The sequence below is a fragment of the Henckelia pumila genome, chromosome 2, assembly GCF_033568475.1.
Source record: "Henckelia pumila isolate YLH828 chromosome 2, ASM3356847v2, whole genome shotgun sequence".
Lineage (NCBI taxonomy): Eukaryota > Viridiplantae > Streptophyta > Magnoliopsida > Lamiales > Gesneriaceae > Henckelia > Henckelia pumila.
Window position 1 is genome coordinate 174,595,326 of NC_133121.1, and position 72,089 is coordinate 174,667,414.

General features: G+C 33.8%; 5 protein-coding genes across 6 annotated transcripts; 3 read left to right on the forward strand and 2 right to left on the reverse strand.

The window, feature by feature from the left end:
• The first annotated feature begins 7,817 nt into the window (after positions 1 to 7,817).
• On the forward strand, positions 7,818 to 9,270 carry LOC140884830 (uncharacterized). The gene is made up of 5 exons (XM_073291703.1): positions 7,818 to 8,211; positions 8,296 to 8,416; positions 8,580 to 8,661; positions 8,847 to 8,898; positions 9,011 to 9,270. The coding sequence occupies exons 1-5, from the start codon at positions 7,930 to 7,932 to the stop codon at positions 9,071 to 9,073; spliced, it is 600 nt and encodes a 199-aa protein (XP_073147804.1). The 5' UTR covers positions 7,818 to 7,929; the 3' UTR covers positions 9,074 to 9,270.
• Positions 9,271 to 12,318: 3,048 nt separating this feature from the next.
• On the forward strand, positions 12,319 to 12,924 carry LOC140884795 (ethylene-responsive transcription factor ERF020). The gene has a single exon (XM_073291653.1). The coding sequence runs from the start codon at positions 12,362 to 12,364 to the stop codon at positions 12,890 to 12,892; it is 531 nt and encodes a 176-aa protein (XP_073147754.1). The 5' UTR covers positions 12,319 to 12,361; the 3' UTR covers positions 12,893 to 12,924.
• A 2,535-nt stretch (positions 12,925 to 15,459) lies between these two features.
• On the forward strand, positions 15,460 to 26,880 carry LOC140879575 (dynamin-2A-like). 2 transcript variants are annotated; one of them, XM_073283337.1, is made up of 22 exons: positions 15,460 to 15,834; positions 17,366 to 17,416; positions 17,520 to 17,640; positions 17,728 to 17,817; positions 18,120 to 18,181; positions 18,362 to 18,476; positions 18,586 to 18,928; positions 19,510 to 19,657; positions 20,689 to 20,790; positions 20,897 to 21,016; positions 21,433 to 21,516; positions 21,618 to 21,745; positions 22,507 to 22,591; positions 22,792 to 22,936; positions 23,652 to 23,728; positions 24,065 to 24,121; positions 24,584 to 24,731; positions 24,820 to 24,968; positions 25,149 to 25,262; positions 25,336 to 25,403; positions 25,605 to 25,777; positions 26,333 to 26,880. In XM_073283337.1, the coding sequence occupies exons 1-22, from the start codon at positions 15,685 to 15,687 to the stop codon at positions 26,530 to 26,532; spliced, it is 2,730 nt and encodes a 909-aa protein (XP_073139438.1). In that variant the 5' UTR covers positions 15,460 to 15,684; the 3' UTR covers positions 26,533 to 26,880. The 2 variants fall into 2 exon arrangements, with proteins under 2 accessions (XP_073139438.1, XP_073139437.1); XM_073283336.1 differs by having other exon boundaries at positions 15,461 to 15,834; positions 26,303 to 26,880.
• A 14,226-nt stretch (positions 26,881 to 41,106) lies between these two features.
• Positions 41,107 to 44,238, reverse strand: LOC140878978 (uncharacterized). Its single transcript, XM_073282606.1, has 7 exons — positions 44,108 to 44,238; positions 43,603 to 43,913; positions 43,149 to 43,481; positions 42,688 to 42,806; positions 42,485 to 42,564; positions 41,773 to 42,013; positions 41,107 to 41,235 (listed from the first exon to the last, which is right to left on the reverse strand). The coding sequence occupies exons 1-7, from the start codon at positions 44,236 to 44,238 to the stop codon at positions 41,107 to 41,109; spliced, it is 1,344 nt and encodes a 447-aa protein (XP_073138707.1).
• Positions 44,239 to 48,462: 4,224 nt separating this feature from the next.
• Positions 48,463 to 50,834, reverse strand: LOC140884886 (uncharacterized). The gene is made up of 6 exons (XM_073291767.1): positions 50,483 to 50,834; positions 50,182 to 50,367; positions 49,893 to 49,974; positions 49,670 to 49,777; positions 48,907 to 49,062; positions 48,463 to 48,804 (listed from the first exon to the last, which is right to left on the reverse strand). The coding sequence occupies exons 1-6, from the start codon at positions 50,771 to 50,773 to the stop codon at positions 48,572 to 48,574; spliced, it is 1,056 nt and encodes a 351-aa protein (XP_073147868.1). The 5' UTR covers positions 50,774 to 50,834; the 3' UTR covers positions 48,463 to 48,571.
• Positions 50,835 to 72,089: the final 21,255 nt, after the last annotated feature.

The following is a 72,089-nucleotide window of genomic DNA, read 5'->3' on the forward strand; positions in this document are numbered from 1 at the left end:
AATCACCTAGCCGACAGAGCTCTCACGGGGAAAGCATTACGCCAAGGGTACTTCTGGCCAACGATGAAGCAAGACGCTATCGAATTAGTGAAACATTATCACGCATGTCAAGAGCATGCTAACTTCCATCACCAGCCGGCTACAATCTTGCAGCCCCTAGAAAGTCCTTTACCGTTTGCTCAATGGGGAATGGATTTGGTAGGTCCTTTTCCTCCTGGCACTGGACAAAGAAAATTTCTAATAGTTGCTGTGGATTATTTCACCAAATGGGTCGAAGCTGAACCATTGGCCAAAATATCTGAAAGAGACGTAATAAATTTTATGGAAGAATATAGTATGCAGGTTTGGCATTCCCCAAACCTTAGTTTTGGACAATGGAACTCAATTCTCGGGAGCGAAAATAAAAGATTGGTGCAAAGGACTCTCCATCAAGAAGTTCTTCACTTCTGTCGCGAATCCTCAAGCCAATGGGCAAACCGAGGTCACGAACCGAACCATTTTACAGCACCTCAAAACCCGCCTAGGCAATGCCAAAGGAAAATGGGTGGATGAGTTGCCAAGTGTTCTATGGGCATATCGAACCACTCCACGCTCTTCAACTGGAGAATCTCCTTTCAACCTGGCATACGGAGCGGAAGCTGTGGCTCCTGCCGAAATTGGAGAGCAATCATGGCGAGTGAAACAATACATTTCATCTGGGAATGACCAAGCCCTCCGAATTTCATTGGACTTGGTGGATGAACTGAGAGATGAAGCTTTGACACGAGCCGAGAGATATCGAGCTTGTATGACTAAAGCATACAATGACAGAGTCAAACCAAGATCTTTTCAAGTAGGAGACCTGATCTTGAGAAAATCTGACGTCTTGAAGTCTGTGGGTAAATTGGACCCAAAATGGGAAGGCCCATACAAAGTAATTGAGATTGTGAAGATGGGAACATATCGCCTCCAACATTCAGATGGAAGAGTACTTCCCAGACCTTGGAACGTGGCCAACCTGAAGAAGTTTTATGCATAAATTGCAACTATCTCCAACATTAGGCTAAATTTATCTTTATGTTATTAGCATATTTTTCTTATGTTTTCATATTACAATTTTGTGATACATTTTTCAACTAATTTGAATATTTTGTTATATAAACAGATTACTTTGTCGAAAGCATGTCATATCTCCTCTCTTATACTAACGCTTACTTACGACATAAACGTCATAGACCCTAGCAATCATAAAAAATTCCCAACAATAAGAGGCTTGGCCAGCCCCATGGGACATTTGAACTTATGATGCTGTAAGAGGTCAGAACGACTTAATAATATTATAAGTCCCGGGATACCTCACCATGCACCAAGTGGGTTTAGGAATTCCCCATGAGACAAAATCTTGGGAGATTGATCCCCTCCCAAGTACTTCAATATTAAAGCGATAGTATTTTATTCATCAAACAAGTATGCAATAGCAAATTCAAAATGCAAAAGAGATATGATAATCGACAAAATTGATTATATATATGTGTGTATATATATATATATATATATATATAAATGAATTATTGTTTTTTCTTTGCTCCTCCACCAACTACTTACTTACTCAAAAAAAGCAAACAAAATCTAAGACTTCAAAGTTTTTATTACAAATAAAAAATATTGCCCAAAAGTGGCAAGAAATAATAAACTAAACTGCTCCACAGCTCCTAAGAGTACTCTCCATGTAGCTTCGATACGCACCCGTCATCGTTATTCAAGCTAGAAGTTCAAACGCAAAGCTTCGATCATCTCCTCGTCACCCAGACCTCCCAATAAATTTCCTAAGTGTGGGTCTGAATCATCTTCAACTCTTTCAGACGCAGTCCTAGGCTCCGAAATTTTAGGGTAAATCTTCATAATAATTTCCTCCGGAACTAATTGTGTTTTTCGCAGTTCTTTGCGACAATCCACTGCAACTTCATCATGAATAACGATCGCTCGCTGAATCACTTTATCTCTAAAAGCTATGGACTCTCGGTATCCTTCAATTGCTTTTTCTCCGGTACTTCGCAAAAGATTTTTTCCTACTGATGAGTTGAGAAAAGCCTCTCCGGTCTCCGATTCTCGGGAATATATCCCCCTAAGTTCCTCCATCTGTTGGCACAAGACATCATACCTTTTGGTTTTTTCTTCAAGCTCCTTTTGCGACTTGAGAAAATCATCTCGCGTCTTAATGTTTTCCTCGCTAAGTCTTTTGCACTCACCCCTTAATGACGCCAGCTCGTCATCAAATTTTTTCCCGGAATTTCGAGACCTCTCTTCTCAAAATTAAAAAGTCTGAGCAAGCGATAAAATCTGTAAACACACATAAATAAAAAAAATTTATTTATTATGTAAAAATCATAATAAATAACAAAAAAACAAGTAATAATATACCTGAAAGGCGGACGAAGCAAGAGACCGAGTTAACATTTCGGTAGGTTGAGGGAGTAAATGCAACCTATCATGATCTCCAATCAGGTCCGCTCCCGTTCTCCAACCAATCTCCGGATCTTTCAAATCCCAAAAAGATCCAGCATTATTATTTTGGTTCACTCCCTCCAAGAACAAGTGGCGACCTTCACGAGTGTCGGGAGGAACTGTTCGTTCATCATCACGTTTTCTTTTTGGATTTATTATACCATTATCACTCTCCCTAATACGGGTATCACGATCAACATCATTTCTTCTACCACCATTCCTTCGGTCACGAGCGTCAGTATTTCTATATGGAGGACAAGAACGATTGACACGGTTAGATGGCCCGGGAGAATTCCTCCTCCTTGGAATCCCTTGGGAATTATGATTACCTCGATCCATTGGTGACTCTTTTCTCGACATCTTTGATGAAGTCTTCTCGTTTTTCTCTATGCAAGCGCGAACCTCTGCCAAACTTATTTTGTCACCTACAAACAAACACAAAGAGAAAAGAGAGAATGATCAATAAATAAATTTAATAAATTTTAAATTAACACGGGTAGAAGAATCCCAAGAAGACGCAAAATACAGTTATCAAAATTCAACTTGGACAACATTACCACTATAATCCCAAACGAAAAAAATTTCCGATCTCCACGCACTCTTTGGAGACGAAAAACGGGATAAAAATTTACAATCCACACAAGGTTGAAAATAAATATAAGAGTCGGGTATGGAACGACGCACCACGAAGAGCGAGAAAAATAGCTCCGCAGTCGGAATCAATTGAATTTCGCTCATTCTATGGAGAAAACATGAAAATACAAGGATAGCCCCCGGGTTCAATTGACTAAAACTCACACCAAGCCTACAAACAATTTCTATCAAAATGGCATTAGGAGGGAGCGAAAACCCATAATTAAAATACTCTAAGTAAACGGCGAAATATCCCGCGGGAGGGCACTGACAAGAATCTTCTTTTTTCGGAATTTTCATAATATGTTTTGTCAATAAGTCAAGTTTCTCGCATGAGGTTGAAATTTTCGAATTTCCCAATACACACTCCTCAACCCCCTCCGATAAACCTCCGGATCTACTCCTTTTGCAATAGTCAAGTTTACTAACAATTTTTAAAGGGTTCGGACTCTCCGGATCACGTGGCAAGGGGGTGTCTAAATCACTCAAAGGCGAAAGACAGTCATCAAAATCAATATTGTCACTAGACTCCGTGTGCGGAGATAGATCGTTACTCCGATTCGCCATCAACAAGGATAATATCTTACCCCGAGATGGACACCCTGCAAATATATATATATATATATATATATATATATACTTCATACTCCTACAAATTTCACACAAACAATTAATCAAGTCATAATATTTTTAACATTTTACAAACAATATGAAAGTGAGAAACAGAAAGTTATCACGATTTTATATCAAAATTGAGTAATAGATTAAACAAAAACATAAAAAATTATTGTTCACAGTTCACATAAGAATTATATAGCACAATAAAAAATATATGCGTATATACGTATGCGTGTATTCCTGTATCTATCTATCTTTCTCACGGCCCAAAAATTCATCGGCGCCATCTCGCCGCTAACTGGCCGCTGATTCGACGCCAATTCGTCGCCAACTCGCCGATGGCACGCCGCAGATTCGCCGCCGTTCCACCACCGGAAACAATCGCTGGCCGCAACTCTTCCTTCTTCGCAGATCTGGAGCCGCCGTTCGTCGTCGCCATCTCATTATGGATAGATCGACTGGTGCTTCTCCTCCTCCGCAGGCACAGATCGGTCGCTGCTGCATCTCCTCCTCCGCTGGAATAGATCGACCGCTACATCTCCTCCTTAGCTGGACAAGTTTGCCGCCAAATCTCTTTCTCTCCAGAACAGCTGTGTGCCGTCTTTTCCCTCTCACGACCTGCTTCAATCGTTTGTTTCATTACTCGATCTGTCGTCGCTCTTGCTTCCTTTTTCTCACCACCGTTGTGAGGCCTCGATTCTAATCATCTAATTAATCGTAATCCAATTAATCAACTCAATTAAACAATAAGGATTAAGAAATAAAAAAAAAATTAAAAAGGAGTGCTCGCTCGATCGGTAAAATCTTACCGATGGAGCGGCCAAAAATTTCCAAGACTCTGTCGGGAAAATAAAAGGCCTCCGCTCGATCGGTAAAATCTTATCGATCGAGCGGACAAGAAATGCCCAACTCTCTGCCTCGGTAAAGGGGTGCTCGCTCGATCGGTAAAATTCAACCGATCGAGCGAGATGCTCTGTACCAGAAAATAATTCTGGTTTTCTTTCAAAATTTCAAATCCCAATTCAATCAAAACACAAACCAACAATATGCATAAACTTATTCAACATGCATAATCCATACAAAGTAGTTCCAGAGTTAAACATTCATCCAAACTAATAGAACATGCTTCAATTCTAGGTTTACAATACCAAAATATATATTGAGTTTGAATTCAATGCAACTCCTAAAACCAAGGGCCTCACTTCTATTCTCTCATCCACCTATCCATGATGTCTCTGGCTTGATCCTGCCCCACCTGTTGCCAAGTACACATACAAACAAAGACAACAGCCGGATAATCCGGTGAGAATAATATTCCCAATAAAAGAGACTAGCATACAATATCACATAATATATCAAAACATGATATATAATCAAATTCCACATATACCTCAAGTAATTCATTCAATTGCGGAATTAAAATGATATGCATGACTTTAAAACTTCTGGATTATCAGACTCAGATAATCAAAAGGAATTCTTCTTTCTTTCTTTGTTTGGGATCCTGAGGTTAAAATATCCAACAATCACACCGAACTCCCCTTTCGAGGTGGATGAGGCATATTTTAATCCTTTAGACTCTAGGGCATTATAGTGAGTTAATCGACACTTGTAGTAAATCGCCTACCAAGGTCACTCAACTATAATCTCCAGATCATCTAATTCAAAATGAATAATCAATCGGCTCAAAATGAATGCATATGAAATCTCATGCATTCAATCATCAATTCAATCATAAGTTCAAATAAGCATATAAACATGCAATATGTGATTTCTTTTAGGACACTCGAATCAATCCAGATTCAAGTTAATCGTCCTATTTCATTCCAAAGTCGTCTTATACCTTCTTGTCGTTCACAATCTTCAATCTGTAAAACAACAAATCTCAATTCAATATCCATTCAAGTTCTACGATCGAAAGTAAGAAGTCGATACTATACCGGCTCAATCTTCCAAACTGATCGAAGCTGCAATCTCGCAACTCCAAGGACTTCGAATCAATCTAATAGAAGAAGTCACAAGATCAATATCGACATCAAAAACTCAATCAAACTCGATACGATCAAAACATCGAAACGATATCCAAAACTCAAACTGACGGCATAACGGCTGTAAATTGATCAAACCGAAATTGCAGACAACAGAATATAAATTCCAAATTATCAAACCAATCATCTAACATCATTTCCAAGTCAAACCCAACACATCTCAAAAATCTAAGTTTCGAAAATCATAAGAAAAATCATATCAAATCCAATCGTCGATAAATCTCCGAACCGTCTTAGATATACTATCACAGCAACTTCAAGAACATCCTCTCCGAATATCAATAAATTCTAAAGACATCCAAAAATTCAAACCTCGTAGAAATAAGAGAAACTTACTTCCAAACGGAGCACTCGATGCTGTGATCGCAGATATCTACTTCAGATCAAATTCCAACGAACGGATCGAGCTAGAATCGAAATCACAAAAGCTTGGAAGCTTTTTGATCACCTACAATGGTGAAGGAACGTTGTGGAGGGGATGATGGAGTGGTGCAAAAGACTTAGTCAAAGTCCAATATATAACAAAGATCAATTTTGCGTTTTAGTCCCTGAAATTTCCGAAAATTGCAAAAAGGCCCCTGATTAATAAAAACTGTCTCTCGAATTCTGAAATCACTTAATATCTCAAATAACATCAATTAAGATAAAAACGGGGCATTGCAACCGTTGCCGCCGCTTATCGGGTAGTGGGCCGAGGATCCTTGGAGATGGTGGATTGATAGATAGATAGGGACTTATACGTATACGCATAGACGACACACATATTTGTAGAAAAATTATTCTACACGGTTGGAGGGGCAAAGAACACTATACACATAATTTCACTATGCAAAAGCAGCAAAACACAAAACAAAAAGGGGAGAAGAGCGAGAGAAATAAAAATTGACCAAGAAGAGTAAAGGGCACGTGGTGTTTATACCTGCCATGGGACTGTTTGATCCTCGGTGTTAATTTTGGACACACGAATACTGCATTAAAACCTCAAAAACAAAATTGAGTTAGTAAGTTGTGATAAAAATATACAGCAGTGCTGAATTTATAATAGTTGTAGCTGATAGAGTTCTATTGGGTTTCTACAAGTAATATTCTGGCAGGTCGATCCCCGTAATTTTTTCAGTGGCAAACAATATTCGTTCTCGACAACTAAACTTCTGAAAATAATCCGATAAAAATTCTACTCTCGGTCCTCTCAACACACGCGACACGCCCGAGAGTGGGGGGCTTATGATAGGTCACACCTAAAATTTTCACTGGGCCTGAGCCCAATCATGAAGGTCCAGTCCAAATATTTTTAATGCCCAAGCTTATTTAAATATTATATATATTTAATTTAAGCAGACCCTGAATTCTACAAAAGCCCATAAGAGGCTCAAGCCCGTGAAACTCTCCGAATATCTATAAGTTGGTGGGCAGCATAACAAAACTCTCTCTCTATATATATATATATATATATATATATATATATATATAGAGTTTCTTTCAAGTGCCCACCTATTATGCCTACTACCATGCCCACCAATGATGTGACACTATTCTATTGGACCACATCTTTATCACATCCAATAGAATAGTGACACATCATTGGTGTGCATGGTAGTGGGCATAATAGGTGGGCACTTGAAAGAAACTCTATATATATATATATATATGCATTTTTATTTTCTCTTTTGTAACTCATCATGATTTTAGTTTTTAAACAAATTTCACCATAATATTTATTTATTTATGTATCATGTTACATAGATATATATTGTAAATTATTCTTTGCATCGTGTATTCGGTGGCTAGTTTCAATAACTAGTGGCAACATTACTATTTTTATATCAGAATCAAGGCAACCTAGACTTATAATTAAATGCAAGTTTTTCCTGTAAAAAAAAAATGCAAGTTTTTTTTTTAAAAAAAATGTATAGTCAGCGTGGTCCAATATGATTGGTGGGTGTAGGTGTAGCATTAATTTGTAGTGTCACACAAGTGCAATTTGAGTTTTGCATTAGTTTGTGAAAATTCAATGAAATCAGTAAATCACATGTAAAATATTCCAAGGCAATATATGTATCTTGATTTCATGGATCCGAAATTAATCTTGTGCGAGAATTGGTTAGGTGCCAAACTAAAGAATAATACTAGATAGGTAGATGAAACGATGATGATCCGCCACACAATATTTCCCTCCTCATCCTTTATCCCTTCTCTACACCACAAAACACATCATGATTTCAATCTCCAAATTATCCCCCCTTCGGCCACTAGTAATGTTAATGGTAAAGTGATCATGAGTAGCAAACTCAATGATTCGGCTTCCGGTGTGGTCAGCAAGTTTTACGAGGGAATCAACTACCGTGATTTGGCTCTGGTGGAGAACCTCATTGCCCACAATTGCGTGTACGAGGACCTCATCTTCGCCAAACCATTCTTCGGCCGCAAGGTAATTAATTAGTTTAATTTGAATATTATATATTCATTAATGCTTCATGAGTACTATATATAAATTAAATATATATCACTGCAGGCAATCTTGGAGTTTTTCGACAAGTTCATCAATTCAATCAGTTCGGATTTGCAGTTTGTGATCGATGACATGTCGGATGAGGATGCCTTAGCCTCAGCTGTTGGAGTAACTTGGCACTTGGGTACGTTATGTATGTTAATTATCTTATATAATTAATATATATATATATATATATATATATATATATATATGCCCATGTGCAAGAGGATTGGATATATCATATATATATATATATATAACTTTGTTATTTATTTCGATATGATGATCAATTATATCACGTACAGAATGGAAGGGGAAAAGTTTTCCTTTTAGCAAAGGTTGCAGCTTTTATAGGCTGGATGTGATCAATGGCCAAAGGCAAATAGTGTGAGTAGTTTATAATTAAGTTTCTTCTTAATTGGTTATGGGCATGGCATTTTAAAAAATAAAAATAAAAATGAAACAACGACAACTCATATATAATTAATCCATGGAATTAAATTAAAGTCTTTGTGTGGTTTTGCCCGCCCGAAAACATCAATATATATAATTAATATGCTTTTTGTGTACAGTTATGGAAGAGACTGTGTGGAACCAGCAATCAAGCCTGGGGAAACTGCTTTGGTATGTGTTTGTTTACTAGTCCGTGTTGTGAGATCCATATCGAAATTTAATTTTATATATGGTGTCGAAACTTGATATATGTTTACAAGGTCTATTTGATGCATGTGATCAGGTTGCTATCAGAGGAGTGACATGGCTGCTGCAGAAATTCCCAGCTTTGGCTGATAAGTTGTGAGCTAGGGAAGCAGTTAGCATCGACCGACCGCGGTTTCTGATCGGACCAAACTCGTTCGTGAGTACAACAATATATGTGTGGCCTCCTTGTAGGATTTTGTACAAAACAAGTAAAGAAAATAATTGTATTGTTGAACAGATTGATAACGTGGATGGGAAGATTGTTTTCATTGCATCCGGTCACTTTTTCCGCGCATAGAAAACACTAGGAAGTATCCGTTCTCATTTCTTATTTATATATTTATTAATTTACATAATATCAAAACTTTGAATTTGTTTCAAAAAAATTGAAATTGAAATTTTTTGTGATGGTTATGAATTTCAAATCATCTCCCTTACAAATCCATGTAGATGTAATACTAGTGTTCATTATATTATAACAAATCATTCTCCCAGTCAAATCTTCTGTTTCAAATCAAATCTAAAATGAATAAAATAAAATTTGGGTAAATCAATCCTCGTACACGATATAAAAATTGAAAGTATGGATTTTACAGTTATTGTAAACTAACTGTAAATTAAATAATTATAAGTTATTTTAAGTTGTTAAGTGGGATATATATGAATTGGGTGTGGGGGTGGGCATTCTTTCCAGACTCCATCCGAACCAATATATATACCAGGTCGAGTGGCAAATTTCTACCTGACGTGTAATTAAGGTATCCGAATTAATTGTTTATTTTTAATTTTTTTATCTTAGTTTATATTAAAGATATAGTTAATAGTATAAACTTATATATTTAAGACAAAAAACATGATCGATATATGTAATTGAGACGGATTTAGTATATAATACTATAACTGTAACTAAAATTGTTTTATTTTAGATGTGGTTTAGTGGATGATGCTAATATACTAATATTTTTGTATTTCTTTAGTTTAAGTATACTTTGATTAATTAAGAAATATAAATTAATTTAAAAAAATTTTAATTACTTTTTTTAAAAAGATTGGGTTATACCCGAATCCGAACCCAAAAACATCAGGTACCGGGCATCGAGGTAGTCGGATATAAAACCCCATATTCAAATAATTCGATCCTTGTCCACCTCTAACCGTGTGCGTTTGCTATCGGAACCACCAAGTCGTGTACCGACTTAGCATCATAAATATGAAAGAAACATCTTATTTATTTGACCTGGTGTCTCGAACAGACAACCGACTAAATTATATTTGGGGAGATGATGGATGGATGGATGGATGGATCCACAACACAGCACAATCTGAATCCTAACATAACTAATTATTAAATATGGTTATGGGTAAAGAAGAATGAGTCAAAATTTTGACAGTTGGATTCCGTACGAACCGACATGGTTTTATAAATGACGTCACCAATGATGTTATCATATTTTTTGGGGAATTCTTCTTGTATGTCCGATATTTGTTGTTTTTGTATTTAATTTTAATCTGTTATATTTTTTTTAGACGTGTTATTTGATGTGACATTAATATAGTGTTGATATATATTATTGTTTGTAGTGTCATGTTGACCTTCTTGATTAAAAAAATAATTAAAATGGCCAAAACTCAAAAAATACATGACTAAACTTATATTGACAATATAGATTACGAAAATTGCAAATAAGAAAACATACAAAACACAAATGCATGATCCATTTGGACAAGTAGTCAAGTACTGTAAAGACATTTTTAGTGTTTTATAAGTGAAAAAACTTAAAGTATGTATTTTGACAAAAATTTTGTACTTTTTTTAATTTTTTTTTAAAACATTGTTCTCTGAGTATAATTTTTAACAAATGATTAAGATATGTTTATTTGATTTTTTTAAGAATTAAATAATGAGGTCAAACCGGAATTTAAAGATTGTTATAAAATAATTTCTTAATTATTTTAAATTATAAATCTTTTTTAAAAATTAGTTATCAAAAAATTTTTTTGACTGTATAAATATTTTTATAAAATAGTTGTTAAATCACATATTTCTTTTCAAAATAACTTTTAAAAGTTTTCGTAAAAAAATATTTTTATAAATATTTATCTAAACGGATTATTTTTGCAAAGAATTATTATATATACGAGTCTATGACTTAGTTGAGACTTTTCTCTTTTGACCATTTCAAATGCTTAGCTGTCACTCCTAATCTAATTGTAATAACAATTATGATTAGTACATTCTTAACGGTGCAATTCTTACTTTTTTTTTTTAATTCTTCCCCTAGCGTACATAGCCGGGATGACTTTCAAACTTGGTAATATAATATACATGAAAAAAGTGGTTATAATTAACACACGTGAAATATCATTATTTACTTTAAGTCTTGCCTTTATTCAAGTCAATAAAGGTTAATTTAATTAACAGAAAATATTTAAGTGAATATACATCAATAGGGCATATGAAACATGATGTTCACCAGGAGAAAGATATACTTACTTTAAAAAATTTCGACTTTACTATATCATCCGATTATGCATTTTATTAATTTCAAATAAACAATAATACAGTTGTAGGGTAAATTTTCTCGTTTTTTTTAATCTTATAGTTGTTAGAAATGATTTTGAATCCACGTGGTTTAGAATTTATTTTTCCAATATATTTCATATCAAATTTTTTTCCAGATCAAATAATTTAATTCAACCCTGTATTATAGTTGTACGGTTAAATTTTGAGAAGGAATTTAAGACTTTAAGTGCATTTCAAATGACCTCCACATTAATAATATCTGAAATCTACTATAATTTTTGAAACAATATATGTTTTTATGGTGTCGATTTGACATATACTCCAATTTAATTCATTCAAAGAAATGAAAAAGAATATGAAATCCCCCGTCTCAAATCTATTGATCCAAAAGCAATTTTACTACGAAACTTAATTGTAACTATAGTTACAGTACGCATGGGTCGCTAACCACGAGTCAAAAGTAATCAAGTTGGCGGAAAATAGACAAACCCAACCTTTAGCCAATTTAAACCTGCGACGTATTTTGGAGGTTGGAATATTAACCTCAAAATCGAACTAATTAAATTCGTTGATTTGCCCCACCCGGCATTCCCTACCACCCACTAGTAATGCATTTCCCACTAAATATATAAAATATATCTTCTCCCACAAGTGGGATCATCGTGGCACACCCTCTAAAAACTTTGACCATTGAAAATCTTGACTTTATTATAATATTAATATTACTACAAGTTGGGAATGTCAATTATCATATATTACTCTGACTTTCTCCATCTTCAACCTATATATACCATTCCACCTTCATTCTTCTTCCCGCAACAACACTTTAGTTCAAATTTAAAAAAAAAAAACACACGCACAACAATGAGCAGCTCATCATCTGACGACAGCAAGAACGGGAACAACAGCAAGAACGGGAACAACAGCTCGAGCGCCACGTCTCAGAACAAGTACAAAGGAATCCGCCGCCGGAAATGGGGGAAATGGGTCTCGGAGATCAGGGTCCCGGGCACGTCGGAGCGTCTCTGGCTCGGCTCCTACACCACCCCTGAGGCGGCGGCTGTGGCTCACGACGTCGCTTTGTATTGTCTTAGGGGAAACTCGTCTCCCATTGGGAACTTCAACTTCCCTTCCATGTTGCCAGCGAATGTCAAGATGGGCATGTCCCCCGTAGAGGTGCAGAAGGCCGCGTCGGACGCTGGGTTGGCTATCGACGCTAGGTCGTTGAACTCGTCCTCATCCTCGTCCTCGTCCTCTTCCTCGCCCTCGTCGTTGCAGAAGCAGCAGCAGCAACATGATGAGAATGGAAGAGTAGTAGGGCAGAAGCAACCATGGGTGGGAGATCAGCACTTGAACATTTCAGTTGATGATTATCTGCATTGGAGCAATCAATAAATTAATCATATATAGTATTCTCCTTCTTGTTATTACTCTTTATTAGCTAGCTGGGAGCAAGTGATTTTGTGTTCACGTACAAATCCTGTTCCCAAAAGTGAAACCATGATTATGAAGTTGAACACACACACACACACAACTCCTGAATCATTGTTAGCCATAACAATTTATAATGCTATAGTTATATATGTTGTTATTACTCGCAAAAGTAGACGAGCCAACTGAGCTTCTTGCGTTTATTTCGATATATTTGATTTCAATGGAAGGATTTGATTTTGGGAAAGATCAATTAATTTCAAATAACATGCATAATCCAAACTATAGATATTTAAAATCTATCATTATTATTATTGAAAAAAAAATACTTAATATATTGACATAAAGAAGAGTGAAATTGAAAGTTATAATTTCAATCCAATTGACACACATGATTTTCTTTGATGTAACCACACAACATTGTACTTCTTAGTTTCTTGGAAGGATAGATAGAGGTTGAAACAAATGTTTTGTTTCTGGGCCGACATGATGTACCTTTCGAGATTCTAATAATTTGTCAGTTTTTATATCAAACACGGACGCTAATTATGTTACGTTGTTAATTAATAAGTACATATTTAAACTAAGATTGGACCAAAATTGATGAATTTTTGAGATGATAAATTTCAAATTTCAATTAATTGATACGAAGGGAAACAATTAAATGTTTTTCATTCGGATGGTACGATTTGATTTCAGATCCATATCTCAAATTCATTTGACTTAAAATTATAATGAAAATTTTGATTTTTTTTTTTCATTTTGTCAAAGTATTTTCTAGCTTTAATTTAAAATTTAATCCTCAACCTACTCATTTGAAATTCATGCATTTCCAATTCAAATAATTTCATCCTAAAATTTATAACAAATAAAGTGAAATTCAATTCCACTTCATACCAGGGTGGATTTCAAATATCACAAAAACTCTAATGAAACTATCGCACAATTCAATTTTATGAGCCGATGGACTCATTCTATGCATGAACCATTTAGAAAATATTTCAGGGTTTTGGCCTTACACAAGTTACACCGGTTAGGGGTGTTCACGGATCGGTTAACCGCCCGAATCGAGCCAAAATCGAAAATTCGATCTGAACCAAAAATCAAACCAAAAATTCGGTTCGGTTTTTTGTTTTCCGGATTTTTGGTTTTCTGTTCGATTCGGTTTCTTTTCCTGGTTAACCGAACCAAACCGAAAAACGTTTTTTTTTATTTTTTATTTTTAAAATCATTTTTGCATTTTTAAATTGTTTTTTTAATTTTTTATTAATAAAATAATAATAAATATAAAAAAATAACAAAAATAATAAAAAAATAGAATTTCAGTTAAAACCGACAACCAAACCGAAAAACCAAAATATTTTTGGTTTTAACCGAATCGAACCGTTAAATTCAATTTGGTTTTCGGTTTGGATTTCGGACGAACCGAAAATTCGCTTAACCAAATTTTCGGTTCGGTCAAAATAGGCAGCCTTAATTAACCAGTGGACCAGTGGACATTGGGCGTTGTTTTGAGAAAAAAGTAAGATATTTCTATTGAGATCAATCCATGTCACGAATATCACGTGAGATTTTTTTATCTTATATGAATGAATCATTAAAAACTAGTGATCCGAAGCACGCGTTGCGTGCTGTTACAGTGTTTTTTAATAAAATTTGTTTTTTATTTCTGGTTTGGGAGAAAGAACGTTCGTTTGAGAGACATGTGAGAGAGACGTGTGATAAAATTAGAATTATGGAAGTTGTCAAAATATTGTTTTGCCAAAAAAAGGGAAGTTGTGTAGAGAAACTCTCAATGAACCGGAGTAAAATGGGGAAGAAAATTGGTGTCATCTTGACACACCAAAAATAGTTATTAAAGAGTGCCCAAATTTTATATTATAATATATATAGTATAGATTATCATTTTTTAAATAAAAAATATTACTTTTTTCATTCTACATGTACAGTTCACACACATAATCTATAAAAGCGTGTCAAAAAAACTTTATATTCAATTACACCTAAAATTCACAAAATCAAAATCTCTACCTATATATAAAGAATCACTCCCTTAGATACCATCTTTTGTTCTGTCAAAATTGCCTTCACTTTAGTTTAGTTTTGTTTTATAAAATGTTGATATTTCAAATTACAGATTAGTCCTAAATAATTTTTATAACTATAACATTACTCATATTTGAATATAAATCAAATTAATATAAAAATATTATACAAGCACGCAACGCGTGCATCAATACACTGAGTAAAAATAAAATTTCTGTCTCCAAATCAAAGCAATCCAATCCAACGCTCCTAATTAAATGGAACAGATAGAAACTTATTTAATTCATCTTGAGGTAAATCTACCTTAATGTTGCGTTCATCAATACACGAGTAAAAATAAAATTTCTGTCTCCAAATCAAAGCAATCCAATCCAACGCTCCTAATTAAATGGAACAGATAGAAACTTATTTAATTCATCTTGAGGTAAATCTACCTTAATTTAATACATTATTATAGTTAAAACAAAAAAAAGGTCCCTTCCATGTTAAGGAGCTGATAATTGTCGCACTTGACCGAGTAAACTTTCTTCAAACGTTTCTTCCATTTTCGATCTGTTCATCATTATTAATTTTGTTTTGAAAAGAAGAGAGTTCAAAATTTGAAATATAACCTGCCCCTCCCCTCCCCAGAAAGCCCTAAATCCACGATATCCAAACGCATTCGCATCTGAATTCTGCCATTGGATCCCCGTTTCTTGTTGATCCGATCGATGGAGGCGATTGAGGAGTTGTCCAAGCTTTCTGATTCCATGCGCCAGGCCGCGGGCCTGCTTGCCGACGAAGATATTGACGAAAACTCATCTTCTGCTTCCTCTAAACGCACCTCCACTTTTCTCAATGTTGTCACTCTTGGAAACACTGTGAGTTCATTATTCTTACCTTTAATTCATCATTTTTTTTTCCTTTTCAATGTGCTTGGATTGAGTGGTCCTATTAGATCTCACGAGCTAGCTTAGTTTTGGATCTACAATTTCATTCTAAGCAACTGGCATGTGAGTTGACGTTGTTTTTCGTGTGATTCTTGATTGCCATTTTATTCCACGTGCGAATGCAGTTTTAGGTTCACTAATTTTGAATGAGGAATAATGAGGCGGACCATTATTTATTTGTCGATTTGTGGTTAGGTAGGATGGATTTGTTATGGATTATGTGGTTTTGGTTTGCTATATTAAGGTGTGATTGCACATGTTGGTGTTCTTTGTATGCTGTTGGTCCAGTGCTTAGCCTTCACCATGAATTTGTTATTTGTAGTTTGTCACAATGCTATGAGGTTAGAGGCCAGGCCTGGCCTGGCCTCGAAGAATACACCAATGTTCATTTTATTTATATTGTGATTTTGCCTATATGTCACATTGAATATTCTGAATGCAACAAATCTATGAATCAACAGTGTATTATAATGCCGTGAAATGATAAGTATTTCTAAGCATCAGCCTTCTTTTCTATGGATCCACTTTTCCACAGTTCAGACATTCAGGTTTACACGTTTAAACTTGGAATCCTCTGTCTGATACTCTGATTGCAGCTAGAAGTGATTCTTTGCTCTGTTGTTTTGTACTTCTGCCAATTTTTTTCCTACTCTCTTGTGGCAATGCTTGTATATTTTGAACAGTTGTGTGTTTAATTTTTGGTGTCCGATTCTAAAGCTGACAATTATTGGCCAAGTGTCCAGTGAGTTTCTTGTCTTGTCCTTTTACAGCTAGGTGCACTCGATTAAAGTCAAGTAATATAGCAATTGAAAAGGGGAAAGATAATTCTGTTTTTCTCAAGGAAATCACTTCTTACTTCTTAGCTGAGGAGAACAAGTAGTTCCTTGATTTATAAGTATGGTATAAACAATATTCTTGGGGATTAATAAGCATGGTACCACTTGTTTGCTTGAATTTCACTTATTTAACATGGATTATATCTTTGGGGTCCAGTGTTGAAGGGTACTGAATCAATTAACGGAGAGGCATAGGGAGATGGAGAGGAAGAGAGATATACCAAAGACTTCATGTTTCATGTCTTTCTATTGTATGAATACCATGCCACATGTCTTTCTGTTGTATCAGTATTCAGTACCTGTGGGCTTGAGTTTGGAAATAGTTGTGAATTGTGGTTTTGATTTTCTGCCAGGGTTTCATATTCTGAATCGATGAATCATTGATGGATAGACTCATACTTCTCTGAATCATAAAAAATTGCTGGAACTTGCCTGAATAAGTGTATCAGAAATTTAATAATATTCTAGTCATGGAATGCCTGTATTTAAATTCTTTTCTCTGCCATCATATTTGAATATATTGACAGTCGACAACAGATATTGAATCTGTGCTGATGTTAATCCTGAATCATGCATTTTTAGAACCTGCATCTGATAATAGTGTTCGATGTTGAACAATTACACAGGGTGCAGGTAAGTCTGCTGTATTGAATAGTCTAATCGGGCATCCTGCACTGGTAAGTATTTGTAGTTTGTTGATCCTTGATTTTTTTTTATCATGCACCCCTAAACTATTTCTGTGTGAACCATATTTCATAAGGTTAACTGTCAATTTTTCAGCCAACTGGCGAAGGTGGTGCAACACGTGCTCCAATATGTGTTGATTTAATAAAGGATAGCTCTCTAAGCAGCAAATCCATTATGTTACAGATTGACAGCAAACCTCAACAAGTTTCTGCCAGTAGGCCCTCTAACTGAACTTGAGCATATAGCGTAGTTATATAAGCATTAGTTAGCTCTTATAGGTTTCTTCTTTGTTCCATCATAGGTGCTCTTCGGCATACATTACAGGATAGGTTGAGCAAAATTTCAGGCAAGAGTCGTGATGAGATATACTTGAAGCTTCGAACAAGTACAGGTGCATTTGATTTAAAAATTTCTTGTTTAAAAAAATTGTACAGGACTGTAAGAGGCTTTTTTTTATGCTGTTTCCTGCATCTGGCGATCCAGTTGTACAATTGATCTTGTATTTTAGCTGATGCTGGCAGTGAATTGGCTAAACATGCCCATTCTGCCCAACACATTAAGCTTCCTAGACAAGTTACTTATTTTCAACTTCACCATTTCTCAAAGCATCAAATGTTTGATTTTCTAAAAAAAATTTCATTAATTGCTTTATATGTTCATAACCATTTTGTTCTTTGTCACATTGTTTTGCAGCTCCATCGTTAAAACTGATTGATTTGCCTGGGGTGGATAAAGGAAGTCTTGATGATGCATTGGTGAGTGTTTCCAAGGAGATTTTAATGCTTGAAAATTCACATCTAGTTGGACTTCATATTGCATCTTGGTTTTATACCATGTTCTGCTTTTTGCATCTTGCCTGAATCAGAATAAGAATTCGTAACCTGACACTTGGTTGTAATATAATCCAGTGGTCTGATGGATTGTTTTTCTCACAGGGTCGATATGCTGAACACAATGATGCAATATTGGTGGTTGTAATTCCTGCTTCCCAGGCTCCAGAAGTTGCATCAGCAAAAGCCGTTAGAATGGCGAAGGAGCTTGATGGAGAATGTAGGTTAAATTCATTTGTCAAGTGTGAATTTCTATAGGGATCCTGGTGTTGTAGCGTATTTGCAAAAATTCTATTTGTACGCTTGTATAACTTCTTATTGTTTATTAGGTACAAGAACTGTTGGTGTTATTAGTAAGATAGATCAGGTTGCTTCAGAACCAAAAATCCTTGCTGCTGTAAAAGCTCTTTTACTAAATCAGGGGCCACGAAGTACAGCTGACATCCCCTGGGTTGCCTTAATTGGACAATCTGTCTCCATAGCGTCAGCTCAATCGGGAAGCGTTGGAGCTGACAGCTCTTTGGAAACTGCGTGGGAGGCTGAGAATGAGAGTTTGAAATCTATTCTTTCAGGAGCCCCGGAGAGCAAGCTTGGGAGACTAGCCTTGGTAGAAACTCTTGCTCAGCAGATTCGAAGCCGTATGAAAGTCAGACTTCCAAGTCTCCTCTCTGGGTATACTCTTTCTTCAAGTTGCTTTTTTTCCCATTTGTGCTCCTCCATTTGGAAGGGATTGTTTCTTTCAATAACCTCTAACCACGGTATTACTTTTATACTTGTTTTCCTCTTAAACATAATTTATGCTGCATTTATTGGGAAAGATGATTTGATATCCATGAGAAATTGGCATTAGAATACTTCTGTATGTTATGATTTGAGTCTGAGAAACTTGGCATTAGAATACTTCTGTATGCTATGATTTGAGTCTGAGAAACTTGGCAGTTATCCATAATTATTATGTATGCAATAGGAGGATAAGGGAGATGTAGGTCTCATTTGTGATGTTAATGATCCCACAGAAGTATAAAATTCACATCTTACCTCTGTTTGATCTTCCATCATAAGATCACAGCATTCTTGAGAAAACTTAAATTTAGTAGGAATTTTTACCGCCGTAAGTTTTGTCGAATGCATAAAATTATTTTATTAATGATGTCGTATGCGTTTAAGCTGATCCTTACTTTCCCAGTCTACTTGCAGTATCTAGAACCTATATTTGACTTGTCGGTTATATTTTTAATTTGCTACTCCTTCAGGCTTCAGGGTAAGTCCCAAACAGTACAGGATGAGCTTTTCAGACTTGGTGCACAGATGGTTCAGAGTTCTGAGGGTACAAAAGCATTAGCATTGGAGCTTTGCCGTGAATTTGAAGACCAGTTTCTCCAACATATTTCTACTGGAGAGGTGAGATATGGGAATTAGCTCTATCAGTATCATGCAAACAAATGAGAAGGTGATTATTGTAAAAGGTGCCATTTGTAACTACTAGTGTTAGATTTGGCAGCATACTCGATTACTAATTGGTAGTGATATCAGGAATTGTTGGTGTTTCTACTCTTTTCTATTCAATTCTCAGTATCTCAAATTCATGTGATCTTGTACTTTAGCCCAACTTGCATAAATTACCTGGCTAATTTTGTGTTGTTTGGTGCTTTTGTTTTCTGAAATTGTGCATGTCGTAACATTTGATGCACTTGTCTTGTTGAATGGCTGTGATGCAAATTATTGACATTCACAATCATTATAGGGTGCTATTTCTGCTATCTTGAAAAGATAATCTCAACAGATGTTCAGATTATTGATACATCTTAAAATACTAAAGAATCTTGACTGGTTTGTAATAAGTTGGTCTGAATGTGGTTTGGAAATTGCTTTGTCTCACAATTCTAGGAATTCACTGGCTGTCAAATTATCTCTGTCTGCCCATATTTGTTTAATTTAATCTGATCGGTTCCAATGTCATGAAAAAATGATTCCTTTAAGATCGGCACTGCTGGTTAGATTTTTGTTGGATTTACACTATGAATTTCTTTTTTGGGGTTAGAGGGCTTATTGAATGGATGTTGCTTTTTTACACGCGAATTGGGTGATTTAAACTAGGATTTTGCCACATATTGAAGAGATCGTGGTCATTTTTCCCAGATGTTTCCCCCTTGTTATTGCATTATGAGGAAAAAATAGAATTTGGATCTTTTATGCATTTTCTCATTCTCCATGATATAGTGCTTGTGTAATGGTGCTCCTCCATTTATTTATGTCTGATGCCTCTTGCATCTGCATTTTGCTTGTATCATCATTACCCTTAATTTGTAACAATCTTTTTGACATTGTTTTTTATATTATCACGCAACTGTATATTTATACGGGAGATGATGTGAGCAGCAAAAGTATGTTTGTACATTGTTAAGATTATAATAACATCACTTTTCTTCCAGGGTGGTGGGTGGAAAGTTGTTGCTAGCTTTGAAGGAAATTTCCCGAATAGGATCAAACAGCTTCCACTAGATAGACATTTCGACATAAATAATGTGAAGAGGGTATGAGTTGTCTTACTTTGCTGCATGATCTCTAGGTATCTAATTTGGAAACCATGATTTCTATTTTGCATGCGTACTGGGATGATTTTTTTTTAATTGGTTCCAGATTGTGCTTGAAGCAGATGGTTATCAACCTTATCTCATTTCTCCTGAGAAAGGGTTGAGGTCTTTAATCAAGGGTGTTCTGGAGCTTGCAAAAGAACCTTCACGTCTTTGTGTTGATGAGGTGAACTAGTGTTGTCTTTTGTTTCCTTTCTTGTTGTTTAATAAATGTTTCCCTTGGATAGTTTCTGCTACATATATTTGATCCTTTTTCCTAATCAGCTATGTTAACAAGAAATACCCTCCTATTTACATTTTCCTGATTCTTACGATTGCAATGATCTAGTCAAATAATTTAACTTTCATTTTAACATCAATTTGATATGCAAGTGATATCAATGAATCCCGATAACTAAAATTTCAGGTTTGTTGCAAGCAGTGAGTCCTATAATGTTGGTGGTCCCTTACCTTCATTTTCTTTGGTCCATCTTTCTGTTCTAGACCATTTTTCATTCCTTTTCATGCAGTAAGAAATCCTGCTTCTTCCAGTTGTGCATTCTTTTGTTCTAATGCTAGGTTATACACAAAATCTTTGAATAGGTGCACCGGGTTCTTGTTGATATTGTCTCAGCTGCTGCAAATGCGACTTCAGGCCTTGGACGATATCCTCCATTTAAGCGAGAGGTAAACATGACTTGTTATTGTAGATTGCATCACGAAATTCAGATATTTGTTTGATTTTATTTTGTTAGTTCTTGATGGAATATTCACTGTTATTCACATAGGTTGTAACAATTGCCACAACCGCTTTGGAAGGATTCAAGAATGAAGCAAGAAATATGGTTGTTGCTCTTGTTGACATGGAACGGGCATTTGTTCCGCCACAGCATTTTATTCGTTTGGTGCAGAGGCGGTACGTTCAAGGGCTGGTCATGTATCGGAAATTTCCCTTCCCTCCCCCTTTAGTATTTTTAAGACATTGGAACTGTCTTGTGCCGCATGTCAAACACACTGCATCTTTTGTGAGCTCTTTTGACCCCAGTATTTTGTTTGATGTGTCAATTTCAGCCTAATAGCTTCCCACTTTTGTTAGCTGATTTAGGGATATCCTTACTGTTAGGAACTAAATTTCAATCCATTCAAAGTAAAAAGTATAACAATAATCTGAGCGAAACACTCAGCCAAAGGATTAAATCCTTTACAAAATACTCTAGCTCAAGCTAGTAACTCACTAAACTGTAAATCATGAATGAATGTCTCCTAACAAACTCCTCTATTTAATCCCTCTATCCCAATCTGGATTCTTCCAGTTATTTCGAGATATAGGAGGCTTGGGCCTCTTCTGGCCTATTTGATTTAGACCCAGTATAAGGCCTGGACCTCTCTGACTTTGAACCTCCTTCCTGGGCTTTTTCGGTCCAATACATGTGGGACCATAACAATACTGGCTTCTTGAAAATCAGTCTTGTCCTCAAGACTGAAACATGAACTTTCATTGTCTATGTCTCTATGATATCAACTTCGACAACAGTTTTCATCCTTAAACTGGGAACATTTAAAATCCACCCCAGAAGCTAGGTCAAGGGGGGAGGATTATCCAAGTCCATATAATATATATACAACTCCGAAGAACTTGATCCAACCAATGTTTGGCATTTAACATTTTTTTCACAGAATGGATCGACAAAGACGCGAGGAGGAGCTTAAAGGTCGGTCATCCAAAAAAGCATCTGAGGCTGAACAATCCATATTGAACAGGGTACATAGCATATTTTGTTTATTCATTATTTAACACATGAAATTTCACGAATGCCTGAGATTTGTTTTTTTTCATCATATTTTCATTGTAATTTGTAATGCAGTGCCATGTGTTCACAGTTCATAGAAGAAGTTTATTTTTAATTATCTTAGAATTTGTTATTAGCGTGCTCCTCTGAGTGTCTTGAGTGCTTGACTCAGGCTACTAGTCCGCAAACTGTAAGTCAACAAAGTGGAGGGAACTTAAAATCTATGAAAGATAAGCCCAACCAGCAAGACAAAGATAAAGATACACAAGAAGCGTCTGCCTTGAAGACAGCAGGGCCTGAAGGAGAAATAACAGCAGGTTCATTTTAACAGTTACCTCTTTGTTTCTATTGATGTCGTATGTGCTATGCCCAGTATGATTGAAGATTAAAGACCCGTTGTTTCCTTATTTGGAGTTTATTTTGTATTTTGCCAAGCTTCATCTTATTAACCCATGAAAGAAGTTGAATTTTGCCTTACCTTTTCTTCTCATTCTATAGGCGGTTCTGTGATTTTGTTTATCTAGTATATGTTCTGCATGATTATATTTCTGACCCGTTCTTGTTTGTCATTTTATAAAGTTTCAGTCCAATGCTGCAAATTGACCCCGAGTATGTGTTGAATTTGAATATTTTTTAAAAATATATTATGCGAGAACTGGTGGTAAAATCGAGTAAGAATCAGTTTGATGTATTGCGGGTTGGCAGAAGCCTGCCATTTGCATTTTCTGCAAAACACCAGCCTGAGAAACATCTCATAAATCACTGTAGTCACAATTGATCACATGAACGCCTTGAATAAGCTAGTATTTGTTTCAACCCGTGTGAGCCACCTGGAGGAGGTTTAAGTTGCAGATGGTGGGAAATCAAGAACACCATTTCTATTTTGTGTTAATTTTCTTCCTAGTTTTGTTCTGTAAATTTTTTTTATGGTTGACAGTTACATTGTTTGCTGCAAGTGGGTTGAGTGACAATTTAGTTTGGTAGTTCATTTTTTGGCAAAAGATTGTGGTTGACTTCTGGTCACTTCTGCAGGTTTTTTATTGAAGAAGAGTGCCAAAACCAATGGTTGGAGCAAGAGATGGTTTGTTTTGAATGAAAAAACAGGAAAAGTGAGTGGCTCAAAGTTTACTTGTTAAATTGCCACGGTGACTGATACCCCAGACTTTCTATCCGCTGTTTGTGTTTGGCGTGAAGAATATCTGAAAATTTATTTTGATTTTTTTGATTGCCTTCAAATGTTACATTGTAGTGTCATACCTTTTTGTTGTAGAAGAAAGATGGATATAAACTTTAAAAGGGTTGGGGGGGAAGGGACATTGGCATCAACACAATGTGTTGTCTGTTGATAATAGAACAGTGTACTTTGGTTTGTCAAGGATTCTTGTTTATCTCCTTTTTTATTACTGATTATCACATTCAATTGAATTGTCTGCATTTTGTTGCAGCTTGGATACACGAAGAAACAAGAAGAGCGTCACTTCCGAGGCGTCATCACGTTGGAGGTGTGCCCTGCATCTGATGACTTTTCGCTACCCTTATTAATTTTTATTTTTGAGAAAAAAACTACTAACTTTATGAATGTTACTGTTTGATGGGAATCCTCTCAGCTTTCCGTTTTGTTTAATTGTCTCTTGTCACTTGGAGAAAATGGTGGCAATGACATTTGAAGATGGCAATGCTTTTATTTTTGTGTCTTCTTAATACTTTTAGCAATAAGAGAATATTTATGGCGTACTTCAAAAACAGAAATACGTGTCGTATTTTTGTTTTTTTTTTATGTACCGATAGTTCAACAATCAACATATACGATACTTGTTTCAAAGTTAGGACATTTGTTGTATCTTGAATGCAATGAATTTCTTCATATTGTATAATTTTTAGTAGTTAAATTTTTAAACTTGATATGCTTGGATGAATTGGTGTTTGAAATTCTCCTTTGTGTATTCTGTTGCTGAAACTATCAGGAATGTAATTTGGATGATGTCCCAGAGGAAGAGGAAGCTCCTTCAAAGAGTTCAAAAGATAAAAAGGCAAATGGTCCTGATACTGGGAAAACACCCAGTCTTTTATTCAAGATAACAAACAGGGTTCAATATAAGACTGTTTTAAAAGGTATGTTATTTTACCTTTTTTTTTTTCCCATCATGCATATTTTTGTTATATTTCCTACCAAATTAACTAGTAATTCTTTGATGCGTAGCCCATAGTGCTGTTGTTTTAAAGGCTGAGAGTATGGCAGATAAAACCGAGTGGCTGAATAAACTGAGAAATGTTATTGGTTCTAAGGGAGGTCAAGTTAAGGGTGAATCTGCCCCTACAATGCGGCAAAGTCTTTCTGATGGTTCACTTGTAAGTGATTCATGAACTGCCTTGGACTTCTTGCCTTCTTGGTGCATCTATGGTCCCAACCAATTTTAATCAACGATGATTGCTGCGCGGTCGAATTTTTGCCTGCTCGATTCATTAGGATCTATGTATACTTCAATGGAGAGCTCTATAAGCATGTTTTCTTTTGGTTGTCCAATGTAGGATACAGTGGTCAGAAGACCTGCAGATCCGGAGGAAGAACTTCGATGGATGTCTCAAGAAGTGCGTGGTTATGTTGAAGCTGTTCTTAACAGTCTGGCTGCCAACGTCCCTAAGGTCTGATTTTACTGCAACATGTTCTATCTTAGCCCTTGGGCCCTGTTTTCATGTGTGTATCATTTGATGTCAGGCTGTTGTTCTATGCCAAGTAGAGAAGGCAAAAGAAGACATGCTCAATAAATTGTACATTTCTGTCAGGTAAGTTTCACGATTTGCGTAGAATAGAATTATATTAATTGGTTTTTGTTATTGATCAAATGTGAAGTTTTCTTGGAAAATTTATTTTGTCAATCTTGTTTTATTGATCAAATTTAGGTTCATGGATTCAACATACTCATTTAATATTTGTATTTTTCATTCTTATTCTCTTATCGAGTAACAATATATATGGGATTATAGTTCCCAAAGTGCAGCAAGAATAGAAGAACTGCTCCAGGAGGACCAGAATGTTAAGCGCAGAAGAGAACGCTACCAAAAGCAATCATCTCTACTGTCCAAGCTTACTAGGCAATTGAGTATTCATGACAATCAAGCAGCTGCAGCTTCCAACATTTCAAATGGTGGGGGTGCAGGTAATGACTGTCTTTATCGGTTCTCTCTCAGGATGAGCTATTTTATGACTTCTCAATTTTCAACTCACATCTCTTTTGTTCGGCTGATATGATAGTTAACTAAATCCAAAAATGCACTCTCATGGCATTGGAACTGTTTCTGTAGATGAAGTTTGACAGTAAGTGATAAAATTACTTTTTATGGATGAAGCACTATTGTGCGTTGTGGAGAATGCTCTTTGGAAGAGAATTCAACCAGAATGATTGCAATAATGAATGATTCATCATAATAGCGGGTAGAACACAAAAAGTGACTGGAAAAGGGTAACAAACTAACATTAGGCACGCAGAGGCATGCTTGTTTGACACCTATTATCATGTATGCTTAATCTCAATTCCTATTTTATCGTTTCAATGCAGTTGGGATCATGTTGAGAGCTTCACTGTTATTATGATTAATTTTATATCATCATTATCATTAGTGACATTTAGTTCACGAGTACATTTCTCTGTCGAGTAAATTGTGTTTGTGTCTAAAACTTGTAGTGAGTAGTCCAACTGCTTCTGGTACATCAGGCGATGACTGGAGATCTGCATTTGATGCTGCTGCCAATGGTCCATCAGATTCCTACTGGGATTCTAGGTCTAATGGTCACAGTCGCCGGAAAAGTGATCCAGCCCAAAATGGTGATTTAAGCTCTGGGGCCAGTTCCAGCAGTCGACGCACACCTGTTAGAGTGCCACCTGCTCCTCCATCTTCTGGACAACGCTCATAGATTTTAGATAATTTTGCTGATTGATTCTTGCATTGTTCCCGAATGGTTGCGTGTATTGCGGAACATTTTATTGAGTTCTCATCGAGCTCAAATCGTGCTCTATTGTATCTATAAAATCCGGTACATGCACACACCTTTGTAGATAAATATGAGGATTGATGATGTCTTCGTGGTGGCTGAATTTTTTGTTGTGTATTGTCAATTGACATTATGGGACATTCATTATTCCATTGGGAATTTGTCACTGGTTGTATTTTATATCAGAGAAAATATGGATACTCTATCTAGTAAGATGCGAGTCATTTCTCAAGCTCTTGTAACCATTGTAGCAAATTTGTTTTAATTTTATGTGTTTTTATGTGTGGTACATAGAACTGTTAGACGGGTCAACTCATGGCGGGGCGGGATGAGATGAGGAGCACCAATAGTCAGAAGAATCTATGGTGTTTAGCACGAGTTCGTGTTGATAAAAAAATTATAATGAAGTTGTAGATAAAATAAAACCATTGGTAACTTGCGTTCTTTGATTCTCTTCAACTATCGTGGTTGGTTTAGTGGAAGAATTCCTTTTGCCGGGGTTCGTTCCAATTTTATAACCCGGTGATTTATAGCATTATCACGTTGATTTTGATTCTTCAAATACACCGTTTTCAATTTGTTTTGACAGTTGCCAATCCTATATTTTTTGTTTAAAGTTTAAAATGACTTTAGTTAATTATTTATATTTTGAGATTTAATTTGGTTAAAAAACCGAGCAAATAATTTTTTTTAGGTTCATTTACTTGTTTTTTTGTTTTTGGTTTTGTTTTGGATTATTAATTTTTCAAATTTTAGTTTTGGTACACTAACTTTTATTTTTGGTTATTTTGATACAATTGCTAATGTCACATCGAAAAATGCTTTACAACGTCATCACAATGACCACAATAGCATAAACTTAAAAGATAGTGTAAATTGTAATAATACCAAAAGTTAATGAATTTAAACAAAAACATGTACAAGTTAATAAGGAAAAAAAATCATTGTCACTAACAAATCTCTAGTCAAATATTCCAATTTCTCACGCATTTAGTAAAGACTAGGTATTAGTTTCGCTGTTTAATCTACTTTTACCATTTTCTTAAGTTATCTTGATTACATACTTATTAAGTGAAGTGGTTGGTGATCTGAGTAGGGTTATTACAACATATTTGTAATATTTTTTTGAAATTTTTTTTAAAAAGTTTTCTCCAAGTTAGTTTTTAAAGAACACTTGAGATTGTTTTTTGATGTTTTTAGAATTGAACCATGGAAAGCAAAGATAAACAATATTATTTTTGAAATGTTACAATATTTTATAGAATAGTTGTCCAAAAACACATTTAATCTTAAAACAAATTTTAAAATATTTTATAAAAATTATAAAACACTCATTTATTAAAACATTTTATAAGTACATGTCCAAACAGAACCTTAGGCTCGTGTTCTTTTCAAGTACTTCGGCTTTAAAATTAATTTTTCGTCTAGAAGTGAAATTTACATAACCAAAATGAAGATTTTTTTCATTTTTAAATGCAATTAGTTGCACAAGCAAAATAATATATATATATATATATAGTTTCTTTCAAGTGCCCACCTACCATGCCCACCAATGATGTGACACTATTTTATTGGATGTGATAAAGATGTGATATATTGTAGGTCCAATATAATAGTGTCACATCATTGGTGGGCATGGTGGTGGGCACTTGAAAGAAACTATATATATATATATATATATATATATATATATATATATATATATATATATATATATGGGAAAGTTATATACTTATATTACCAAAAATATAATTTTTTCATTTACGTTTGAGTGGAAACAGAGGATTGATAATTTCCATTTCCACCATATTTTCTCGTGTTTCCCCTCAGCTATTGAACGATTTAGAGTCACTCCTCAAATTAAAGAGTTGGTTTATTTTTTTTTAATAACCTGATGAACTTGCCGACAGGAGAAAAGGAAAAGAGAAGAAAAGAAAAGCCTCGTGCAATCGAATTTATATATACAAAAATAAATTTTATCATCTATCTATATATAAAAACAAGAAAGTACGATTTAGAGTCACTCAAATTAAAGAGTTGGTTTATTTATTTTTTAATAACCTGATGAACTTGCCGACAGGAGAAAAGGAAAAGAGAAGAAAAGAAAAGCCTCGTGCAATCGAATTTATATATACAAAAATAAATTTTATCATCTATCTATATCTATATATATATAAAAAAAGAAAAAAAATCATTTTCCCTTCTAAAATTTTTTCTAAAAATAGTAAAAATATTGCATATATAAAAATAAAGATTTTGTTGAATTTAAACTAGACAATTATATTATAAGTGATAAAATATGTTATCCAAAAATTTTAAAATATAATTAAAAAATAATATTATTAATATATATCTATATATATATATAGAAGCAAAAAATTCTGCTAAAAATAGTTTTTCGTCCAAAAGTAATTTATAAAAATAATAAAAACATTATCATTAATCTTTAAATTTGAAAATAAGATATGGTTAAATTTAAAAGTATTGATAGAGATAATATTGAAGATTAAAAAAATAATATTATGAGTGATAAAACATTTGATTTAAAAATTTCAAAAAATATATAAAAATCTGATTTAATTTAAAAAAAATTAAAGTACTATTTATAGTGATCAAACAAAATTTAACTTTTGTTTTTAATAATGTGGTTGTTTTGTATATCTTTTTATATATCTATACATAAGAGCAAAAATCTATTAAAATTCCTATATATATATATATATATATATATATATATATATATAAACAAAAAAGTCATATAAATAGAAATAAATAAATTTTCGCACCCAAAAGATATTTTCAAAAATAGTAAAGATATCATAAAATTAAAAAATAAAAATAATATATTATTTAATTTAAAATTATAGATATAGAAAATATTGAATATTCAAAATATAATATGATATTATAAATAATAAAATATTTGATCTAAAAATTTTAAAATATAGATAAAAATACAATTTAATTTTAAAAAATTAAAATATATTTTATCTTGATAAAACAAAATTTAATTTTTCATTTAGTGTTGGTTGTTTTGCCCAAAAAAAATGAAATATGTACACCAAATTTTACAACACAAAAAATTATACAGGAATTTAATATATAAAAATATCATAATAAATTAGATACAAAATATCGCGATAAAATAGCAAAATTTCAAAAGATTAATATTTTAAATATCATTATACATGATATTTGTTATACATTTAGCAATTTTTATATATAAAAACATAAAATTAATATGCAAATATTTAAAAAAAAATTTGAAAATATAAGTAAAAAATATAATTGAATTAAAACTAAAAATCAAAATAGTCTTTCTACAAAATTTAACTTTTTTCTCTTTTTATAAAAATCCGACATAGTTTTTTTTTTTTTTTAAAAATTTTATTATTAAAAAAAATTAATAAAAGTTTAATAAAAAATTTTCATTATTAAACAAAATTTAATAAAAATTAGTGATATTCAATTTAATCTAGAAATTTTAAATATACATAAAAATACGATTGAAAAAATTTAAAATATTCTTTTTTTATCAAATAAAATTTAATATTACTTTTAATAGGATTATTGGTTTGTCTACATGCATATGTAGATATACACAACAAAAATATTCAAAAAAATATGATGTTATGAGCGATATATTATTTAATATAAAAATTTTAGAATATATATATAAATATTACTGAAGTTAAACTAAATTAAAAATAAATTTTTTTTTGATAAAAAAATTAATTTTTGTTTATATATATAAGATGAAAAGATTTCTAAATAGAAAATATAGTATTTTCAACCGAAAAATTATTTTCAAAAATAGTGAAGACATTATCATAAAATTTAAAAATTCAAATAAGATATGATTTAATTTAAAACTATAGATAGAGATTATATAGGATATTCAAGAAAATATTATTTTGATTTGAGTGATATATTATTTGATTAAATTTTTTTAAAATATAGATAAATATACGATTTAATTTTAAATTGTTTTCATTATAATACTTATAATTTTTTGTTTATTTAATTTTATATAATTTATATATTAATTTTTTGTTAATATAAAAAGCATTTTATACTAATTGTAAAAAGTTTAATGTAACTTATATTATTAAAATATTATGTATCTATATTTTATTATATATTTTTTATATTTTATATTTTATATTTTTATATTTAAACTTTGAAATTTTAAAATTATTAAAATTTAAAAAATTTATATTTTTCTTTTGTATAGAATACAAATATTGCATGCATCAAATTTATAATTATTGGGTAAATAAATCCCTTAGAAAATAACAATTTTTAGTACAAAGATAATATGAAAAATTAAAATATTAAAATAAGACATTTATAAAAAAAAAATAGGGGTGGACAACTTTATATATATATATATATATATAAAACTTTATATATATATATATATATATATATATATATATATATATATATATATATATATATATATATATATATATATATAGTTTTGATCACATAGGCAACCACCATGGGCAACTTTGTGAGCAACAGCTGACGTGGCACCTTGAACATCCAATGAGTGATTGCCACGTAAGCTGTTGCTCACGTAGTTGCTCATGGTGGTTGCTCATATGATCAAAACTCTATATATATATATATATATATAAACATATTAGAAGATGTCAAATAACTTATTTCAATTGCTTAAAACTGTTTTCTAAAAAATTTTCCAAAGAATTACAAAACTTTTAAACTCTGTCAAACACCACTCCAACCACAATGAATTTAAATTGATTCCAATAATCTAAGGATTTGAAATTCATTGTGATGACCTCAATTGTGGTGTAATAAATATCAAGTTGATTTTTTTTTAAAAGTTATCTAAGCAATGAAGATATATTTATATCCGTAGATTTCAAATCATTTAATCCAATTCAACTTTAATTTATTTATATTTTAATTATTTATTCAAACACTCATATTATGTCAATAATTACATAAAAATAACATTCCATGCATCGGCACTGGTGAAATACTAGTATATATAAAAACAAAAAGTATGCTAAAAAAAGAAAAACAAGCATTTTCCCGCCTAAAGTTTCATTCCAAAAATAGTAAATGCATAAAAAAATACAAATAAAGATAATATTGAATTTAAATTCATAGATAAAGATAGATTCAAAAAAACAGATTATATTAAGAGTAAGTAATATAAATTTTTATCTAAATATTTTAAAACACGTGTAAAAATAAGATTAAAAATATGGGTTAAATTTAAACAAAAATTAAAATAATATTCTCATGATAAAAAAAATTTAGTTTTTGGTTAATATGGTGATTGTTTAACATATATACATATACGTGTCACATATTTAAAAAATGATATTATGCATACTAGACTGAGGGTGTTTGGGAGAGCTTTTAAGCTGTTTTAGAGCTTAAAAGCTCTCCGGATCTGTTTGGTAAATTTTTTTAAAAACAGCTTATAAGCTGTCAAAATAAATTGTTTGACAGCTTATAAGCTGTTTTTAAAAAAGTAAGGGGGGAGATACTTTTTTCAAAAAGATCTTATTTTAACATTCTATCTCTCTAAAATATCCTTAAATATTTTAATAAATCGCCATCATATCCTCCACCCATTAAATATTAAATATTATTTTTTTAAAAAAATTCCAAATCACATAAATTTTTCTAAAATAAAAATATTATAACAATTTTATTTTTTAATATATGTTTATTCTAAAACTATTTTCATATATGTATAACTCGAAACATTATTTTCATATAATTATACCCTTTTTGGTAATTTTGACATTAAAAAGATCTTATAATACCAAACACATCAATATCTTTAAGTTACTTAAAATAAGTGTATCCAAACACTTTAACAGCTTATTTTTAAAATAATTTCTAACAACTTATAAGCTCGTAAAACAGCTTTTAAGCTCTAGGAGCTTATAAGCTCTTTTAAATAAGTTTAGTCAAACACCCTCTTATTGAATCTAAAAATTTTAAAGTATAGATAAAAATCTATATCTATATATATATATAAACAAAAAGTTTCATAAATAAAAATAAAACAACTATTCTCGCCCAAAAGACATTTCCAAAAATAGTAAAGATGTCATAAAATTAAAAAATACAAATAATATATTATTTAATTCAAAATTATAGATAGAAATAATATTGAATATTCAAAAAATAAGATGATATTATAAACGATAAAATATTTGATCTAAAATTTTAAAATATAGATAAAACATACTATTTAATTTTTTCTTTTATATTTGGTTGTTTTGCCTAATACAACGAAATTTGTAGATCAAATTTTACAAGGCAAAAAATAAATACAAGAGTTTAATATATCAAAATATCATGAAAAATTAAATTTAAAATGTCGCGATAAAATATCAAAATATCAGGATAATATTGTTGTAAATATCATTGTACATGATATTTTTTATATTTTTAGCATTTGTATATATAAAAACATAAAACTCAGCTACAAATTGTTAAACTAAAGTTTTGAAACTATAAATAAAAAAATATAATTTAATTAAAAACAAAAATCAAAATAATCTTTTTACAACATTTATTTTTTTTACTTTTTTTATAAAAATAAGATAGAGTTTTTTTTTAAAAAAATATATTTCATTATATATATATATATTTTTATATATATATATATATATATATATATATATAACAGTAAAAAAATTTTTAAAAAATAATAATATTAGTATTGATATGCTATTTAATTCAGAAATTTTAAATTTACATAAAAATAAGATTGTAAAAAATGTAAATATTCTTTTTTCATCAAGTAAAATTTAACATTTACTTTTAATAGAATGATTGGTTTTTCTATTTGCATATATAGATAAACGCAACAAATATTCAAAAAACGATGATGTTAAGATCGATATATTATTTAATATAAAAATTTTAGAATGTAGATAAAAATACGATTGAAGTTAAAAGATATATATATATATATATATATATATATATATAAGCAGAAAAATGTACTAAGAATAAAAACATGAAACTTTTCCGTTCAAAAATGTTTTCGAAAAATTATAAACAATTATCATTAAATTTAAAAATACAATAATATGCGATCGAATTTAAATTATATATATATATATATATATATATATATATATATATATTTCAACCAAAAAATAATTTCTGAAAATAGTGAATATATTATTATCATCAAATTTAAAAATTCAAATAAGATATGATTGAATTTAAAACTATAGATAGATATTATATAGGATATTCAAGAAAATATTATTTTGATTTGAGTGATATATTATTTGATTAAATTTTTTTAAAATATAGATAAATATACGATTTAATTTTAAATGGTTTCATTATAATACTTATAATTTTTTTTATTTAATTTTATATAATTTATATAATAAATTTTTGTTAATATAAAAAACATTTCATACTAATTGTAAAAAGTTTAATGTAACTTATATTATTAAAATATTATGTATCTATATATTATTATATTTATTTTTATATTTTATATTTTATATTTTATATTTTTATATTTCAACTTTGAAATTTTAAAATTTATTTTAAAATTTAAAAAAATTATATTTTTCTTTTGTATAGAATACAAATATTGCATGCATCAAATTTATAATTGGGTAAATAAATCCCTTAGAAAATAACAAATTTTTTAATACAAATATAATATGAAAAATTAAAATATTAAAATAAGACATTTATAAAAAAAATAGGGGTGAACAACTTTATATATATATAAACATATAAACATATTAGAAGATGTCAAATAACTTATTTCAATTGCTTAAAATTGTTTTCTAAAAAATTTCCAAAGAAATTTCCAAAAGTTTTAAACTCTGTCAAACATACTCCAACCACAATTAATTTAAATTGATTCCAATAATCTAAGGCTATGAATTTAAATTGATTACAATAATCTAAAGATTTCAAATCCGTTGTGATTACCTCAATTGTGGTGTAATAAATATCAAGTTGATTTTTTTTTAAAAGTTATCTAAGCAATGAAGACATATTTATATCCGTAGATTTCAAATCCTTTAATCCAATTCAACCTTAATTTATTTATATTTTAATTATTTATTCAAGCACTCATATTATGTCAATAATTACATAAAAATAACATTCTGTGCATCGCACAGGTGGGAATACTAGTTTATATATAAAAATAAGAAAGTATGCTAAAATAAGAAAACAAATTTTTCCAGCCCAAAGCAGGTTCTGTCCACCGGATTGATATATGGTGATTTACAAAACACTAAGGATGGATTGGTTGGCCATTTAGATGCTTACTATGCGGCTGACATTGATAGAATGAGATCAATAAGTGGTTATACTTTCATGTTCAATGGATGTGTGGTAAGCTGGAAAGAAACATTGCAAGCTATAGTGGCTCTATCTACCACAGAGGCGGAATATGTTGCCATTACAGAAGCGACAAAGGAAGGCATTTGGCTCAAGGGTATTTTAACTGAACTCATGAGAGAAAGAGTTAGTGTTAAAGTTTACACTGATAGCCAAAGTGCCTTGCACTTAACCAAGAATCCCATGCATCATGAAAGAACTAAGCACATAGACATCAGGTTACATTTCATAAGGGATTTGGTGGAGCAGGGGAAGATTGATATGCAGAAGATATCAACTGAGGACAACCCTGCTGATATGTTAACTAAGCCTGCTCCAATTCTAAAGTTCCAACATTGCCTTAATCAGATGAATGTTGGAGAAACTAAGGTCATCCCTTAGACTGGAGTTGTATTGCCCGAGGTTGATAGGAAATCCATGGTGAAGATTTGTGAAGATTGGATTCCCTATCTAGCTACTAATTGGATCATAGTTCAAGGTGCATGCTGGGATCAAGAATGAGATGCGGAGGATCATAATTCATCTAACTAACTCAAAGGGACTTAACAACAGTCAAGGGAGTTAGTTGTCAAAGTCTTTGCATGCATGTATATATATGTGAAATGCCAATGCATCTCAGAGGGCATTGATAATTCTTCTTTCGGCTACGGAGAGTTGATCGATTATAATTGCTTCTGTTCTTGTGTAATGCCCCAAAATTTGATTATTTGAGATTTTACGAGATTAAAATCTATAATTGGAAATTAAGAAATTTGAGGATTGAATTGATATTTGATTAGGGATTGAATTGAAAAACTTGGAGAAATTCAAGGATCAAAGTGCAAAAAGGATATTTAATATATATATATATATATGGGTTAGTAAGAGTGTGACTCATCACTCTCTCCCTTCCTCTTCTCCTCTCTCTCGGCAGAAACCTCCATAGCCGCCCCATCTCCAAGCTTTCTTCTTCCGATTTTGAGCTCGATCCGTCTGTTAGATTTTTATTTCGAAGGTAGTTTTGCGACCTCCTCGACGAGGGCTTTGATTTATGGTAAGTATTTCTTCGATCGGGCATACTTCATTTTTTGGATGTTGTTGTAATCAAATGATTTTTCGATATGTTGTTCTTGAGCTAGCATAGATCGTATATTCGAAGTCGGTTCGGAAAAAGAACGAAGTTTGGAATTGTTATGATTTTTGGAAGCAAATTCGAAAATAGAACTTTTTGAGATTTGTTGGGATTGAGTTGAATTGGATTAATTAAAGTTGTTATGAGTTGTTGTGATTGATATATTGATGTTTGTATTTTTTGGATACTCGAATTTATAGCCGTTATGCCATCAGTTCGGGTTTTGATCTCGTTTGAATTGATCGATTTTGTTTGAATTGAGAAGTTGATAATGGTTCTATATTAATCTTTATTTCAGATTTTGTTGAAGTTAGTTGGGCTTGAGAAAGAATTTGAAGTTGAGTCGTTGGAAATCTAAGAACGGTTTGTATCAAATTTTATTTCGAAGGTTTATCGACTTGAATAGTTGAATGAATATTGATTGAGAAATTATTGTTGTTCCAGATTTGGAGCATAATCGAATCGAGAAAGGTAAATGACGACATCGAATTTGAAAGGGGATGAATACTCGAATTTTGATTAACTCTCGAGTCCCTAAATCACATACATGCATGTTTAATTGCTTTTGATTGATTTTCGAACTTGAATTGGATTATGTGAACGCATCACGAGTTTCATATGCATTCATATTGAGCCACCTTTGATTCGAGACTTGAATGGCTGAGTTGCCAGTTTTGATTAGACGATTTGGGGGACTATATTGAGGTGGCCTTGGATTTTGAGTTTTTCCAAGAGCTAGAATGCCTCTTATAGTTGCTTCGAAGTCTAGGGATTGAGTTATATGTTATCCACCTCAAATGGGAGTTTCGGTGTGTTGATCGTTATAACTCGTCCTCGGGATCCCAATCGAAGAACGAAATTCTTTTGAATATCCGATTTGATAATCTTGAACCCGATGACATGCATTGCATCCCATTGCATCCGAATTGAGTTGAGGTTATTTCATGCCTTTGATATGATACTTGAAAATACTTGTTTTGTTTTCCTATATCATGTTTCGGTATACTACTTGATATTTCCTGTTATGTTGCTTTTACTGAGAATATTATTCTCACCGGAGTTATCCGGCCGTTACCTTATTTTGTATGTGTGCATGAAAACAGTAGGGAAAAGATCGAGTCATAAGCAAATTTACTAGACAGGGATTGTGATGATTGATGTGGTGATATTTTCCTATATTTATGTGTGTTAATTCGTGTGATTAGAAGAATTTGCATTGATTAAATCTATTGGATAGTTCCTAATCATTGTTTTTGATTTCATATATGAATAAAGCAAAAAAGATGAATGCTTATGCGCTTGTTTGAAGAAGAAGTGCATTTGCGCATTTGAAGTTGGCGCTGATCAAAGCAAGGATGATGCGCACGCATGTTGAAGGAAAATAAAGCAAGAAAGAAGACCAAGAACCAAGCGCTGTTGCCATTGGTGTTGCGCGTTGCGCCTACGAGGGGCGCATGTGAGGCGCGGTTGGTGATTGAGGTGCGCGATGGCGCATGGAAGAAAGCGAAGCACAGTTGAAGAGTGTGATGCGCGTTTGCGCAAGAAATATGCTCGTCTGCGCTGCTGTGGTTTGCGGACAAAAAATCAAAGTAGAGTTTGGGCCGCTCGATCCGCAGACTTCAACCGATCGAGCGGCCGTATGAAGAATGAAAACAGTAGGGCATGGAATTTTAGCTCGCTCGATCGGTCAGTCTTTACCGATCGAGCGAAACGGGCTGTTCGGGAATAAATCTTTAAATTAGGGATTTTATTTTTAAGGACTCTAGGCTTAGTTAAATTATATATTTTTGAATTTTAGAGGCTGGGAATCATTCTGAAGTCTTTAGATGACATAGAAACAAAAGAGCTCTCTTGGCGGCTAGGTTTCTTCTCTTTTTTCTTTGATTTTCTTTTTTCTTTTATGAATTTTTCTTGAAAATTCATGAATATTTGTGGCTAAGTTTTAGAACTTGGTTGAGGAAGAAGAACCCTTGATTTTGTTTATTTATGAGATTTTTATTTTCAGTGTTTGATTATTATCGAGTATCAAAAGTTTTTTTGGATTGATTGCCATGCTTGTGTATGAGATTTTCGGATTGGCCATCTTAGGATTTCATTATACAATCGACTGCTAAATTAGAATTCAAATTCGTAATTGTTTGAGCCATATAATTTGTGAAGCAACTGCGTTTAATATTTTCCGCTGGTGAATTTGTTAAATCGTAGGAACAATTGACTAGGCTAAATAAAATCGCTAATATTTGTGTTGTCTAGATTCATCAGTTTTACTCATTTGAATGCTACCTTAAATTTAAATCTAGATCGCTGGTATCCGGGTTGATTTATTGGTAAGGGTTAATCTAGAACGCTGGTGTCTAATTAACTAAGATTAAGGTGAAACAAGAATTTAATTTTTGATGATTAATATTTGATAGGATTAATTATTTTTTGGTAATCGATGATTGAATGAATAATTTCAAGGGTGTAGTCGACCGATACCAATGCTTGTTTTAATTGATTTATTCATTATTATTTAATCTTGGATGCTAGTGATAAAATTTCATTCGAATTGTTTTAAATTTTTAGTAGTTAATCTCAAACTCAAAACCCCCCTTTTTATATTTTAGAACACAATAAATTTTCCTTTTCTCATGTGAACGATCCCTACTCACACTACTGCATATTTTGTTGATCTGATTGAGCTGGGTAATTTGGGCGTGACACGATTAAACTCTACCAATGATAAAAGCTCAATATGCTCATGTATGCAATATACAGTCATGACATGCTGTATATAAAGGCATATAAAAACATGCAAATCACATAATCCATGCAAACGCATAATACATGCATACTCATCTGGATATCTCGAATAAATACTTCCGTACCTCATACACTAGGCAAGATAGATCAGCACTATGTCCAAGCCTACAGTCCGCACTACAATGCAAAGTACTCATGCATTACCACTTTATTCTAAAACGTTTAACTACGCTATAGCATACTTCCTATTTACTATAAGGAGCCATAGGTATACCTGCGTCCGTCGTCAGCCCACGGATGACAATTGCCCCAGAACTTGAGCACCTCCCCGCAGCACTCCGGGAGCACCTTGCCAACCTCCGGACCAAGCCTAGGAAGGCTGGAAACCACCTAAAACACCTAGAATACACCTAAAACGAGAGGGAAAGAATGATTTGGGGTGAAAAATGAGGCCCTCGGAACCCCTATATTATAGAGCACAATCGGAAGCTCCGATTTGTGCATGGAATCCACGTTGCAACTGGTTGAGATCTGAAGCTCCGATCTCTTGCATGCAGCTACGTGTACAATTCTCATCGCCACGTATTCAGACAGCGCATCGGAAGCTCCGTTCTCGCATCGGAACTTCCGTTCGTACCGTCAGCTCCGATCTGCACAGCGGTGACTCTGAAGTGAACACTCTTTTCTTTATTGTTTTTGGACCCCCGGGACCTACCCTACCATTTTCGAACGTTTCGGATCTTATTTTTCACTTATTTTTATCAAATAATGACTCCTTAAACATGTTTTGACACATTTAAAATTATACGTAATTTTCTAACTTGTTTAAAATCACTTAATCTTGTAAAATGGAAATTGGGCTACTACATTCTCCCCCTACTTAAGATATTTCGTCCTCGAACAATCATAAGTACTGAATGCTGTAAAATACTGAATAAACATCTTTTATTCAAATTGATTCATTTTACAAGTTACAATCTGAAAATACAACAATTCAAAATAGCTCTGGTAATCTGTACGCATATGACTCTCAAGTTCCCAAGTGGCCTCCTCAGTGCCTCGGCGTTGCCACTGAACTAGAACAAGAGGAATGGTCTTGTTGTGTAACACCTTATTCTTATTACCTATGATACGCAAATGTCTCTCCACGTATGTCAAATCCGAGTCCAACTGTACCTCAGATGGCTGTAAGATATGAGATTCATCTGCCACATACCTTCGCAACAGTGAAACATGGAACACGTCGTGGATACTAGACAAATACGGTGGTAAATCCAACCTGTAAGCCAAATCTCCAACACTTTCCAAAATCTCAAATGGACCAATGTACCTAGGAGATAGCTTACCCTTGAAACCGAATCTCAAAATTCTGCGAAATGGGGAGACTTTTAGGAACACTTTCTCACCCACTTCGAACTGCAAAGGTCTGCTCTTAACATTCGCATAGCTAGTCTATTGATCCTGCGCAACCTTAATTCTCTTCTTGATCTGTCCAACAATATCAACAGCCTGCTGGACTAACTATGGTTCCTCTACCTGTCGCTCCCCCACTTCCTCCCAAAACAGTGGAGTACGACACCGTCATCCATACAACGCCTCAAATGGAGCCATCCCAATACTGCGATGGTAACTGTTGTTGTACGCGAACTCGATTAATGACAATTGATCTTGCCAAGCTGGACCAAAATCCAAAGAACACACTTGCAGCATGTCTTCAAGAGTACGAATCGTGCGCTCTGACTGCCCGTCAGTCTCTGGGTGATATGTTGTACTCAAGCTGAGAGTAGTACCCATAACGCGCTGAAGACTCCTCCAAAACCTGGAAGTAAACCTAGGATCTCGATCGCTGACTATGCTCACAGGCACTCCATGAAATCGAACAATCTCCTGGATGTACAAACATGCCATCATGTCAAAATTGTAATCCCGGTTATAAGGAATGAAATGTGTTGACTTGGTGAGTCGGTCCACCACAACCCAGATAGCATCACAATTCCTCGAGATTACCGGTAAATGGGTCATGAAGTCCATCATGATCAACTCCCATTTACACTAAGGAATGGATAAACTGTGAAGCAACCCTCCAGGTCATCGGTGCTCTGCCTTGACCTGTTGACACACCAAACGTCTAGAAACATACTGATACATACTTCTCATCATTCCTTTCCACCAGAACCTAGTACGCAAATCCTTGTACATCTTGTTGCTCCCCGGATGAATACTCAACTTAGAACGATGAGCCTGGGATAAAATCTCCTCCCTCAGAGTATCATCATCCGAAACAAAAATACGGCCAGATAAAAGAGAAAACCATCTGACTGATAGTGGAATCCAGATGTACTATCATCCTTAGTTAAACGAGCCAAACGCTGGGTCTTTGGATCAGCCATCTGAGCATCTCAAATTCGAGAATACAAAGCAGGCTCAGACAAGATCCCAAACATCTGGATACTCTGCATACCTTTCTTATGCTTGAAGGTATACCCTGAAGAACAAGAATCTTCAAGTGCATTTGTCACAGAACAAGTCTGTAGTGCAGACACTCGCACCTTGTGACTTAAAGCATCAGCAGTGAGATTAGCAGCTCTTGGATGGTACTTAATTTCACAGTCATAATCCTTAAGAAAATCCATCCAACGTCTTTGTCTCATGTTCAATTCTGCCTGAGTAAACAAATACTTGAGACTTTTGTGGTCTGTGAAGATCTCAAATCTCTCGCCATAAAGATAGTGACGCCAGATTTTCAACGCAAATACAATAGCTGCTAATTCAAGATCATGCACTGGGTAATTATTCTCGTGAACTTTCAACTGTCTAGAGGCGTATGCAATAACATGCCCATTCTGAGTCAGGACACATCCTAGTCCCTGAAGAGAAGCATCCGTGTACACTACATACCCTCCAGATCCAGACGGTAAAGCCAACACAGGCGCAGAAGTCAACCGTCTATGAAGTTCACAGAAATTATCTTCACATTCTGAGGACCACTCAAAATGCACACCCTTCCGAGTAAGTTGTGTCAAAGGTCGAGCTAGCTGCATGAAATTTGCGATAAAACGACGATAATATCCTTCTAGACCCAGAAAACAACGGATCTCAGCTACCGTCATCGGACACGACCAGTTCATTACAGCCTCAATATTGCTCGGATCAACAAACACTCCATATCTGGATATAATGTGGCCAAGGAATACCACCCGATCAAGCCAGAACTCACACTTACTCAACTTGGCGTACAACTGTCTATCCCTCAGAGTCTGCAACACAAGCCTCAAATGATATGCGTGCTCATTCACATCATGTGAGTACAACAAAATATCATCGATAAATACAACGACGAACTTGTCTAAAAATTCCCGAAATACTCGATTAATCAAATCCATGAATACAGCCGGCGCATTAGTCAACCCAAATGGCATTACTAGAAACTCATAATGCTCGTACCTGGTCCTGAATGCTGTCTTGGCTATATCCTGATCTCGGACCCTCATCTGATGATATCCAGATCTCAAATCAATCTTCGAGTAGACCGAAGTACCCTGAAGCTGATCAAACAGATCATCTATACGAGGCAAAGGATAATTATTCTTGACAGTTACCCTGTTCAACTGACGATAGTCAATGCATAGATGCATATACCCATCCTTCTTCTTTACGAACAAAACTGGTGCTCCACAGGGAGAAAAACTAGGACGAACATAACCCTTGTCCAACAGATCCTGCATCTCTGATGGAGCCAAACGATATGATGCTCGAGAAATAGGCGAAGTTCCTGGCATCAACTCTATGCCGAACTCAACTTCGCGCACTGGAGGAAATCCTGGAATCTCATCCGGAAATACATCTGAAAATTCATTCACAATAGGAATAGCTTCTATACCAACACTTCCAGCAGATGTATCAACTACATAGATGAGGTAGCCTTCCGCACCAGACTCCAGAGCCCTACAAGATTTCAAAGCTGACATCAAAGGAATATGAGGTCGCGCTCCCTCACCGTAAAAGAACCAACTGTCTCCACCAATCGGATGAAACCTTACCAATCTCTGGTAACAATCCACTGAAGCTAGGTATGTATTCAAAACATCGATTCCCAGAATTCAATCGAAATCTTCCATTGCCAATATCATGAGATTCACCATCAAGACATTCCATTCAAATTCTAAAGGACAACCCAACACTAGACGCTTAGCCGACGCAGACTGACCCGTCGGAGTAGAAACAACAACCACTGTGTCTAGTGAGATGTAAGACAACTTATACTTCTTAACAAAATGTGCCAAAATAAAAGAATGAGATGCACCAGTGTCAATGAGTGCAAAAGCAGGTATATCAAATAACAGTAACGTACCCGCTATGACTTTCTCATTCTCATACACTGCTTGATCATGCCTCAAGGCAAACACTTGGCTGGAAGCACGAGGTTTCAGATTAGAACCCCCTGTCGACTGTCCCTGTGGTCTCTGCTGCACTAAAGCCTGAGAACCAGAACCAGAAGCAGAACCAGCTTCCCCGGCCTGTGGACAATCCTCTTCAGGTGGCCAATCTCTCCGCATCAAAAACACGCCCTGAGGTCTTTCGGCATCGGTTGGAAGGATGATTCCCACCACAATGCTTGCAAGGACCCTGATTCTTTCTGCCGAAACGCATCACCTCCCCGGATCCCGAGGAAGAAGAAGTAGAACCAAACTTCTTGAAAGGCTGAGCACGGGGACCCAAAGAACTCGCGGGTCTAGATGAGTAGAAGGATTTGTTACCACGGATGCTATCCTCTGCCTGGTGACATCGGCTCACTAGTCTCTCATAAGTCATGTCATATCCCACAACAACTCGATCGTGAATCTCCGGATTAAGGCCTTGGAGGAACAGATTATACTTCGCCTCTGTGCTATAAGAAATCTGAGGGCAATTGGGCAGTAACTCAAAGAACTTCAATTTATACTCATTGATCGACATCGATCCTTGCCGCAAACTCAGCAACTCGCTGGCCTTCGCCTGTCGGAGAGCAGAAGGAAAATATAGATTATGAAAAGTCGTGCGAAACTCATCCCAGGTAGCAACTCCTCGGCTGCAATAAAAGGTGCAGAAGTAGAATCCCACCACTTTCGAGCTCGTCCTTCTATAAAAAAATAAAGAGTCTCCATCCGCTGCTCCTCAGTGCATCGGAACTCCCGGAAACAAACTTCCATACGTCATAGCCAGTTCCCCGCATCCTCCGGTGACTCTCCTCCGACTAAGGGTTTCGGACCCATCTGCAAAAACCTATGCATGCTGAACCTCCTATGATCATCATGGCGATGGTGATGACGGCCCTGACGATGCTCCCGATCATTTTGATCACCCCAGCGTCCGCCTACGCTGCCGTGGCTACTTTTGTCACCATGATCCGCCATCTACCCGATGATTAAAGGTTAATCCCAATTCCAAAAATCTATATCCCAAGATTACTATGCATGCTCTGATACCATAAATGTAGTGACCCGCACCGTGATCACCTACTAATCAGAAGCTTAAGCATGCATTTAACTTAATTAAAATAATCCATCAGAAAAATAAACAGCGGAAATAGCAAAACACAAAAATATAATACAACCATATCGAATAAAATCCAGTGTATTAACCCAAATACAACAGAAAACAAAAGCTTAAACAAAGCCCTGCTAGTCATCCAACGCCTAAGCCCTCCTGGAACCACCCGCATCGTCCAGCCGTAGACCTGCCCCATGGAATAAGGTGTCTAGATACAACAAAGTACGGGACGTGAGCATGATAAGCTCAGTATGAGAGTATGAGTATATGGTGTTATGTGTGCATGTATGCAAGTGAAAATACACTCAAGTCAAGAAACAGGCTCTTGACCGGGCCCAGGGTATATAGCACGATGCGCCGTCGCCTCAGGAGGTGACTCATATACCCAGTGGATAATGGTGACGTGATACTAGTACATGTGTCCAACCATCACGGTGACCTGACACAAGACTTAAGTATCCAACCATCCACAACTCGTAGGGTGAGCTCCCTACTACAGGATACCTCTAAGGTAAAAGCTCAATATGCTCATGTATGCAACATACAGTCATGACATGCTGTATATAAAGACATATAAAAACATGAAAATCACATAATCCATGCAAACACATAATACATTCATACTCATCTGGATATCTCGAATAAATACTTCCGTACCTCATACACTAGGCAAAATAAACCAGCACTATGTCCAAGCCTACAGTTCGCACTACAATGCAAAGTACTCATGCATTACCACTTTATTCTAAAACCCTTAACTACGCTATAGCATACTCCCTATTTATTATAAGGAGCCAGATCTATACCTGCGTCCGTCGTCAGCCCACTGATGAAGATTGCCCCAGAACTTGGGCACCTCCCTGCAGCACTACGAGAGCACCTCGCCAACCTCCGGACCAAACCTAGAAAGGCTGGAAACCATCTAAAACACCTAGACTACACCTAAAATGAGAGGGAAAGAATGATTTGGGGTGAAAAATGAGGCCCTCGGAACCCCTATTTATAGAGCACAATCGCAAGCTCCGATTGTGCCATCGGAAGCTCCAATTTGTGCATGGAATCCACATTGCAACTTGTAGTGACCCGCAATTAATCGAGGTAATTAAGGTAATTAATTACTAAAATGTACCTAAATAGTCCAAGGTAGATCGGACGGTCCGAAGTGGATCGGATGCTCCGAAGTCAGGATCGGAAGCTCCGATCGAGATCGGAAGCTCCGTCGGTGAGATCGAAAGCTCCGATCGGACTCAGTGTACACGTCATCGGTTACGTCAGCAAGGTGACGTCATGGCTGACGTAATATCGGGCGATCGGAAGCTCCGAAGGGGCGATCGGAAGTTCCGATCGTGATCGGACGTTCCGAACTGGGTTAGGAGGTTCCGAACGTCGCCTATAAATATAGGGTTCGAGATGCTCATTTCTCACACCAATTCCCTCTGATTCCTAAGCCTTCTAACTCAGATCTAGGGAGATCTAGGCGTCCTATCGGTAATCCGGAAGTGGCTTAGTGATCTAGACGTCGTCGCGGAGCTATGACCTAATTTTGAGGCTATCGACAGCAAAGGGCTAACGACGGACGCATGTATAGCTTTGGCATCCTAAAAATATTTAGGAGTACGCTTTAGCTTAGTTAAGGCTTTTAGAGCTTTATTGTTGATGCATGGATATTTGCATTGTAGTAGCAGTAGACTGGACTAGTAGGCTTGGAGTATAGGCCAGTGGAGCTTGGTTGTCCAGCAGTGTTAGAGGTACGTAAGTACTGACCGAGATAGCCGGCATGATATATTTGCATGTATGTTGCATGAGTATGTGCTATATGCTTTATCATGTTTTAGCATGTTTTACCGTCTTAGCACATACATGATTTTACGTGTGACTGCATCCGGAGAGATGTGAGTCATTGACAGTCTCCATAGGGAACAATGATCTCATTTTGGACTCGAGTCAGGTATGACAGTTTCCACATGAGACTTGTATCCTGTTTTGGATTCGGGTCAGGATGGGGTTGGCTAAGCCCTGATATAGAATATACGAGTACCCCGCGGAGTCGCTCTCTAGCCGGTACTGTATATTCTCGGCGCCATGAGCAAGTGTTTTCACTTGAGTTTTAAATCATCTGTGTGCGCATATTTGTATTTATATCATTGCTTCGTATTGAGCGTTCTAGCTCACGCCCCTGTGTTTGGGTATTCGTTGTGTACCTTATGGCGGGGCAGGTTTGAGGCTGGATGGTCCAGACGGCTCTCAGCAGGATTGAGCTTGGGAGAGTGTGAAGTTGTAGAGGGTAGGGATTTATTTACCCTGAACCTTCGATTTGGTTGTATAACAGTACTTATACACTTGTGATATCGTCGGTTGTATTATGCCGATTGGATTTGTTGTATTTTAATTATCCGCACTTTACGCTTTAAGCTTTTATTGCGTGCGCTTTTACTGTAACTCTGATTAGGTAGTGGATCCGGGTTGGGTCACTACACAACTGGTTGAGATCGGAAGCTCCGATGCACCAACGGAAGCTCCGATTTCTTGCATGCAGCTACGTGTACAATTCTCATTGCCACGTCTTCAGACAGCACATCAGAAGCTCCGTTCTTGCATCGGAACTTCCGTTCGTACCGGCAGCTCCGATCTGCACAGCGGTGACTCCGAAGGGAACACTCTTTTCTTTACTGTTTTTGAACCCCCGTGACCTACCCACCATTTTCGGACGTTCCAGATCTGATTTTCCACTTATTTTTATCAAATAATGACTCCTTAAACATGTTTTAACACATTTAAAATTATAAGTCATTTTATAACATGTTTAAATCACTTAATCTTGTAAAATGAAAATCGAGATACTACAAGTAATGTCAATTCGGGTAGGTCGGGTGGATTTATGTTGGATTGACAAAAAATTATTTAAAATTTTATCAACTCAAACTCGGCTAATCCGACTAACCGGATCAACCAGAACTAACCTCATTTTATTTTTTATTTTGTTATTTTTAACAAAATAATTAAATAAATATTCAAAACTCACAATAATAATAATAATTATTATTTTTAAGTTTATAAGAATAATAATAATTATTATTTTTATTTTAAACACATAATAACAAAATCTAAATTTATATATAATTTAAATTTCAAAGTCTAGTTATAGAAAATTTAAAATATATTTACTCAAAAAATAAAAATTTATTCAAAAAAATCAAAATTTTACAAATTAACATTAAATATGGAAAATCTATTATATCAATATAAGATAATTTTTCAAATATACAATATATAAAATTATAGCAAATCTTTATTAATTTTATACAATAATAAAAAAAATTCGGGTCATCTCAGGTCAATCCGGGTTGACTCTAACCCAACCCGAACCCAAATTTTCTTTTTTGGGGTCAAATCTGATTCGATTCCAACCCAAAATCCTTGAACTTTAACCAGATATTTTTTGGATCAACTCGTTTCGAGTTGACAGTTATTTTCAATTTTGCCTCCCCTAATTGAGAGATGGAATCAATGCTCAAGATAGTCCTGGTCATATTAGTCTTAGTCTTAGTCTTAGTCTTAGTAATGGTTATTCAGTTTGGTAGTCTTCGATAGTAGACATAGTTATTCAGTTCAGTAGACTTTTTAATATCCAGTTTGACTTAATCAATTTTTGTCTCAGCATATTCTTAGATTATTAAATCACCAAAATTTTAATTGATCTTACATTTTTGTTTCAAGCCCCACACCCTTTTGGTGTAAAGTTATCTTGAGAAATTTAACTGATTTGATATGTTTTTATTTGGAGCATTGTTTCTCCAAATCTCGCGTAATTCTTTGGAATTCCATCAAATTTTGTTGCAGCAGCCTCATACGTATCCTGGTTATTCACGGGCAGCCAAATAGATCTTTTGTGAACAATATGAAATCAACTGAATATATCATTCCATTCTCTCTATTGAATTTTAAAATAATAATTAAAAAACATTCCCCCAAAAATATTTCTTTAATCATTCAAAAATCATTTCAAATGTGACAACCCAATATTTTTAAATCTTTTTGGAACATTATAATTCGAAAAAAATAAGCCCATTTTTAAATTAAACATAAAAAAAAAGACAGGAAGAATGCTATTAGTTAATACTTCACAAATAAGATAATCCTAAAAAGGGAAGAAAAACACGGCATAATTTCCTTGGATTGTGACATAAGACGATTCATTTAGTACATTTTAAGATGGCTAATGGTCTCCTCAAAATTCATATGCACAATACTTTTCCCAGCACTAGCACCTTTCTTTAAAAGGTTCAGAGCTTTCTGAGATTCAATCACTGGAAAACGGTGCTCGATTGCAGGAACAACCTTTTGTTGAAGAACGGCAGGCCACAAGTGAGTTCTCAGTTCAGTAATCACAGAAGCTTTATAACCAAAATCCTTGGATCGAAGATCGATGACTGCAAATAGTAATAATTACGATAATAATAAACTGTACACTGAGAAATAATTGGGGATGACAGTTGTAAGCCAACTATGACCATGAAGGTTATAATTTTTACCTTCAATTTCAACCTGCTTTCGTTGTAGCAAAGAGAGATCTATCAAAGTAGATTCCGTTCCATGTAAATCCACAATGACAACCTTACCCAAGTCACTGCAGCACTGAATATTTCTGAGAAGATCGGAAGCTTCATAATCAAGAACCAAATCAACACCTGAAAATATGAATTTCAACCTAGTGAAAAAAAAAATGCTTCGGGAATTTGCTACTCTTGGCATACATTGGCTGCTCCAAATTTCAACATGGAAGTATACAAATACTATGAAGTATCAATTAACATGCTACATGAAAACAAAATCTTAGCATAATTACCAGTGTACTCTGTATATAAGCAATATCAGGACTTAATTAAGTTATGAATTTGTCATGGTTAAAGTGACAAACAAAGAGTTATGAATCTCCATTTTGTTCTTCAATAATAGGACTTAATTAAGTTATGAATCTTTTATTTATGATAAAGGCATGATAAAACAAGGACAACAGGCATCATCCATTCTAATCACTAAACTACTCATAGAAACTTGGGAAACTAATAATTTGTAAATTCTGAAACTTGTGCTACACCAATCTCCTTCCCTTGAACAAAAACTCATCCTCGAGTTTTGAAGATGCAAAGACAATTTGTCCAGTGGAAAGTACTCAAAGATACCAGAGACAATGAAAGTAATGGAGATGTTCATATTAGCAGTGTTGGGGAAGAGAAATTAAAAAACCTCATGCAAAGCATCAGATCTTTCAATAAAGGATAGGTGCAACCTCACCTCCATATATAGTTTTCGCGGTAACAGCCCTTACAAAGTTTGTGGATGTGTGATCAACACAAACATCAGCACCATAACGCCTACAAATTGGAAACTTGTCGCTACTTCCTGGGGAGATCATCAACAAGAATGAGCATATGCAATAATATAGACGATTAAGACATTATAAATTATCACGGAAACGAGAATGGGCTCAAGATTATAATGCAGTAAACCATGTCACCTGTGGAGGCAATAACTTTGAAGCCCATGTACTTTGCATATTGTATTGCCAATGCGCCGATGGCGCTAGTGGCTTCGCGAATCTAAATATTATAGGACTCTAACTTAGTTTATGACTTGGATAATTTGCAACAAAATTCAAGAAAATATAGAAGTTATCTCTTAACCAAACAATTAGAAGGAAAAAAAAAACATTATTAAAATTTAGGTATAAACAAATGCAAAACAGAAATTTGGAATCTAAATCACTTTTTTCTCCTTTTCCATTAAGATGGTGGATCTTTTCTCACCAAAACAAATTTTTTTTTAGACGTCTTGGGATCGTGCAATTTGAATAAAGCTAACAATAAGGTGCATGATGCATAAGGCAGGCCAGCAGCATCATCTAAATCAATATCATCGGGTAATGGAAGAAGAAAGCTTGCCGGTACAGCAACTTTTTCAGCATACCCACCTCCTTCAAGAATGGCACAAACCTGAAATTCACAATTTTATGTAAATTGTTATGCTCAGGTTCAATATAGATTATATTAAAAACAAAAAAACAACGGCGTTAAAAGGAAGGCAGGAGAAACAAATAATTTATCACACCCTTTGTCCAATTTCCCAACGATTGACATTTGTTCCAACAGCTTCAATAATTCCAGAGCATTCAAGGCCTGGGCAGACATCATCAACACCTTTAGCCACATCAATTATGTCACCTCTGTTGACACCAACGGCACGCACCGCGATCAACACTTCGTTGTCCTTAATTTCAGGCACATTCACTTCTCGCCGTTCCAAAATTCTTGAAAACCAGCATTTTTTAACCATCATCGCCTTCATTTTCGAATTCGATGAAGATGGTGTGCTGTGCGTGGAGAAGCTGTGCAGTGCCATTCAGTGCGGGAGAACAGACGATACAACAAAAGAGTGATGGTGATGTTCATCCAAACCGTGAGATTTTGAAATCAGGGCTGAATTGGGAACGTAGATATTGATTTTTTTTTTTTATATTATATTTTTTTTAATATTAAAATTCGCACAAATGATTTAAAATTCCTACCAACACTCCAAAATTTATCTTAATTCTCCAACCACAAATTTTTTTTTTTTTAATTTCAACTCCTTAGTAGTCCCCATTTTTGAATTAAATATTATTTAGTAACTAATCATTTGTAAATGACATTGTTAAATCTATCGAACCATTCCCTGTCATGCCAGATTATCGGTTACGGAAGGTTTTCAGCAAATATACTTTGAATTAGGGGTCCAACATGCTTCCGTAAGATGCATTAAATTTAAATATCTCTTTGACCATAATGTCGTCGGGTCATACCTGCCGAGTTTTACGAAGTGCTCTTCACACTCTAACCACGCAGTCGCAACAGATGATTTCTGCACAAGCTCCTTCAATGACACCCAATACAACCTTAATTCGTTTTCTACCTTAAGACATATGATATATAAATTTAATTATAAAATGTGAGCATGAAAGAACAAAATACTTAGGAAATTTATTCAGACATAATATTATTACATAAATCAACTCCTTTAAAGAGGAGAAGACAACTTGATTAGCTACTCATAGTAGCCTTGTTCTTGAAATACATAAAAGAAAACTTAGTACAATAGAGAGAAAAATATTACAACAATTTATTTGTAAGAAAATTGAAGGAAATGATCGATGTCTTCAATTTTCTCAAAGGCATGTATTTATAGCTGTAGTTTCACTCGTTTCACCGAGAAACTTCAGGGAATCTTACAGCTGTCTTGTTTTTTTTATGTCATTATTGATGACATCTTTTACTAGTGGAGGAGTCACATGCCGGCCACTTCTTTTTGGCTTTATTCCCCTCATATGTCTTCTTTATGGTTGTCGGTGCATCTTTTGCTTTTGAAGTGGGCTCTTGTGAAAACATATCTTTAGTGGTCTTTGTCCACCTTTGCTTGTCTCGAAAAAATCTTTTTGATCCGTTTGAGGTCTAAAAGTTTTTCCAAATTCTGGCTCCTTCTGATTTGGACATTCTGGACAGATATTCTCTAACCATCGTCCGATATGACCCATGTTACAAAATTTTCGGCGAGTTTCTTTTCTTTCCGACAGCTTGTTATTCCACAAAAGGTTTCTCTTATTTTCGAAGAGTTTTTCCGGGAAAGTCCTAGTTTTTCCTGTCATTGTATTTAGCAGAAACAATCCATTCACATAATTTTGATAAAATTTGAATGGAAACTTGACTTTGTTCATCTCAGTGAGATAGACCCAAATACCCCATGCCCTTTTGGTTGAGATTTCATTTTCTCCGAAAGTGGGCACCAATGATATTTCTTTAGTTTTAGGATCCATGATAAAATTATGACTAGTTATGTCAAGTCTTCTCAACTTGATGAAATGAAAGGGTTCGTATGATATTTTTCCTGTTGGTTCTTGAGTTGCACTGAAAAAATATAAATCTAGCACATCTCCTCTAGACAAATGATCATTATTTGTCCATGTTTTTTGGAATGCTTCTTGGATCCATTTTGATAACTGTGATATCTCCGGAAAGCCTGGCGACGTTGTATAAACTGAGACCAAAGCCCAAAATTCATACCACAGCTTCACATCTTTAGGATTGACATTGTTTTTAGCCAAACCCTTGGATATATTCCTGCAACATCAACCCTGCAAATGTTAGGGTTGATTTCACTCCTTGTATTTAATTTCTCCCACTTCTGTTGATAAACCTGGAATGGAAAAATATTAGCTGGATTAGTATCAATCTTAGATTTTCCCTTGTCAGTGTTGAGTCTAAGATTGATCTCTTCCTCTTTTACCCCAGAGGCGGAGGATTGACTTGATGAGGTTTTTTCATCAATTGTTGCTTCATCCAATTCATCGAAAGCTGATGATAGATTAACACTTGTTTCTTGAATTTTAGAATCCCCAACATCTTGTTCTACAACCAATGGCTATATTTCTTGTAAAACCAATGGTTTTATCATTTCCCGTTTATGAGAAACCAATGGTCTCTCTATAGCCTTTACAATTGGCTCTTGAATAATAGTCCATAGTTGGGTTTGAGCTCGCAAAAACCTTTTGATTCGATTAGATACTTTGATCCTATCTGCTTGTTGTAACCTGCCAGCCATTTCAGTATTAATGGCTAACTGGTTGAACTCGGTTTGAAGCAACCCAAGGTGTTCCCTTAGATGCCTCTTCATTTTTTTTTGATGAAATCTACGTTACTGTCTTCCATCTCTTGTTAAAAAATCTGCAAGAATATTTTCATGAGATTTAATAATAACAATATCAAAAATATAATTTTGACATAAAGCTTGCCATCTTAATAATCTAGCTTTCTCTGGTTTAGATTCAATTTTATTTCTTAAGAAAGCTTTAACCTGGGTATTATCAACTTTTAAGGTAAATTTTTTAGCAAGTAAAAATAAAGGTCATTTTTCAAAATCCTTTTGAACTGCATAAAATTCTTTTTCGTTGATATGTCATCTAATACCCTCAGATTTTGTAAAAAGACCGCTACAGTATCTGCATGGTACTTCCCCTTCCGGAGTGAGATTCGTAAGGATCGCTGCTCACCAATCGTCACTGGAATCTGTAAATAACACCAAGTCCTCCTCATCAACAGGTATAGCCATTTTTTTTTTGGAGTTTTTGCATATCTCCTTTAGGTTTACCCCTTTAGTATGTTCATCGGTCTATATAAACCTTGCATCCTTTTTTAACAAAGGACTAAACACTTTCCTGTATATTGCAAGGTTGTTTATGAACAACCCTACAAAATTAACCACTCCGAGAAAACTTTAGAGTTGTTTTACGTCTTTGAGTTTATTTGAAAAATTCTGTACATTTTCCACAATATGGGGTTGTAGAATTATTCCAGATTCATCAATCTCAATGCTAAAGAATTCGATTTTCCTTGTTGTTGTGACTACTTTTTTTTTAGATAAAACTAGTTCTTCTTGTTTACAAATTTTAGAGAAAATCTCTAAGTGTTTTAACATGTTCGTCTATGTTTTTTGATGCTATAAGAATATCATCAATATAAACAAACATGAAGTTGAGATAATCTTTAAAAATATTATCCATTTTTCTTTGAAATATCCGGGTTGCATTAGCCAATCCCATAGGCATAACTTTCCAAATATAGTGTCCTTGTGGAGTAGAAAAGATTGTGATTTTTTTACTACCTTCTTCTATCCGAATCTGATATAAACCAGACTTACAATCAAACTTTGAGAACACTTTAGCATTTCAAACGCAGCTTATTAAATGTTCTCTACTGGGTAAAAAGTACCCATCAAACTTCAGAATTTTATTAATACCTTGGTAGTTAATAACTACCGTATGGATTTTGAAATCAGGGCTGAATTGGGAACGTAGATATTGATTTATTTTATATTATAACATTTTTTTAGTATTAAAATTACCCATAAAATAAAATGTAAAAATAGTTAAATATAAATGTCTAGAATCTAGCCAACCAAAAAATTAATTAGAGTAATTAATGATATTTATATCTAGAAAATGATTAATTAGACCCGAATTATTGGGAGTTTAATCATCTCCCATCTAATGACATATGTAATTTTTTATTATTTATTGTTCTTGTTTTCTTTTTCCAACTCTTTGGGACTCTAATTTTTTTTATTTACTCATTATTTTTGATTTTTTAGAAGAAAAAAACTCTTGTTCTACTTCCTGTTTATTTATTGCATTTTGTTTTCCTATTTTCTCTTCTTTATTTTTTTGTTTCCTTATATATTATTTATTATACACTCTTTTTTATACATTTTTATTCCTACAAATAGAACTAACAAATATATTATTTATTAATTTATTATTGTAATCAAACATTGATTATACATTAAAAATAAAAAAAACACAATTATTTGGTAACTCACCATTATAAATTATATATAATAAAAATTATCATAATAAATTTTCAATTGTATATATTACAAATTATTATAATATACTAATGACTACGAAATGTTATTATAAATTAAAAAATTTCCCACAGAATTCATGAGTTCGTAAAACTCAAAGTTAAATCTGATATTATTTTTTAATTATCATTGATCAACATTCAGCTAGGTTTAAGAGACCATAGAATGTTTTAAGAATAAGACAAATGGAAAAGTAATGTTACATGTCACTTGTCAGAATTTCCTAACACTCACCGCATGTATTGTTATTAGAAACTATCAGAGCCATGTGGTATTAGCTGTAATTTTTTACAACGGTGATCTTGCATATTATTTAGTCGTTGAAAAACAAAATATCCTTATCATTATAAATAATATATTAAAAAAATTATGTTTAATTTTTAATAATTATGATCAAACGAATAAATTATTGCATAAATTATTTCAATAATGATTTTGTTATTTAATTATATAATAAATTTTTGAGATTAATATAATATTATTGGTGGAATAATACTATTGTTAACAAATCAATTAGTTCGACTAACAATTTCATTTTTAACTTTGTTTCATAATTTAATAGTCTAGTCATCTTAAAAAATAGCAGATATAACAATGAAAACTAAATAACTAATGTACATTATTTTTTGTGCGTTTAATTTAACTTTTATTGTAATAAAACAATAGTTTTAAAAATAATCGACACACGAAAAAAATAAAAAAATTATAAAAGCTTATATCTTTACTATTTATTAAGTGTAAGCATATTAGAATAACTAACTTGATGTCATGGTCTTTTTTCAATATACCCAAATCATCCTTCTTTTCAATTTTTTTTTTCATGTTTCTTACTCACTATTTTCACATCTCCAAAAGCTATCTTTACCAATTCCAATTCCCTTGTTATTTTTTTTTTTTCTAATTTACTAACTTGTTAAACATCAAAATTCACACACGTTATAGTTGTTATTTTACAAAAGCAAATGCATGTGCACCGTTGCTAGTATAAATTAAAATTGAAGGTCGAATTGAACGTTTTGTATGTCTATAAAATTAATTTTGAATTAATATATGATTAACTATTAGAAAAGTAATGAAAAAATTAACCATTAGAAAAGTACTGAATAAAAAAAAATACTCAAGTTAGTATAATACAAAATTAAGGGAAAGTAAAAGGAAAATATAATAATCACTTTAAAAAGATATAAGTATAAAAAATTAAAGTAAAACACATTTGAACTATATAACAAGAAGTTAAAAAGACTATAACTTTTAACAAATTTATATAATCCAATATAAATTATATATCCCAAACATCTGCACGTTTGTCACAAGTCCATCTGGCACATTTATGACAAACATATAATCTCTTGGCCCTCATTTTCTTCGCATATGTGCTTTTTCCTTGTTCAGACATATTTCGAACAAGTAAGAATTTTGGAACTTCACCACCTAATCGAACCTTGGCTTCAATTATAAGATGAATATCCTAAGAAATTATTTTTTTCACATCTTTCACGGAGTACCATTATCCGCCACTTAACCGAGAAGTGAACTCAATTCTGCAAAAATAAAATGAAAATATAAGTAACAATTAATTTGGATCATATAAAGACATAAACTCATCATTAAGAATTTCATTTTCTAAAAATGGTTTAAGTCTTTTCCCATTAAATTTTAATACATTATTATTTTTAGTATTTTCAACATCAACAGCACCATAAGGATAGACAAATTTAACAATAAATGGTCCAGAATATCGCAATCTAAGTTTTCTTGGGAACAAATGCAAGCGAGAATTATAAAGTAAAATTTTTTCTCCAATTTCGAAAGATTTTCTCATAATATTTATATCATGAAAGACTTTTATTTTATCTTTATAAATCTTTGCATTTTCATATGCATCATTTCTTAACTCTTCTAGTTCATTTAATTGCAATTTTCTTAATTTAAATGCATCATCTAAATTAGTATTAAATGCTTTAATTGCCCAATAAACTTTATGTTCAATTTCAATAGGTAAATGATAATGGTTACCAAAAAATAATTTATATGGTGACATCCCCAATGATGTTTTAAATGCAGTTCTATATGCCCATAATACATCACTTAATCTTAAAGACCAATGTTTGCGATTTGGATTGACTGTTTTTTCCAAAATTTGTTTTATTTTTTATTTACAAGTTCAACCTGACCATTCGTTTGAGAGTGATATGGAGTAGAAACTTTATATGTTTTTTAAGTAATATTATTAAATCTTCTTCTTGTTTTGGTAAGAGGCTAGAAGATATTACAATAGGATATGTTTGATTTTCACCAAGAAAAGCATATTTTAGTTCTATTGGTAAAGGTTTTAATTCAAGTTTTTGATGATCATCTTATTTTACTTCTTCAAGTTCATTAACTTCTTTCAAATAAATTTGATTTAAAAACATTTTTTGAAACAAAACTTTTCCCTAAACAAACTTCAGATTGTTGATTTATGTTTTCTTGGTGTATGTTTTCTTCAACGATTGTTTCTATTGCATTATCATCTTCATCTTCATTAATACTTGGTTGTTTATATAAATTGAACACATTAAGTTCTAAAGTCATATTTCCAAAAGATAATTTCATTATTCCATTTTGAAAATTAATTAAAGCATTTGAAGTTGCTAGAAATGGACGTCCCAATATTATTGGAATTTCATTATGCACTTCTATTGGTTGTGTATCCAAGACAATAAAATCCACAAGATATATGAATTTATCTACTTGAACTAACACATCTTCTACAATATCTCTAGGTATTTTGATTAACCTATCAACTACTAAAAGAGTAACAGATGTATGTTTTAAATCTCTCAACTTAAGTTTTTCATAAACTGAATAAGGAAGTAAATTCACACTTGCTCCCAAATCTAGCAAAGCTTTTTTAATTTTTTTTTTCCAATAATACATGAAATTATTGGACAATCAGGATCTTTATATTTCAAAGTAGATACATTTTGAATTATAGAACTTACTTGTTCAGTTAAAAATGCTTTTTTCTTTACATGCAATTGTCTTTTCACAGTACAAAATTTTTTGCATAAGAATGCACTTGTTTAATAAAATGTAACAATGGAATATTTACTTTTACTTGTTTAAAAACTTCATAAATATCATAATCATTTTTTTGTTTTTTTATTATTTACTAATGCATGAGGAAAAGAGAGAGGTTTATTTGGCTTGCTTATTATTTTAGATAATTTACCATCAATTTTCTTATTCTTAGGACTCAAAGTATCATCTTTCTCGAAAGTATCAGGATTTGAATCCTTACTCTTTGAGTTTAACTGATCTTTGATTTCATCACTATATGGATCATTATTTATTTTACCACTTCTAATAGTAATAACAGATTTTACTTGATCAAATTTATCTTGATTTTGATATTTAGGAATAGGTTGTGGTTGAGATGAATTTTTTTTTTTCATTAATATTAAGTGCAGATGCAAATTTTGAAAGAGTGGGTGCCCAGTGAGCCAACTTGTGGCTAAGGGCTTTGATGACTCTTTGTATAAACAATCTTTTGTTTAATATTATTTACACTTTTATTAATGACAATGACTTTATCTTTCTTCATATTGTTATATTGTGATATACTATTGTTGTTTTGATAAAGACCTTGAATATACTATAGTGTATGTAAGATGTGGTAGAACATGGGGATGTCTATCATGAAACACATCTTATAGTCACTGTATATTCTAAACTGTTCCTAGTCGATTGAGCCGTCCGATAATAAGGATAAGGATCGCTCGAGTGTGAGACTAGCATTTGCGATGCAGAGTACCACGTTTCATTGGTAAGGAACATAGAGATGTTCGAAGCATGCAAATGGATATTCATATGATGAATGATCGAACTACCCTATCCGGACTTTCCAAGTGGTTATCATTTATCGAGTGGATAAAGTCCGCGGTTTTGGTTGTACACCATTAGTACTTACTACTTGAAACATCATTGAGACTCTATATGCTAGTACTGTGCTTTGACTCGTTTACCGACTCTATTGGGGTCATCAGGTGTCGGGATTGGGTACAGTTACAACACATATAGGAGTCGATGTTTTGTTGTCAAGGATTCACCACATACTTGCGAGTGTGGATATCCTATGCGATCTGAGGAGATATTAGTGTGACGAATCTCTGGCCAGAGTACATGATGTGATTTAAGAAATGGTTTCTTAGTAGCACATGCGATGTCACTATTTGATCTTCAAGATGCATTGCATAGTTATCGAATCTCGAGCGACTCTCGATATACCAATGGTTGTTGATTCGATCGGGATATATGGATGAAGGGACCGTACTGTACGCTAACCAAAATCTATATGGTTCTTGCAGGCACTATCAGTGATACCTAGGGAATCATGGGGCGATGTTGCTAGGCGCTCTACCATGATTCGATGGGCAAGTCGGAAATTGTTGTTCCGAGTCACAAGGAGTTGTGAGCCCACGGCTAGCTGTATCCCTGAACCATTGAGGGTCACACAGTGTAATGGATTTTTAATCCCCGTTGAGATAGTTAAATTTAAAGAGTTAAATTTAATGAACAAAGAAGTTGGACTTCTTATTTAAGATTAGGGAGTGAGATTTCCTAAAATGACATAGTGATGGGCATTTTTGGAAACCACTGAATTCGGATTCAGAAAAATTTATCTTGACTTTAAAGCGTGCAAAAATGGTTTCTGTGCACATTGGTGAAATCGGTTTATCAATCGGAGTCACGATGAATTTTATATTAATTTTTGAACATGCGGGCTTTGCTTGTCGGGCCTGAACTTATGACTAATGGGCCCTAAGCTGTTAGTGGCCTACATTATAAATAAGTTATTGCAGTACAAAAATTACACACAACATGTCATAATTTTCGAAAACCTAGTATTTTTCTCCTAAAGGTGGCCGCCCCTCTCCCTCTCTCTGTTGAGAAAAATCCAGCCTGTGATTTTGAATTATAGTCTGGTTTAACGGATCAAATTCGTTAATCTCTTCGTAGAAAACTTCTGATAGATTCTAGTGCAATCTATCAGAGGGATTAAATCTCTATTCGTGGACCTGATTGAAGAACTGTTCGTCCATCGGTTCCAGGGAGATACAACAAGAGCAGAGAAATCTGTTGGTGTCCAGAATCTCGATTCGAGATTAAAGGTAAAAATTTTATAATCGTTATTTAAATTTTTACACACACAATTTAATCGTAAAGATTTGATACCCAATATGGAATCGTTCCATATAATAAAAATTTTAAACTTCCGCTGCACCGGGTATCAATCTTGTTTGATCTGAACGCCGCGTTTTCCAACAAATTTTGCAAGAGTTTCTTTCAAATTATTCATAGATTGAATGTTTTGAATATTTATAAACTCTTTCTTTTGAATTTATGCATGAATTTCATCTTCAAAATGTTTTCTTAGAGATGGGATATAAGGAGCATAACCTTGATGAATTTGGTTATATTTAAAATGTTGTTGTGAAGGTTGTGCATTATTATCGTTCCTCCAACTAAAATTAGGATGATTTCTCCAATCAGGATTATATGTTTGTGAAAATTGATCTAATGTTGGTTTTTTAAAATTGTTAACATAATTGGCTTGTTCATGGAGACATTCTTTCAATGAAGGAAAAATTGGACAATTTTTTGTAAGATGATCATGTGTGTCACATATATGACAAACAATTTCTCGAACACTTTTTAATTGATCGCTTTTTTTCATTTATAATGACTTAATTTTTCTTGCTAAAGACGCAAGTTTAGCTTGAATATCTACATCATCTTTAAGATGATAAATAATACCAACCCTATTTGTTGAATTATTGGTTTTACTTGGTGGTTCAATTGAGCCTATATTATCCTAATTTTGAGCATTTTTTTGTTAATGAATCCAAATATTCCATAGCTTCATTTGAGTTTTTATCTTCAAAAGTTCCATTACACATGAATTCTATCATTTGCCTACCTTTAGGCATTAAACCTTCATAAAAGTGAGAAACTATCTTCCATATTTCAAAACCATGATGTGGGCATGTATTAAATAACTCTTTATATCTATCCCAACATTGATAAGATGTTTTCCCTTTGTTTTTGAGAAAAAGTTGTAATTTGTCTTTTGAAAGAGTTTGTTCTATGGGAAGGGAAATTTTTTTTTAGAAATTGTTGTTGCATTTCTTCCCATGATCTTATTGAACTTGATCTCAAATTTTGCAGCCATGTTTTAGCTTTATGTTTTAAGGAAAAATGAAAAAGCTTTAATCGAACAATATCCATGCTATAATTTTGATCATTATATAAGTGTTGCAAACCTCCTCAAATTCCCTTAAATGCAAATATGGATTTTCATAATCTAAGCCATGAAAATTTGATAAAAGTTGAATGATTTGAGGTTTAAAATTGAAATTAGACGCATCAGGAGGAAAAACAAAACAAAATGGTGTACTAGTTCTTATTGGATTCATATGGTGCCTAAGTGTTCTTGGTTGTTCATGTTCTTTATTATTATTATTATTATTATTATTATTATTATTATTATTATTATTATTATTATTATTATTATTATTATTATTATTATTATTATTATTATTATTATTATTATTATTATTATTATTATTATTATTATTATTATTATTATTATTTATCCTCCATGTTTAAAATATTTTCAGATACTCGAATAAGTCTACCACTTTTTTTATGACTCCAAACAATCATACAATTAAAAACAACATAATATTTACATAAACAACATAATTAACTAAACCTAAACTTAATTTATACCTCCCTGGCAATAGCGCAAAAAACTTGCTACTAGTTAAATTGCAATTCACCCAAGTGTAGGTACACTGCGAGTAATATATTCGTAAGTACGAGATCGATCCACAGAGAGGATGTTTTAAGTTTAAATTTAACAATTATAGATGAAAAGATTATTATAAAATTTAAAGTACACAAATTATAAGATTGTCAAGGCTTCAAAGGTTCATTGTTGGTTTATTTAAGAATGCTCAGCAAAAATAAATAAAAGAAACTAATATAACATAAAAGAACAATTAAATATTTAAAAAAGTATATCATATAATATAGTTCCCATTATATAAATATCATATTAACCGATATTTAATACATGGTACCCATCATATATATATATATATATATATATATATATATATAAATGTATAAATATAAATTGACATAAAATTAAATGTTAGATCAAATCACAATATTTCATTTAGAACAACTGGCAAAGCCACACTATCGTCTAAATAAAATATATGAATTTTTTTATTTTAGTTGCGAAAAAAGTAAATGTTAGTTGCGAAAAAGTAAATGTTAGTTCAAATCACAATATATTATTTAGAACAACTGGCAGAGGCCACGCTATCTAAATAATAAATATGACTTTATTATAAATTGATACATATATTTATAGTATGTAATTATTGTTGTATTTATTGTATCATATTAGACAACAAATCAAGGTAACCACATTCAATGTACCAAGTATTTGATGTAAATATATAACAATAAATAATCCAAATTATACCTACAAATAAAGATCAATTAGTAAAACAAAATAAAAATAGAAAAGTAAAGAATATAAAAAATATAAAAAATCTTAACAATGAAACTTTTCACCTTGACATTAATGAGTTTAGCTTGCCATCAACATAAAACTCAAGAATAAGGATAAAAGAAATTTCATATTTGAACTTAAGAAATATGCACACTAAAACTTTTATTCTCACACACACAATATTTATTTTACAAATGAGAACTTCACACTCTCTTGCACACCTCAAAGCTAATACAACACATTTATTTATAGGCCAAATGAGAGCAAGAATCCAAGATCATTAAATGTGAAATAGTAAAGTTGGTGGTTGATTGTCTCCTTGAATATCAATACCATGATCCAACTTTAATTGACATGTTTGATGTCTTAAATCATCGATTCAGACTTTTCACTCAACATAGAAAACGTAGAAAATTTTGTGTAGATCTGTTTGGACATATGATTCATCTTTTTTTTTTTTTGGATAAAAGGTGAATTATTTATTATATTTTTACTCCAAGCTGGTCATAGTAAAAGTAAATATGTCTTCATTTTGATGTTTGACCATTTTGATCATCTTAATGAGGTTTTTGGAATTTTTTGTCATATACAAAGTTGAAGATGCCTCTTTTTCAATTCTATAGGATTTGAGATTACTCTAATATGACCTCTATAACTTGATTAATTTTATTTTTACCAAATCTGCGCAAACCGTAAAATACAACATTTTTAGTAAAATATTTAAATATAAACACATAACACTAAAATAAAAACAACTTCATAATTTTAATGAAACTTGTTGGAGATCAAACTTTCGGTGATAACAGGTCAAAACAAAACCAAGTAATAAAATAATTTAAGGACTAAATCTATCAAAGACTCATCCAGATCAAAAGTCCGAGATCTCAAAAGGATCAAAGATTCATCCAGATCAAATGTCCGATATCATCAAATCTAATGCCAGATATTTGGATAAACCAATCGAAGTATGAACTGCCAGATCAAGTGTCCGTTATTCGGATGAATCAAGAAGACTTTCAACAGATTATACAGATTTATCCAAGACAGATCAAGTAAGCTATCAACCAGATCAAAGTCTTACTTCTAAGTAACCGTTGCTGAAGTTGTTGAAGAAAAAGACAAAATCATTTAATGGTATTTTGAACGTTGATCTACCTCCATCAAAGTCAAGATTTGTGAGCTATTTAATAAGATATGTTGGCGGCTCATTATCAGAGATTGTTGGCAGCTCATTATCAGAAACTGTTGGCGGGCCACCGGCTACTTTTGAAGATTATAAATACTCGAACACCTCAAAGATTCAAACACGAGACCAAGAGTGAAAAACACAAGTTATCAAATCGAAGTTCATTCAAATTGAAAAGCTTTCACTCAGCATAACTCAGATACCCATATCATCAGATAAAAGTCTCGACACTCTGAGTTAGAGAATATTTCAAGATCAATCAACTCCAAAGAAAGCACATACAGAATAGATCCAGATCAAAGCTATTCACAGCTATCCAGATCAAATCATCGAACACATTATGTAGCTTCATTGCGTAACTCAAAGCAGAGAGTTTGTTCTGCTTCAAAGAGAAAGTATTGCTAGGAGTTCCTTTCAAAGGATTGATTGGATTGGATTTGTACAAAGCCTTGTATAAATCAAAGTCTTCTAGTGGAATCTTTCTGGAAACAGAATAAGGGGTGGCGTAGTAGGATTCATCTCCGAACATCCAGAAACAACTCTATCTCTTTATTTACTGCACTTACATTATTCTATCTGCCTTAGCTTCACAAGTATTCAATCTGCGAGGAAGATTTCTTCCGCTTGAGATCCTCAGATCTTTCGAGCAGATCAAAGTTTTAAGCAACAAAATTTTAGTCTGATTTTCACAAATCAGATCGAAGAAACTCTAAATTTCAAAATAGTGTATTCACCCCCCTCTACACATATTTTCGATCCTAACAAGTGGTATCAGAGCGGTTCTTGCTTATCACCTGAATCTTCTTTTAAACTATGGCATCCTTAGCTATGACATCGTTTAGTAAAATCCCTATGTTCTCAAAAGAAGATTATGATGACTGAAAAATTCATATGCAGGCACATCTATCAGCACTTGATTATGACATGTGGTTCGTAGTAATAGATGGACCAATGAAGATTATGAAAGTTAACACTGCAGTTGCTATTACTTAAGGTGCTCCACAGATGATAGAAAAGCCTCGAGCTAAATGGAATTCTGAAGACAAATGAAAAGCCAATCTGGACAATGTAGCCAGAGACATACTATACAAAACTCTGGACAAGAACATGTTTAGCAAGATCAAAAGTTGCACTACTGCCAAAGAAATATGGGAGAATCTCACCCAACTATGTGAAGGAAATGACCAAACAAAGGAAAACAAACTCATGGTGGCCATTCAGAAGTTTGACAACATAAAGATGAAACCAGGAGAAACAATGAATGAATTTGATGAAAGATTCAGCAGCATTATGATCGAGATAAATGCACTTGGAAAAAGTTACAGCAATCGTGAAGTAGCACTCAAAGTTATGAGAGATCTACCACGAGAATGGGATGTGAAGACAGTAGCTATGATAGAATCCAAAGATCTCAATAAGATCGAAATACATGATCTATTTGCAGATCTCAAAGCTTATGAGTTCGAGCTGGGAGTTCGAACTGAGGAAGACACATCAACATCACAAGTTACCAAAGCTCTCACTACAGCAGATGAAATCTCAGCAACCAAAACCGCAGAACAAATCAGTAGTGATGCAATGTCACTATTTGTTAAGAAGTTTGGAAGATTCATGAGGAAGAATCACAATAATTTCCAAAGAGCAAACATATCAAGCTTCAAACCAAAAGAACCAGCTGAAGAAAATCGAGCTTGTTACAATTGTGGAAAAGAAGGACACTTCATAGCCGATTGTACCAAACCTAAGAAGGATGAGAAAAGAACATCATACAAGAAGAATTCAAGAGAAGAAAGGAGAAGATTCAGCAGAAAGAAAGATCAAATGGCCCTATTAGCAGATGAAAGCAACAACAAATGGGCTGAATCGGACTCCACTTCATTTGACTCAGAAACATTTTCAAGTGAAAGTGAAGATGAAGCTAACAAATGTCTTATGGCTGATGACACTGATATTCCAGATGATGGAGAGGTACTTGACTTTACTTCTGATGAATTTAGTAAGAAATATATTATTAATGCATTAAATGAGATGGTTAATGAATATCGCATGCTATCTCATAAGTTTGATGAATTCAGAACAAATGGAAAGAGCTCAACATATAAGTCAGATCAAAGTAACTCAGATGAGTACACTGGATCAGATAGTCTAAAAGCTCAGATAAGTTTGTTAATGACTGAGAACAATGATATGAGAAGTCAGCTTCAAGAAACTTTATCTGAAAAGCATAGATTAACAGATCTAGTAAACTCTTGGAATAAAGCATCGATATCCTTAGATAAACTTACTGGAATGCAAAAGCAAGCTGGAGATAAATCTGGCTTAGGCTACAACATGAATGAAGGAAGTTCATCTATCTCAACTACTCAATATTGTCTGGAAAAGAACAACTTTAATTACATGAAGTTTGTGAGATCCCGCACGATATATGAACCGATGCGATTACGGATAGCTCGCATGTTGATCACATGGTTAAGGACCCGTTGGAGATGCCTCGAGGACCAATTACGAGAGGTCGAGCTAAGAAGTTCAAGGAAGCACTTCAATCGTTGATGATGAATTGTCAAGAAAGCGTCTGAAGAATAATTTGGGGAATGTTACAATCTTATTGAAGTTCAAAGAAGTCAAGAGAGTGGAGAAAATATCAAAGAAAACACAAAAATAGGTGACAGGACCCGAGAGGCATGCGCGCCCTGAAAGAGTGGGTGCCCGATTAGCCAACTTGTGGCTAAGGGCTTTGATGACTCTATATATAAACAATCTTTGTTTAATATAATTTACACTTTTATCATGGCATTTACTTTATATTTCTTCATATTGTTATATGATATACTATTGTTGTTTAGATGAAGACCTTGAATATACTAGAGTGCATGTAAGATGTGATAGTACATGGGGATGACTATCATGAAACACATCTTATAATCACTGTATATTCTAAACAGTTCCTAGTCAATTGAGCCATCCGCAAATAAGGATAAGGATCGCTCGAGATTGAGACTAGCATTTGCGATGTCGAGTACCACGTTTCATTGGTATGTAACATGAAGATGTTCAAAGCATGCAAATGGATATTCATATGATGAATGATCGAACTACCCTATCCGGACTTTCCAAGTGGTTATCACTTATCGAGTGGATAAAGTCCGCGGTTTTGGTTGTACACCATTAGTCCTTACTACTTTAAACATGATGGAGACTCTATATGCTAGTACTGTACTTTGACTCGTTTACCGACTCTATTGGGGTCATCAGGTGTCGGGATTGAGTGCAGTTACGACACATATAGGAGTCGATGCTTTGTTGTCAAGGATTCACCACATTCTTGCGAGCGTGGATATCCTATGCGATCTGAGGAGATATTAGTGTGACAAATCTCTGGCCAGAGTACATGATGTGCTTTAAGAAATGGTTTCCTAGTAGCACATGCGATGTCACTATTTGATCTTCAAGATGCATTGCATAGTTATCGAATCTCGAACGACTCTCGATGTACCAATGGTTGTTGATTCGATCGGGATATATGGATGAAGGGACCGTACTGTACGCTAACCAAAACCTACTGGTTCTTGCAGGCACTATCAGTGATACCTAGGGAATCATGGGGCGATGTTGCTAGACGCTCTTACCATGATTCAATGGGTAAGTCGGAAATTGTTGTTCCGAGTCACAAGGAGTTGTAAGCCCACGGCTAGCTGTATCCCTGAACCATTGAGGGTCACACAAGTAATGGATTACTAAACCCCGTTGAGATAGTTAAATTTAAAGAGTTAAATTTAACGAAAGAGAAGTTGGACTTCTTAACTAAAGGGAGTGGAATTTCCTAAAATGACACAGGGATGGGCATTTTTGGAAATCACTGAATTCGGATTCAGAAAAATTATCTTGACTTTAAAAGGTGCAAAAATGGTTTCTGGGCATATTGGTGAAATCGGTTTATCAATCGAAGTCATGATGAATTTTATATTAATTTCTATAATAACGGGCTTGGTTTGTTAGGCTTAAGTTATGGATTGTGGGCCCTAAGGAGTTAGTATCCTAATACAATTATAACTTAATCCAGTCTAGAAATTATATATAAATACATGTGTAGGGTTCGAAAATAATCACTTTTTCCTCTTGCAATTTTCGAATTACACTCAAATATTTTCAAGGGGATTTTTCGAAAATCCTCTACTCCCTTTTGAGAAAATTCGGTCTGTGAATTTTCTGAAAAGTCACTTTTTGAATTGACAGATCAAATCTGTTTATTCTCTACGATAAACATGTGATTGATTACTAGTGCAATCAATCAGAGGGTTTCTGTTTTCTGTTCGTGGACCTGATTCTGGAGATTGATCGAGCAAGTCATCGGTTCCCGGGATTTACAAGAAGAGCAGATTAATTCTGTTGGAGTCCATAATCATGCCTTTGCTTGAAGAGGTAAAAATATTAATTGTGTTTTATTTTTACTTGCAACAATTTTAATCGTTAGGATTTGATACCCACGATATGGAATCGTTCCATATCACAAAATAAAAATTTAAACTTCCGCTGCTTCGGGTATCACATCCGTTTGATCAGAGAACACGCGTTCCAACACGCCCGCGCCACTTCCAGCGCGCCCGCGCGCATCTGTGTGAGTTTTGAAGAGGATGGACATAAGCCCATGCGCGCCCGCGCCAGATGGACAGAGAGCTATGCGCGCCCGCGCCTTGTGTTTTTACACACAGTTCGGCGTGTTTGTGTGTGTGCGAGACTTTTGATATTTTTGGCATTATTTTCTTATTTTGAGTCTTTTATTTCTACTAGGAAACTTTTAGGAAGATATTATCATATCTTTAGATATATTTTTGAGTTATTTCGCGATATCTTTTATTATTTGTAGTTGTATTATAAATACAACAAAAACATTCATTATTGATATAGAATTCAGATTTTGATATTTATCAATTAAAATTCTCTCTAGAATTTTATTAAGCTTTTGCTTACCCAAAAATCAAACTTATCAAATTTTTTAACTTTGTGGCGTTTGTCGATTGATTATCCTCGTGGGTTGTCAGAAACAGGTTTTCTGAAGGTCCCGTTATGATCAATTGTTTTTCTCTTCGTGATTGTTTGTTGCTAGTTTCAAGTAAACTAGAGGTGAATAATCCAAAACCTTTACTTGTTTTCAAGATTGGGCAATTTCTTGATTTCTTTTGTTATTGGATTGAGAGTACGATTTTAATATAATCGTGTTTGCCTTCCATACATTAAGAATTCATATCATTTGGTATCAAAGCCAATGTTTTGAATCAAGTAAGTATCTATATTCATCTATCTCTGTTCTTCGCGTTCTTCGTTCTTCTTATCCGTTCTTTATCGTTCTTCATTGGAATATTTCCTTCGTAGAATTTCTGTGTCGTTTCTTTCAAACTTGTTATCCAAGTCTCGTGTCTTGTGCTACAAGTTATAAATTCCAAAAAAAAAAAGAAAAGAGAAAATTCAAAATTAAAAAAAAAAAGGAAGCAAAATAACTTGTGGTCAAAATTTCTTGTGTCTTGTGATTCTTGGGTGCCAAGTCTATTTCAATCTTCCTAAAGTCAATTTCTTGTTTTTGTGCAATCTACGTGAGTCGATTGGCAAGTGTTTACAAGTTTTAAGCTTTTGAGTTTGATATTTAAAATCACAAAGCATAAGCTATTCTTATATTTGAGTGAAAAAAAGAGTGATTGAGTGAATTCATTTGGAGGGATTTGTGAGAATTTGTGTGAGGAATTTTATTACTAACTTTTCTTGCAAGTACGATGAGTTCTAACAGTCAAAATTTTTCAAAGGAAGATTTGAGTACGATGAAAGGGAAGCGATGAGAGTTGAGTTGGAAACGATGCATGAAAGAATAAGTAAACTTGAAGTTAGTGAGGATGATGAGAGTTGTGGAGAGAATTCGGGTAGGAATAGGCGAGGTCAGGAGGATGGAAGAAATAGAAGAGAAACAATGCGAGGGAGATATACTGAAGGGGGTAGAGAAGATGAGAATATTAGTGGGATTAAGATGAAAATTCCATCGTTTCATGGGAAATCTGATCCGGAGGCTTATTTGGAGTGGGAGATGAGAGTGGAATCGGTATTTGATTGCCACAACTACAGCGATTCGAAAAAAATAAAGTAAGCGGTTGTTGAGTTTGTGGACTATGCTCTAATTTGGTGGGATCAGCTTGTTACAACTAGGAGGAGAAATCGTGAGAGGCCTGTTGAAACATGGGAAGAGATGAAGCAAATAATGAAGAAAAGGTTTGTTCCTAATTACTATTATCGTGATATGTTTAAGCGATTGCAGAATTTGAAGCAAGGCTCGAGGAGTGTAGAGGATTACTCCAAGGAGTTGGAGATTACTATGATTAGGCTAACATTGAAGAGGATAGTGAGGCAACCATGGCTCGATTTCTGTGTGGTTTGAATAGAGATATTCAAGACCAAGTGGATCTACGACATTGTGTGGATCTTGAGGAGATGGTACAATTAGCTATGAAAGTGGAGCTACAGCTTAAAAAGAAGAGGCATTGGTCGAGTGTCCTCGGGTGGTGGAGCTACTACACCTTGGCATCCAAACGTTGGCAAACGAGAGGATGTCAAGACGGTGTCCAAACCAAAAGTTGACACCAAGCAAGAAACGCCAAAGCAAGGAGTGCAAGGTAAATCTGAAACTCCCAATAATCGTTCTAGGGACATTAAATGCTTTAGATGTCAAGGTCTTGGTCATATTTCTAGTCAGTGACCTAATAAAAAAATAATGATTGTGAATGATGGTGGTGAGATTGAATCGGAGAGTGAGGAGGAGAATTATGATGATATGCCTGCGTTGGAGGATCCCGATGATGAGGGATGTAATGCAGTTGTTGGTGAGTTGTTGGTAACTAGGAGAGTATTGAATGTGCAACAAAAGGAGGAGAAAGAAAATCAAAGGAAAAATTTGTTTCATACTAGATGCTTTGTGAAAAACAAAGTGTGTAGTGTCATCATTGATGGGGGTAGCTGTACCAACGTCGCGAGTAGTGAGCTTGTTGAAAAATTGAGTTTGCCTACTTTAAAGCATCCTCAACCATATAAATTGCAGTGGTTTAATGATAGTTCTGAAGTGAGAGTGACTAGGCAAGTTGTGGTGCCTTTCTCAATTGGTAAATATGCGGATGAAGTGTCGTGTGATGTTGTTCCTATGCAAGCCTGTCATATCTTGTTGGGTAGACCGTGGCAATTTGATAGGAAGGTGACACATGATGGTTTTAAGAATCGTTATTCTTTTACTATGAAAAAAGAGTCTGTTGTGTTGTTGCCTATGACTCCAAAACAAGTATTGGAGGATCATTTGAAAAAGAAAAAGAGAGAAGAGGCCGAAAAAAAGAGTGAACAAAAAAATGAGATGGCCTTAGAAAAAAAATGAAAGAAAAAAAGATGAAGAAAAAAATGAGAGGAAAGAGGCCGATAAAAAAATATATATGGCCCAAAAGAGTGAGTTGCGAGAGATTTTACATGTGCATACTCCACTTGTGTTGATTTTCTATAAGGAGATTCTCCTTAACACAAGTGATATAGCCGGAAATCTTCCGAATAGTGTTGTTTCTCTCTTGCAGGAATTTGAAGAACTATTTCCGGAGGATCTACCTCAAGGATTACCACCTTTGAAGGGAATTGAGCATCAAATTGATCTTGTGCCCGGAAGTGCATTACCGAATCGTCCAGCTTATAGGAGTAATCCGGAGGAAACAAAAGAGCTACAAAGGCAGGTAAGTGAACTTCTCGATAAGGGATTTGTGCATGAGTCTATGTCTCCTTGTGATGTACCTGTTTTGTTAGTACCTAAGAAAGACAGTTCATGGAGAATGTGTGTTGATTGTAGAGCCATTAATAATATTACAATCAAGTATAGGCATCCTATTCCTAGACTAGATGATATGTTGGATGAATTGCATGGTTCTAGCATCTTTAGTAAAATTGATCTTAAGAGTGGTTACCATCAAATTCGGATGAGAGAAGGTGATGAATGGAAAACTGCTTTTAAAACTAAGTATTGATTGTATGAGTGGTTGGTTATGCCATTTGGGTTAACTAATGCACCGAGTACTTTTATGAGGTTGATGAATCATGTTTTGCGTGCTTATATTGGAAAATTTGTTGTGGTATATTGTGATGATATTTTGGTGTATAGTAAGAACTTGAATGAACATGTTAAACACTTGAGAATTGTGCTAATCACACTAAAAGCTGAACATTTGTATGCTAATTTGAAAAAAGTGTGTGTTTTGTACAAAAGAACTTGTGTTTCTTGGTTTTGTTGTGAGTGCTTAAGGTGTCAAAGTTGATGAGGACAAGGTAAGTGCAATTTGAGATTGGCCAACGCCTACTTCTATTGGTCAAGTTCGAAGTTTTCATGGTCTTGCAAGTTTCTATAGGAGATTTGTAAAAGATTTCAGCACTTTGGCAGATCCTATGACTGAGGTGATCAAGAAGAACGTTCCATTCCATTGGGGCGAGGAGCAAGAGAAGTCTTTTGA

Excerpts from the sequence above, each read along its gene's own strand:
- LOC140884830 (XM_073291703.1), top strand. The coding sequence starts at position 7,930 with ATGATGATCCGCCACACAATATTTCCCTCCTCATCCTTTATCCCTTCT. Across the intron at positions 8,212-8,295 it reads AACCATTCTTCGGCCGCAAG|GCAATCTTGGAGTTTTTCGA; the intron begins GTAATTAATTAG and ends ATATCACTGCAG. Across the intron at positions 8,417-8,579 it reads TGGAGTAACTTGGCACTTGG|AATGGAAGGGGAAAAGTTTT; the intron begins GTACGTTATGTA and ends TATCACGTACAG.
- LOC140884795 (XM_073291653.1), top strand. The coding sequence starts at position 12,362 with ATGAGCAGCTCATCATCTGACGACAGCAAGAACGGGAACAACAGCAAG.
- LOC140879575 (XM_073283336.1), top strand. The coding sequence starts at position 15,685 with ATGGAGGCGATTGAGGAGTTGTCCAAGCTTTCTGATTCCATGCGCCAG. Across the intron at positions 24,969-25,148 it reads GTCTTTCTGATGGTTCACTT|GATACAGTGGTCAGAAGACC; the intron begins GTAAGTGATTCA and ends TGTCCAATGTAG. Across the intron at positions 25,404-25,604 it reads AAATTGTACATTTCTGTCAG|TTCCCAAAGTGCAGCAAGAA; the intron begins GTAAGTTTCACG and ends ATGGGATTATAG.
- LOC140878978 (XM_073282606.1), bottom strand. The coding sequence starts at position 44,238 with ATGGCGGATCATGGTGACAAAAGTAGCCACGGCAGCGTAGGCGGACGC. Across the intron at positions 43,914-44,107 it reads AGGAGGTTCAGCATGCATAG|CCGAGGAGTTGCTACCTGGG; the intron begins GTTTTTGCAGAT and ends CTTTTATTGCAG. Across the intron at positions 42,807-43,148 it reads TTTTGCACTCATTGACACTG|CTTTGAAATCTTGTAGGGCT; the intron begins GTGCATCTCATT and ends CTTTGATGTCAG.
- LOC140884886 (XM_073291767.1), bottom strand. The coding sequence starts at position 50,773 with ATGGCACTGCACAGCTTCTCCACGCACAGCACACCATCTTCATCGAAT. Across the intron at positions 49,778-49,892 it reads CAAAGTTATTGCCTCCACAG|GAAGTAGCGACAAGTTTCCA; the intron begins GTGACATGGTTT and ends TGATCTCCCCAG. Across the intron at positions 48,805-48,906 it reads AAAGCAGGTTGAAATTGAAG|TCATCGATCTTCGATCCAAG; the intron begins GTAAAAATTATA and ends TACTATTTGCAG.